This window comes from Podarcis raffonei, chromosome 7 (assembly GCF_027172205.1).
Source record: "Podarcis raffonei isolate rPodRaf1 chromosome 7, rPodRaf1.pri, whole genome shotgun sequence".
Lineage (NCBI taxonomy): Eukaryota > Metazoa > Chordata > Lepidosauria > Squamata > Lacertidae > Podarcis > Podarcis raffonei.
Window position 1 is genome coordinate 68,589,072 of NC_070608.1, and position 72,089 is coordinate 68,661,160.

Below are 72,089 nucleotides of genomic sequence, written 5' to 3' on the forward strand. Positions count from 1 at the left end.
GTTCTCAGAGACCAGAGCTGGTTACAGCAGGAGGGGGTGATTCTAGTTCAGTATTGTCAATGCTGACTAGCCAAAACTCTTCAAGGTTAGGTCAGGGATTTCTCCCAGCCCCACCAGGAGAGGCTGCAGACTGACTCTAGAACCATTTGTAATAAAAGCAGGTGTTCCACTACTGTCAGGTGCTGGGTATCCTCTCCTCCCCCGGTATCCTCAGAGGCAAGAAGAACAAACGGTTTGCATTTTATGGCTTTTTATTCAGTTATCTGGTTGCAAGACAAAAGATGCATGTCTCCACACACAGGAGACATTGGCTCCTCTTCTGTCCCCAACAACATCCTGAAACCCTACAGGAAGTCACAGGAGTCATATCCCTCCGCATTCTCTGTTCTTGAATGTGGAGGGACCATATAATAATAATAATATAAAAATAATTTATTATTTATACCCCGCCCATCTGGCTGTGTTTCCCCAGCCACTCTGGGCGGCTTCCAAAAGAATATTAAAATACAATAATCTATTAAACATTGAAAGCTTCCCTAAACAGGCTGCCTTTAGGTGTCTTCTAAAAGTCTGGTAGTTGTTTTTCTCTTTGACACCTGGTGGGAGGGCTTTCCACAGGGCGGGTGCCACTACCAAGAAGGCCCTCTGCCTGGTTCCCTGTAACTTGGCTTCTCACAGTGAGGGAACTGCCAGAAGGCCCTCGGCGCTGGACCTCAGTGTCCGGGCAGAACAATGGGGGTGGAGACGCTCCTTCAGGTATACTGGACCGAGGCCGTTTAGGGCTTTAAAGGTCAGCACCAACACTGTGAATTGTGCTTGGAAACGTACCTTTGGACTAGGAGAGTCTCCCATACTCTCCAGGGAGGTCTCTGCTGTCTGCTCTCTAACTTCACCCTCCTTCTCCTCCACTATCTTGTAAAGTTTGTCATATTGATACTCAGAGTAGACCTATTGAACTTGGTGGACCTGCAAAACTTATTTCTATTAAATGGGTCTTAGAATTACAACCCAGAGCTGCTTCACACTTCTAAAACTAATTCAAACTTGTAGTTGGGAAAGAAATGTAATTCTTTCACATACAAAAGAGATCACAAATGGGGAAAGTGAAATTGCAGGGGGTTGGACTAGATGACCCTTGGTGTCCCTTCCAACTGTACAATTTCAGATCTTGCTTGTGGGCTTTCTACAGGCACTTGTGAGAATAGGATGCTGGACTAGATGGGCCATTGGCTTGATCCAGGAGTGCTTTTAAAAATTATTATGTACTACATCAACTATTTCATATTTTGAAATGGATTTCAGTCAATGTGCAAAGAAGCAGCACTAAAGTAAAGTTGCAAGCATTTTTTTAAAGGAAACCTTTGTAGGATCTTAGATTCTCATTATGGATACAAACAGGCCATTCAATGATGTTATTTTTACTGTAAAAATTCCAGCAGCCTTTCAAGGGGAAATTCAGATTGGCATCTGTAGATTGATCAGTCATTTCCCCGCCACGTAAAGAGGGAATAAACGAGGATGATGGTAATAGGCACCTATTGAACCGTTCCACATTTTCTGGTGTTGCAAATTTATTAAGCAAATCAGCACATTTCTGCAGCTCTATGACAGCTATACATCACAGATAACAGAGCTTGGAGAATGGATCGGCACATTTGTTTCATAAGCTCAATTAGTTGCACAGTCACTGCTCTTTCTGATGGTGGAACTTGTCAATAAAATTAAAATAGCCCGTGCTATTAAAAGCTACTGTACAACTACAGTTATATACATACTTGCTGGAGAATAAGTCCCGTTGGATTCAGCACTTTCAAAGTTGGCATGCACAGAATCGCACAGTCAATGCCTTAGCCATTCGTGCAAACAAAACCTATTTTTGCAGGTCACCCCATTCTCTGAGTGCTGCAAGATTCCAGGGGTTCCAGGTGCTCAATCAGGGTCTGGGTTTCCTTTTGGAAATGAGATGCTGTCTTTATGATTTGGGGTTTATTTGCATGTATATACAACCTGAGCCTACAGTGGAGGGGTTCCTGGTATCAACAGCCCAAGAGGGTCTTGCTTTTTCCAAAACCACAGCTTTGAATTCATGCAAAGTCATGGCTTTCTCTCTGCCTTTCCAGTTTGTTTGTGGTTTTTTTTTTTTGCAGCTTCCCCCCTCCGGGGTGGAATCTAGACACATATAAAAAGTGCTATGAAAATGCTTTTAAAAAAAAGTTTTGAAAAATATTTTGAATTTGCCATAAGCTGACCATCGTCATCTGGTGTCAGCTTAGAATAATGCACTTAAAATGTACTTAAAACATTTGCACCTGTATAGCTGAGTCCTAGGCCACATCACAGTAAACTCTGCTCTCCAACTCAGGCTGTGTTCTTGTAACTATCTAAGACCTGGAGAAATGGCCTCACCCATTTTCTGCCTGGCACAGAGCCCAGTTTTCTTTGTTCTCTTAATGGCCCATCACCCAGGCAGCTAGCTCCCCACCCATGCCCTGTAGCAACTCGAAGGCTCCATGACTCACAAAGAACCGAGGAATCCCTACTCCTTTTCTTATTGCTACATGAAATAATTTTTTCTACCTGCATTGCTTGAACTGGTTTTATATTTACTGGACTACATCTTATTTTCAGAAATCTAAAAATGTTAGACTCTAATTGGGGGCTTGTCCAATCATTGAGGTTGCGAGGTTTCGTTCTCCAGTTCACTTTTCTTCGTGATCAATGAAGGCATTTGCAAACATGCAACCCCAAATAACCAGGCGGTTTAGCTCTAATAAAGCCATCTTTTTATATGATAGAGCATAATTTGGCTGTAAATTGTGTAAATCCCACTGCAGACCAGTTTTACCTTGACCGGTCACATTCAAGCTACGTTTATCTGATTTCACAAATTGTTCATCAAGAGGGTTTCTTTCTCTGCACCCAAAGATATGTCACTGAGTTTCTCCAAACCGTTTGGTTCTCTTATATTCAAAGAACCACATCAGTTCTTGGGCTGTGAAAAAATCTTTCCCATCCTCAATCCAATCCAGTCACACATCTATAGCAGCTTTATGGAATTAAAGATCTGGGTTATTTGTTGTTGATGTTGTTGTTAAAAAAAACAGCAACAACAAACACATGGGAAGACAGCTTGGAGAAAATCTTGTAAATCCTGTACAACGTTTTGGGCTTTCTGAGACTGACAGATCAGCAGGAAAAGAAAGGCTTTTTTCCAATAGAAATTAAACAAGCAAGCTTTGAGTGCTGGAAATTGTCAGGAGGCTTTTTAAAAACGATGTCCTTATTCTCTGCATTGCAAGACCATATGTTGCTTTCATTTGCCTCTTTACTAATTCCCAGGACTTTCACTTGATTCTAGTATTCAAAGAAAAAGAAAGGAAAACGCATGTGTTTTAGAAAATATCGCAATCCGAACTAGTGTTTTGCATATTGTTAGCGTTTGCCATTGTGAACTTCATTTCAAGGATTCCCCGATTCCATAAACTTTCCTTTCACTGCCATTGAAAGGAAGTACATTTCTCATGTGACCCGCAGTTAGACAACAAACTTTTCTGTGATTTCTGCTGAAACCAAAGATACTCTTCGTAATTTAAGGGAAATTACAATTGTATTGGGGAGGCGGGTGGCGCTGTGGGTTAAACCACAGAGCCTAGGACTTGCTGATCAGAAGGTCGGCGGTTCGAATCCCCACGACGGGGTGAGCTCCCGTTGCTTGGTCCCTGCTCCTGCCAACCTAGCAGTTCAAAAGCACATCAAAGTGCAAGTAGATAAATAGGTACCGCCCCAGCGGGAAGGTAAACGGCGTTTCCTTGCGCTGCTCTGGTTCACCAGAAGCGGCTTAGTCATGCTGGCCACATGACCCGGAAGCTGTACGCCGGCTCCCCCGGCCAATAAAGCGAGATGAGCCCCAGAGTTGGCCACGACTGGTCCTAATGGTCAGGGGTCCCTTTACCTTTACAGTTGTATTGCTGTCAGTACTTCATTGTGGTTCGAGGACCCGACCCCCGCGATGTGGAAAGAATACACAAGGACACGTTATATAAGGCTCGCGGCGAGACGACCAAGAATGAGGCCGGGCAGAGGCTGGCGCCGTAGCAAAAGGCTGCTGAACACGCCCCCTCTCAGGCACCTGGTTGGATGCCTGCCGAGGGGCGTGGGCGCCAGCCAGGTGAGATGGAGGCAGGGGGCTAACGCCCCCTGCTAGGGGCGGTGCTCGGCTCCCGCCCACAACCACTCCCCTCACTTGCAGGGAGGAGAGTCTTTCCCACTATTAGGCAATAGCCAATTCCCCATCAGCTTTCTAACAAACAAAGATGTATTTTATTATTCAGAAGGATATAACAGAAGATGACCCCCAAAATAACATTAGCAAGACAACAACAAACCAATATTGTGCTTGTCCATATAATCCTGCTTTGTAACAGTCGCTGCTTACTGCAACCACTACTATGCTATAAGATCCACTATCCTGTAATATTACATATGGTAGGTGTTATGTACTGAAGTTCTCACCCTGGGCCAGCAGGGGGATAATGTAGATAGTTATGCAAATGAAGGATCGAAAGTGACGTTCAGTGATTGGATAGTTTTAGAAAGTTGTTACAGTAACGTGGTACTGGAGCTCTATATAAGCAGGCTGACTGAGCCCTTCAGTTCAGTTCTGTCCTGGCCTGTGAATAAACAAGAGCTGTTTGAAGAATCGCTGTGTCGTCTGATATGTTCACCCACAACTTAACAGTATGTACTATTGTTTATGGTTTTATATTAATTTTGCTGTAAAAATGTGTGAGATTACGATATTGTATTTATTTGCATTACCTAGAGCCTGTTCTATTGATGAAGCCTAGGATGGCGACACAAGGCTAATATTCCGGAAATCCTTGGCTTAGACTCTGTGAAAGGATTCTGTGGAACTGTAACAATCCTTCATGTGGATTATTGGACTCTATGAAGAGACAGGTGGAATAGATACTTACATATGTATGGACCTTATGCATGAACTGACTAGAGAATGAACTGATCCACTGGGTCTTCCGCTTTTTTCGTTGAACTTTATGAGACTTCCGTTGAAATCTACAATTTGATACAGTGAATATTATACCTTATTTATTCAAAAGTACAGTCGCTTATGTTGTGTGTTTATTGAATATATCCCAAAATAGCATGGCAGAAGTGCCTGCAAAAGGGGGGAAATCCAAATCTGCTTTGGGGGGTTGGGGGAACCCCTAGAACAGATATGAGAGTTAGGAGGGGGGACTCCTGTTGTGCAAGCAGAAATTCTTGCAATGATGAGAAGCATACTCAGTGCTACTTTGGATGCAAGCTTTAGTTTTCAAGAGAGTAGAAGAGAATAACCCTTGTCCCTGTTCTTTCCCATTTACACCCTGGTGCAGCAGCTTGTAGAATCCAGTTGCCAAACTGGCACCATTAAAAAGTCAAGACCTATTTTGTCCAAGATCATTGTGATATTGAGAAACTAACTGCGCTGTGCCTGGGAAATTATTGCAAACAGACATTTATGTTTGAATGGCGCCGTATATACCCCATATTATATGGCATTATCTCGGGGAGGAGGAAATCTTTATGGTCTCTTCAGTGGCTGACAAGTCTGTTTTCCAGTTTACCCAAGAATCATGACTTCAGTTATTTTCAAGATGGTTAAAAAAGAAGTTTGACTTTCACCAAATGTCAAGTTACAGCAAAATCGCATGAAAATGCCAAATTGTCTGGCACTTTTGCTGTAAGAAAGTTTAATTGTTAGCTATGCCATTATTAACTTCGAGATACCTTGTAAATAAGCAGCAATGAGCAACAACAGAGCAGTGATAAACAGGCAAGTTGTAGAAGCATGTCAGGACATTCAACTGCACTCAATTCATCATGTTTAAAAAGTCTCTGGACCATTGAAGTTTTCCAGATGTTGAATTATAACGTGTGTTAAGCATTCATACTAATACTAATTCACCCTGGCCTTAAATTTGCAGCTGCTCTTCACTTCCTTTGCATCTACATTTAGAAAAAAAAGGATGTTGCACATTTCTCCCAGAACTGTATTACTTTGGAACACAGCCAAGTATAATAATAATAATAATAATAATAATAACAACAACAACAACAACAACAACAACAACAACAACAACAACAACAACAACAACAGTAATAATTAATTTATACCCTGTCCATCTGGCTGGGTTTCCCACCTACTCTGGGGGGCTTCCAACAAAATATGAAAAATATAATAAAACATCAGACATTAAAAACTGCCCTAAACAGGGCTGCCTTCAGATGTCTTCTTAAAGTCAGATAGTTGTTTATTTCCTTGACATCTGGTGGGAGTGCGTTCCACAGGGTAGGCGCCACTACTGAGAAGACCCTCTGCCTGGTTCCCTGTAACTTCACTTCTCGCAGTGAGGGAACTGCCGGAAGGCCGTCAGAGCTGGACCTCAGTGTCCAGGCTGAACGATGGAGGTGGAGACACTCCTTCAGGTATACTGGGCCAAGGCTGTTTAAGGGCTTTAAAGGTCAGCACCAACACTTTGAACTGTGCTCGGAAACGTAATTGTGTAACTGAATGCTATTCCAAATCCATGATTCTGCGCATAGAGAAGGCTACCACATCAGGGAAATAGATAGAACCTGTCCTCTTTTTTGTGATGACACTCACTGATATGGAACACCATCAAAAGAAGTAGGTGGGGAGAGCAAGTTTGAAAGTAGGGTCATGGTTGTCTGAGGAGATGTCCAGCTAAGTCTTATCAAAGTCCATTGTTTTCAGTGGGTCTACTTGGAGTATGATTGGATATCACACCCACTTCCTTCTTCTGATGTTCCACTCCATCCCCACTGAGTTCTTGCCACTTCCTGCCTTGGTGCTGAAAATTGTAGCACCGGAGCTCAAGGGGGCGAAATATCAAAGAGAAATCAAAGTGGAAGCAACAAATACAGAGCCTTAAAGGAATTGGGGCTAAAATGGATGTCATGGAACACAGCAGGTGGGCATTCAAAGCGGGGGTGTTTTGCTTAATTTGGAGTCCCCAAAAATAGGGGGCGTCTTATACATGGGGGTGTCATACAGGAAAAATACGGCACTTGATGGGAGAACTCTAATGTAAAATTTGCAGAAATGCACATTTTGAAGGATGGCTTGGTTCATTTATTGCTTCAAAGAGTGCAAATCAGGCAGGTTCACATTTAAATGTGAACTAAATCGAACCCCACCCCCATTTATAGTAGCCAGGGATCATGTTGATAATGGGTGATGTAAAGGTAAAGGTAAAGGGACCACTGACCATTAGGTCCAGTCGTGACTGACTCTGGGGTTGCGGCGCTCATCTCGCTTTATTGGTCGAGGGAGCCGGCGTACAGCTTCCGGGTCATGTGGCCAGCATGACTAAGCCGCTTCTGGCGAACCAGAGCAGTGCACGGAAACGCCGTTTACCTTCCCGCCGGAGCGGTATCTATTTATCTACTCCCACTTTGACGTGCTTTCGAACTGCTAGGTTGGCAGGAGCAGGGACTGAGCAACAGGAGCTCACCCCGTCGCGGGGATTCAAACTGTCAACCTTCTGATCGGCAAGCCCTAGACTCTGAGGTTTAACCCACAGCGCCACCTGCATCCCTTAATTTGATATTACTCTGCTACAAAAAACATGGCACAATGACTCTATAATGCTTAATGGATACGAATATCAGTCATTCCCAGCCACTCCCTCAACCACGAAGTTGAATGAAGAAGAAGAAGAGGAGTTTGGATTTTATATCCCGCTTTATCACTACTCGAAGGAGTCTCAAAGCAGCTTACATTCTCCTTTTCCTTCCTCCCCCACAACAAACACTCTGTGAGGTGAGTGGGGCCGAGAGACTTCAAAGAAGTGTGACTGGCCAAAGGTCACCCAGCAGCTGCATGTGGAGGAGCGGAGACGCGAACCCAGTTCACCAGATTACGAGCCCACCACTCTTAACCACTATACCACACTGGCTCTATACCACACCTGCAACTACAACAGCCATAATTCCATGTATCCCGTTTGCAACTGCCCGTCTTGGTTATAGTTTTGAAAATATGTTTAATGCTGATTAACATCTACATACCACCTTGTCAAAAAAAAAAAATCTACTGTAAATACTATCTGGACAGACCTAGGTAATTATATAGAATCCCTGGAATCCCTATATCCTATTGCAATGATTAGCATTGCAGGAAATTTCAACACACGTATGGGAGTCAACAATGTAAATTTGTACACCAATCAGATTCTGGAACCAGATATTTACTTAGCTGGAGGTACCTCCTGTCTGTCTAAAGATCATAGATGTAATTATTCAGGGCTTTGTTTAGCCCAAGTTGTATATCCCTGAGAAAAATTAGAGATGTGAAAACTAGATGCTGTTGTGTAATATTTTGTTGGCTATAGCTTTTGAAGATACTCTAATGTTCTGTAAAGTTAGGAAACAAACAGTTCTAATGTCTTGCCATGGAAGGGTTTTTTAACAATGTAGAAGGAACAAAGATTTTATATTCTTTCCCTAATGAGCTTTTGGAAATATCTGCCGAATAGCAAATTTGATGGTGTTCTTGTTAATAGGGAATACTACTTCCAGGAGTGACTATGTGTATGTAAATGTTATTTGCCCGGTCTTGTAAAAACTGCAGGAGAATTCTCATTAGAACCTTGAATATCTTAAAGTTCTTTAACGCTAGATACAGGAAGCAAAAAGATTTGGGATGTTATCAAGGTTACAGGCATTTTATCCTGTTGTTGTTGTTGTTTAGTCATTTAGTCATGTCTGACTCTTCGTGACCCCATGGACCAGAGCACGCCAGGCACTCCTGTGTTCTACATATTATCCTAGTGACCCTAATACAGTCCACAAGCAAAGTCTTGTGGGTATAGTGAATAATACAGCTCAATTTTCAGCATTCAGTGGGGAGGTGCAGGAAGGGTCTTTCCACCATTCAATGCCTTCCTTGAATATTGTTGCATCAGGAGAAGTGAAAGCTCTGTCTGTGGTGTTGTATCTGTAGGAATTCGAGGAATTTGATCTCTGTACGTTGAGATACAAACTGACCTGCACATTCAGGATCAATGTGCAGATCAGAGCTTCCCTTCTGTGCTTGCCAAGCATTCTGATCCACACCTGGAGTCAAAAATGTCTTAAAATGCCTTTTTTGAAATGTGTATTCTGAAGTAAAATACATATCGGACTGCATTCAACTAATTAGTTGCATTGGCAGGAGCCGTTGCAATGAGGCCTACTAGTGTAATAGGGCTTTCTGCCCTTCTACCATGTGTCCCTTGAGCCCACCCCAATTGGCCCCTATGTTTAGGAGAACCCCCCAGAACATCACTCAAGGGGAGGACTTGAGGATGAACATATGCACAATTGGCGGGTGGTGCTGTGGTCTAAACCACAGAGCCTAGGGCTTGCCAATCAGAAGGTCGGTGGTTCGAATCCCCGCAACGGGGTGAGCTCCTGTTGCTGGGTCCCAGCTCCTGCCCTCCTAGCTGTTTGAAAGCACGTCAAAGTGCAAGTAGATAAATAGGTACCGCTCTGGCAGGAATGTAAACAGTGTTTCCATCCACTGCTCTAGTTTCAGTGTCCCGTTGTGCCAGAAGCGGCTTAGTCATGCTGGCCACATGACCCGGAAGCTGTCTGCGGACAAATGCCGGCTCCCTCGGCCTATAGAGTTAGATGAGCACTGCAAACTCAGAGTTGTCCACAACTGGACTTAATGGTCAGGGGTACCTTTACCTAGAAATAGAAATGTCCACCTTTTCCTATGTATCTCTGATGGCCCCTTTACATGAACAGGTTATTATTTTGATACTGTTGTCATTAAGAGAGGAATATTTATTCTGCCCACCAGAATTATCTAAACTCTTTCCCCCCCTTCTCTTGGAATTTCCCCAGACTTTTGTCTGAGGAAGGACCACCACATTTGCCCCAAACATCCCTGGATCAGATGAAAACTCTTTTTGGAGTTTCCTTCAAATTCATCTGATAAGCTGGCAGAGGAAGACCCCAGATTTACTTCAAATTTCATTTTTCTCAACGTTACAAGGGGTGGGAGTAGATAGCCTCTCTAATTTAGAAAAAAAATCTGCAGAGTGCACACATTCTTTGGACATTTTCTTAGATCCTTGGAGGGAGGAAAAGCATGTTTCCAAAATCATAAAGAAAAACAATTTCCCAGCTTCAGCAGAGCAATAGTGTGTCACTAAATTCAATCTCTGTATGCAATATATTTCTTATTTTACCCACTTCTCTTTAAATGATGAATGAGGTTCTTGGCTCATGTGATTGTTTGAAGGGAACTTCTCCAGAATGTCACTCCTTTGATGGTGAGAAATAACAAAGAGCCTTCACACCTGACACCTTGGTCATTCCTTGATCTTTCATCTCAGCAAAGCCCTTTGTATCTGCGTAACTTTACCTGTGGAAGTTTTGCATTGTGTATTTAAGAGTTTTGCTGCATATGAATGGGCAAGTGAGTTATGGCCCCTGTCAATCAAGTGACAGAGTTCAGTTCCACAGCCTCTGAGGTCAAAAGGCCAATTGCTGATATACACGAGTTGCCTTCAGATCTTCCTGGCAATCACTGCAGCACCCAGAAAGGTAGTTACACATATTGATGCTCCTCTTCTGCCTCAAATCCTTGATGCTCCAATACAGGTTGACTGTGCTGAACAGAGCTTGATTTGCAACCTGTGCTTCCTGAGTCTGATACTGGGTGAGGCTAGGCAGACAGACGGAGGGTGTCCCTATTTTCCAGGGACGGTCCCGGATTTACAGAAGCTGCCCCAGTTTCTGATCTGATCCCAGAATGTCCCGCTTTTCCTTAGGACGTCTCTATTTTTATCGGAGAAATGATGGAGGGTAAAGGTACCCCTGACCATTAGATCCAGTCATGACCGACTCTGGGGTTGCGGCACTTATCTCGCTTTATTGGCCGAGGGAGCCAGTGTACAGTTTCTGGGTCATGTGGCCAGCATGACTAAGCCGCTTCTGGCGAACCATTTACCTTCCCGCTGGAGCGGTACCTATTTATCTACTTGCACTTTGACGTGCTTTCGAACTGCTAGGTTGGCAGAAGCAGGGACCGAGCAATGGGAGCTCACCCCGTGGTAGGGATTCAAACCGCCGACCTTCTGATCGGCAAGTCCTAGGCTCTGTGGTTTAACCCACAGCGCCACCCTCGTCCATAATGGGTGATGTACAGCTATTTAAATGGTTAACCCTAAAATGCTTAAGAACTCTAAGATGCCTCCCCCAAAATAAATAGTTCTAAGGGTTAGGAAAACACACATTCACTTCCTATGTTGTTGTTTTTTGTTTTTGTTTTTTTAAAAAGCCTAGTATTATTTACAGAGAGCATGGAGCCTCACAGCAATATATTCACTTTATCTTTATACAAAAAATACAAACAAAATAGAACAATTAATACATAGTAATAAAACAGAATGAAAAAGATACCACAGACACTGTTTTATATCCTCATAAGATATTTATGTTTGAAAATTTGTACCGGGTAAGTGCTTGTTTTTTTACTGGATTTGGATAAATGTTACTAAAATTTACAATCCATGTCTTAATGATGATAATTTTTAAAGATGTGCTTTTGAATGATCAGAATCCTATTCTGCCTTTGTTTTACACAGATTACAGATTCTGGTTTTTCCAGATGCTATGATGTGGGATTTTTTTGGGTCTGGCCCTTTCACAGGCGGGCATAGAATTAGAGTAAAATATGACAACCAGGGCTTTTTTCAAGCTGAAACTCAACGGAACTCAGTTCCGACACCTCTCAGGTGGGTGCTATTGCCATTCTAAGAGAACAAGGGAGGTGTTCATGGTGAGTTCCGGCACCTCTTTTTATAGAAATATAGAAGTGATGCCAACTCTCCCCAAAGCCACAGCATTCTCCTATTTAGTCTTCCTTCTGCTTAAAGAATCTTTGGAAACAATGCAATTACCTGTAGGTGAAAAGAAAACAAAGCAAAGACTCTCAAAGACGACTTGACGACAAAGACAATAAATTATTTTTTCGACAGGAATTCATTTTGGCCGGAACTCTCTGGAGCTTCTATTCTGCTTGCCATGAATGTTGTAGTTAGAGAGATCATTTGACCTTTATATTTTAGTTTTAATGTGTCTTTTAAAAAAACCACCCTTTTGATTTACAGTAACATTTGGGATTAATTTTACACGTAATTTACTTTATAGGGACTGCACATTTGTTTTTTAAATTGCCTCTTTTGTCATTTGCTACCAAGCAAGGAATTTCATCAGAAGGTCTCTTTCTCACCCTAAATTACCTTCATCACTGAAGAATTACACAATCAAAGGCCAGATTCTCATTTCATTGTGGGGGTGTTTGAAGAAAGCAGGGAAATCAGTATGGTGGGGATGCTCAATACAGCAGTAACATCTGAAATCCAGGGCCACCTCACTCATGGCATCACAGGGGTTAGCTTTGTTCCAGTGCCACAATACCCTGGGGTGGGAATCTAAATTCATTGATGAAATATTTTTCATCACTGAAAGCCTCATTCATTTTCTGGTCCATTCACTGGATTTCATTCATTTCGTTGGGTGCTGTCCTGCCCCAGAGCATTGGTTGGGTGAAGAGAAATATGTGGGAGATTGGGCCACCAAATGAGCAACAACCAATCCAGAAGAACTTCTGAAAGTGAGATGGAACCGCCAATAATCTGTCAGGGTTAAGTAGAAATGTTTTGGCAGTTCCCACCATTTGCTGCAGAAAGTACTTTCTTTTTTCTTACCTTGTGGGATATCTTCAGGAGAAGAAAATGAGTAAACCCTAAGTGAAATCACTCAGATGGTTGGATGGCACCTTGTCCACTTCCTTCTGGCAACTCCTGCAGCCAATCTGGTGCCAAACATATAGTTCTGCTTTCCTGTGGACCACATCAGTGAGGCGACTTTGCTATCTGGGCAGCTCAGAGCCTCCATACACACTGCCCAAGCTTGACCTTGAGGAGGTCAATTTGGTGTTACTAATGCAGCGGTTTGACTTCACCCCCGGAGGAGCTCTCCATTGTCTCTCAAGACAGATGGATGACAACAACAAACACAACAACAACACACTGCAGGGTTATTGAAGTGGGATAGAGATGAATTCTGAGTTTGTTCCATCACCACCCAGCATGCTTTGCTTAGGCAGTTTCAGAGTGGGCAGGGAGAGGTACAATTGCACCTCTCATTGTCATCCAGATCAAGAGCATTTGACTTCACCCCATCCAAGCTTATATCCAAAAATCGGAAGGGAGGAAGTGGGTCTTCCATTCTCTGAGGCAAAACAGACAAAGGAAAGCACATATCAGTATATTTATTTAGTTATTTTAACACACATATGCCACGATTTCATTAATAAAAAATCAAAGTGATTTTTTAAAAATTGTGTGTGTGTGTATGTGTGCAGTGCACACAATAAAAACCACACACACACATTTTTTATAAAAAAGGCTCATGTCGATGTCAAATGAGCCTCGTCAACTCAGGGGACACCCAGCAGCCCTTCTACAGATGATCTTGGTGATTGAACTGGGATATAAGAGTTCAGACAGTTCCCAAGCTTGTCTGATCTGCTTCTTGAAGGCAGAGCTGGTTTACTGAAAGTTAGGGAGCAAGATGGTGCCCTCCTAGCTCTCCTCATAAGGATGGGGTAGGAAATTTGGATGTTTCTGGACCACACTTCCCATCACACCAGCACAGGAAGCCTGCATTTCAGATTTTAGCTAAGTTGCATCCTCATTACAAATTCCTGTAAAAGTTATGGATAACTCCATGTACCATCTTGTGTCTTCATCCCAAGGTACTTGGGGAACAGTACATCGCACTTCCATCCATGATTTATGAAATGGTTTTCCATGGAGATCAGCTGGCATTTAATACGCTACGATGTTTTTGTAGTGTTTACCCATTCAGTAAAACTTCGCTTACTGGTTTGCGCTGCCAAAGGCAGATTACATTTGAATCTCAACATAAATGTAAAATACAGTGTTCCAAACACAGACATAATCTGCTCCCAATAAAAAACTTTGTGTAGTTTCAGGCGCACAGGATTTTTTGCCAGCTGTTGTCTTCTCTTGAAATGGCTGTTCCGCTCACCCAAATGTTGGCGTGTAATGCCATTTCCAGGAAGCCGCTCCATCATTTTGACTGAACAATGTTAGATTTCTTTCCTACCAAATCCGAACCCCTCATTATAGATCTATGCGTTTGTAATGCTTCCTCATCGCTGTTTTGCCGAATCAAAAACTCTTTCTTCTGCTGCTAGCATTTGCCATCTATACCATCATCTGTAGAAAGGAGATTGCTGAAAGTATAGAACTGTAGAATATATTTTTTAAAAAAGAAATTGCAGACCTGGTTACAAATCTGTAATTTGACTGGGTGCTTCATGCGCCAGCAGTTAATTTGACAATCACGGGCACAGTGTGATTAATAAATTGTTATGTAATTGAATGCTTATGCTGACATTTTTAAACAGGAGTCAGGAAAATACAGGGGGGAAATGAGCCAAAATGAGCCAGCTGTGAGTGACGGAATAGTCAGGTGCCAAATGTCAATTACAACTGCCTTCTGTTTTTACATGCACAGATATATTCATTGCTACAGACATGGAATAACCAAATATGTGGGTGCCCCAGTCATTCATTCATTTATTATTGCTTGCTTGCCTTCCACACAGGTCTAAGGGCTATGCATCAAATGCCATAAAACAAGTAAAAACAGTCTTAAAACAGCACAGAAAACAATGGCCACGAGAGTTTTAATAGCACAAGGATAGAAGACTGAAGAAACCCCAACTAAAGCATCATGGCAAGAAAAATTGATGGACTATGCAGAACTGGCAAAACTGACATACAAGCTACGGGACAAGGATAACTGTGACTTTAAAGATGAATGGGAACCCTTTACAAAGTATTTGAAGACACAACAAAGTGAACTGAACTCCTTGGCTGGTTTTGAATAAACATTCACAACCTTTTTATTGATAATAATCAGCTAAATTGTTTGAGGATCTATACAACTGTGTAACATGCAGAAAACAGCATTTTTAGAGAAATCAAAGACTGGAACTGAGGGAAGTCGGGGGGTGGGGGGGTTCTTTGGGGGGAGGGAGGGGAGGGAGGGAAAATGGGGGGGATAAGGATGATATACTTCTGGATAATATGTTTTGTTTTAATTTTGAATAAAAAGTTATTTTAAAAAAAGCACAGAAAACAGTAGCTGCTGTGAAAGCTTGTCAGAACACAAAAAAATGTCTTCAATTGTTTCTGGAATGTGCAGATAGTGGGTGCCTGTTGTATCGCGACTGGAATGCTGTTCCATAAAACAGGGGCAACCACACTGAAAGCCCTGCTCCAAGATAGGAGCCCAAAATTGAGAGGGGAAGGGGAATGTTTAGTCTAGGAGATGCCTGTTCAGAGCAAAGGCAAGCTGAGGACTGAAGAGTGGGAAAGACTCATTTTACAATGAACTTTACAGGGACGCTTTCATGGGCACCAAACCTTGCAGAACATCGGTGACCTAGGACGTTTTGGAAGATGCATTCTGACACCCCCTTGGATATTTCTGTACTTTCCATTAAGGAATTGTGTGAATATAGGAGTTAGAAATATGGCTTTGAGAACCACTTTGAATTTCAACAATTGGTTCTAACCACAGGTAGAGAACAAAAGGCTTACTGTCAAATATCATCTCCTCATAATGAAAGATATAAACATGGGATGTAAGTTTTAAACCCATTAGGAAAAGACAGCAGGATAGGTATATTAATTATACAATTACAGATTCTGTGGCATAAAATATTCCAAAGGGAGCAAAAAAGCCTATCCATACAAACATAAAATAACAAGGCAGAGTATTATATAACTGGTATCTGACTTCAAATTGGCTGAATAAGATCTAGAAAAGCAATAATTATAATTGCTGGTTTCATGTTTTGCATACTGGCCTGAGATATATCTGTGGGGTATACCTAACGCTAAACAGGCAGCCCTGTTTAGGGAAGTTTTTTATGCTTGATTCTATTTTTAATATTCTGTTGGAAGCCATCCAGAGTGGCTGGGGAAACCCAGCTAGCTGGGCGGGGTATAAATAAATAAATAAATAAATAAATAAATAAATATTATCCTCATCCTCATCATCCTCATCTTATCTGTTTCCTAATTTAGCCAGGACAACACTGTGTCAGCATTTGGTTGAGAACTGTTAATTCTTGACTTTCGTTAAAGGAGTGCTTCAACATACCCACTTAGAGGCCAATCATCGCAATCACCATTCCAGGACAATCCCGTTCTTTTGCATTGCTTCCTTTCCCAAACTATGAATAGTCTTAGGAGCTGAAACTCGGTGAGATTATAGGAAGACTCTAAAAGATTACACAAGCAGCATATGATTTCAAAAACAGCCCTGCCAAAGAGACTCTGCCTGACCGACCTTCAGAATTCCTGGCTTGGTGCCCATTTTTGCACCACTGAACTCATAGTGATCCCAGAAGGTGTCTTGCTGGGACAAACACAGTCTCTGACTCTGAAATTCCCAGTTTTGGGTGCCTATTTCTCCACCCCCATAGCCATTAGCTTCTGCCCCATCAAAGCCCTGATGTGGCTGAGCAAAGTCGTCTTTTTGAATTTATCCTGAATGCGAAGGACCTGTTCTGCCTCTTCCTTTGAAATGGTTCTCAGGCAAACCATAAACTGTGAAAGGTATGGCTATTCCTTTCTCTTTTCCTATTCTCTCTCTCTCTTGCCAGCACCCCAGCTTCCATTGCTCCATCCCCTCTGCCTTTCCTCTTCAAATGCTGCAGCATCACTGCCCATGCTCTTTTAGCCTGCCACCATCTCATTTTTCATTTCCCATCTCCATCTCATATTTAGGACAGCTTTCAATTTTTAACCCAAAAATTGTGCTTATAAATTGAGCTTTTTTCATAAAAGCTCCTTCTCTAATCTCGTCTCTCTTTTTTTTGCTCCCTTCTGAGTGTCTTACAAGGACACTCTACTGCCTAGAAGTTACACATGCTGTGATTCTGTGCATTCTGAAATTATGCAAGTTTAGGTGCCTGTTCCAGCAGCCCATCTTCTGGCTGAGGTCACCCTAGTACAGCCTTCCCTGCAGCTTCCAGATGTTCTGTTCCCTTCAGCTGCAGCCAATAAGGCTGGAATCTGAGGACACCAGCACTTGAGCTAATTTTCTCCCAGTTATTTGTGTTCCGTAGAGGCTTATTCCCTGAACATAGAGGAGCTTGAATGGGTTATATCAATAAACCACTAACCAATGGTTCATGCTTACGGCACTTGTACTCTTTTACTTATTTGCTTACTAAAACTGAAGATGGAGCCTAATCAGGGTTTTGATGTCTTGTTCTTGGTGTGCCTCAAAAAAATGTACATTCGTTTGTGGGAAATGTAGGAGTAAATTATGTTTCATTAGACCTTTCAGAGTAGTGCTTTAATTATAAGCATATGGGGCACAATTCAGTTGGAACACTTTTAAGTCCCATTGATTTCAGGGGAAGTGTTAAGTACATGTCCCCCCAGTGAAGTCAATGGGACTTCAAAGTACTCTGCATTGGCTGCTTTGTATCCCTGCTGTTTAATTATGTTTATGAGGTTATAGCATAACACGCTAAAAGTGTACATTTTTTAAAAGCATCTGTAGTATTTACTGAATTGAGCAGCGGGGGGGAGGCCCTTCAGTCCAATTAATCTTGATAATTTGGGTTGGAGTTTTTGTGCACATTATGAATGCCACCTGAAGGTGATAATTTTAGTGGATAATAAATTTCCTTCAAGCTGTTTTTCAGCCCCATTTTCTATATGGGCCATTAGTAATATGGAAATTGCATAGAGACAGAGAAAATGTTTTCCAAGTGATCACAGATTGCCTTTTTAAAAACCAGGAAGAAGGGGCAGCAGGGGAGCGGAGAGACACCGGTGTCTGGAATCCACATTGCAGTGGTAAGTACTGAAAGGCAACTTTGTGACACAGACAAATGCACGAAAGGCATGACATTTTTTCTTTCGATTGTTCCTGCTCAAGGAGAGCATCCAGGCCACATTTTTAACACCTATGAACTGCGTTGCAGACATGCACGCAGGAAGAAGTACATCTGAAGTCATGTTTATGTCTATCGCCTATCTATCATCTATCTAAAAAGCAGAGACATCACCTTGCCAACAAAGGTCCGTATAGTTAAAGCTATGGTTTTCCCAGTAGTGATGTATGGAAGTGAGAGCTGGACCATAAAGAAGGCTGACAGCCAAAGAATTGATGCTTTTGCGTTATGGTGCTGGAGGAGACTCTTGAGAGTCCCATGGACTGCAAGAAGATCAAACCTATCCATTCTGAAGGAAATCAGCCCTGAGTGCTCACTGGAAGGACAGATCATGAAGCTGAGGCTCCAACACTTTGGCCACCTCATGAGAAGAGAAGACTCCCTGGAAAAAACCCTGATGTTGGGAAAGATTGAGGGCACAAGGAGAAGGGGATGACAGAGGACGAGATGGTTGGACAGTGTTCTCGAAGCTACAAACATGAGTCTGACCAAACTGTGGGAGGCAGTGGAAGACAGACGTGCCTGGCGTGCTCTGGTCCATGGGGTCACGAAGAGTCAGACATGACTAAACGACTAAACAACAACAACATCTATCATCTATATCTATCATCTATCTATCTGTTTATCTATCTATCATCTATATAAAATTTTATTTATGACTTTCAATTTTATACATGTCAATAATTATTTTACCATCATTTTAACATTTCAAAACTCGACTTCCTTCCCCCTCTTTCTGTGGTTCCTTAATATATATATATATTCTGCATATTCCAACTTAACTTAATCATCTTAACTTATTCATCTACTTTAAATGTTGTTGTTGTTGTTTAGTTGTTTAGTCGACTAAATGTATACTCTTATAATATGTTATATGTTTAAATGTATACTCTTATAAAACTGCAGGTTATTACAGTAACCCTGCCAATGTTCTTATCTGTTTAGAGTTCTTTTGTAAATATTCCATAAACCACTTCCATTCTTTTATAAAAAGTTTGTTGCCTTATTTTTTTCCGGTAAGTTTTGCCATTTCTGCGTATTCCATAAGTTTTTGTATCCGTTCTTCTTTCGTCGGGACTTCTTCTTCTTTCCATTTTTGGGCGAATAACATTCTTGCCACTGTAGTCGCGTACATGAATAAATTTCTATACAGTTTGGGTAGTTCTGTCCCCATAATTCCCAAAGGTCTGGGTAGGTCCATGTGGAAGGATTGCATGGGGAATCTATAAACATGACTTCTCCCTTTTGAAGTCATGTTTATAGATTCCCTCCCTTATGGACCTACCCAGACCCTGAAATCATCTTCAGAGGCCTTTTTCTAGGTACCTCTGGCAAATGCAGTTTGGTGGGTGGCCATTAGAGTGAGGGCCTTTTCAATAGGCGCACCCCACTTATGGAATGCCTTCCTCAGAGAGGCTCGCTTGACAGGTAAATTACAGTATTTTCAGTGCCAAGTGAATACCTTTTCCCATGCTTTTCAGATATCTATCTGTCAGTTTGTCTGTCTGTCTGTCTATCTGTCATCTATCTATCTATCTATCATCTATCTATCTATCTAATCTCTATCTATCTATCTATCTATCATCTATCTATCTATATTATCTATCATCTATCTATCTATCTATCTATCATCTATCTATCTATCTATCATCTATCTATCTATCATCTATCTATCTATCTATCTATCATCTATCTATCTATCATCTATCTATATTATCTATCATCTATCTATCATCTATCTATATTATCTGTCTATCTATCTGTCTATCTCTCTGTCTATCTATCTATCTATCATCTATCTATATTATCTATCATCTATCTATCATCTATCTATATTATCTGTCTATCTATCTGTCTGTCTATCTATCTATCTATCTATCTATCTATCATCTATCTATCCATCTACTTAGTTTACTTTGGTTTTGTGGGGAGAGGGGTTCATTCCTGTTGGGTACTGCAGGGCGCATGCTGGAAAAGCAGACCCATGCAACCAGTAGGATTGAACTCTCCACTAACCAACTGGGGAGCAGAGGGTTCAGTTCTCCAGGGTGCTGCTTCCGAGGAGGGAATGTGCTGGCAAAGCAAACCCCTGCTGCTAGCAGGATTGAGTCCTCCACTCATCATCTTGTGAGCAGAGAGTTCAATTCTGCTGGGTGCTGCTTGGAAAGTAATGAAAACCAAATGGCTGGTGGAAAATTTGCCAAGTGGAAAAATTCCAACCTGGCCCCCCAAAATATGGTGACCGACAATTGTTCATAGCAATGTCACATCAGAGCAAAACCTGAAAAGAGGTTGGATGGGTTGGGAGAGCTGGCAAAAGGGCAAAAGAGGAGGGCCCTCCCGGCCATACCACTGTTAAATATCCCATGGCAGACCTCTCCTCTGGCATGGGTCAATTTTTGACATTTGAGAAAGACTGCCCACCTGTCAGTCACCTGGGCCGGACCTAGACAAATCAGAGAAACATTGTAGTTAAACGCATTGCAAACTGTGTATGAGAAATCGGGTTGGCAAAAAATGGAACTCCACAGCGCCATCTGGTGTCACAGTGTTAGGATGAATAACCAACGCATATAAAGCAATTTTTCTTTGCCAGTTTAGCTGAGTCCCTGATGTCAACATGATGGCACACCCTATGCACTATGAGGGTGGAAGGAGATAATGATCTGACCCACTAGGCCAGAAATGACCCCCATCCCTGCCCTACCATTAGGTGGCCACTTCAAGTAGCTGATTTCAGGTGTCATGAAGAGGCCGCTTATTGTTAGGTGCTTAATTTATCCTTGTTGCGTTGTTACTGTCTGTCAGGGACCATGCTACAATGAGGGGGCATGGTGGGAGCTGCCCACTCCCCCTGACCCTGAATCTCCCTAGGAGCATAGTATAGATTTAGAACACTGGTTTGCAAAGGGGCATAGTTCAGAAGGTAAAAGCTGAGAAATACTGGATGGGGAACAGCTAGAAGAAGAAACACTGGAAGAGAGAGAGTTAACAGATTCACAGTTGTTGGATAGCAGTCCTCCTCACCACGGTCGAGAAGAGCTCAGAAAGTCTCAGAACAGAAAGTGCAGAGGGTACAAGATCAGATTACAAGACGTAGGAGCGATGTAGATTAACAGGGATGGAGGAAGGGTAAGCCTTAATTGGGAGCACCACAATTTCTAGAGAGATGTGTTCTTTTGTCTCTCTCTGTGATTATTAAATAATCTAACTGCTAAGAAGACTCCTTTTCCTTTGTTCTGCTTATTTATGGCCACGGGGGAGGAAGCCAAGTCCCTGAAGCCTGACACTGTCAGAAAGGAAAAGAAAAGCTTTGGGCATTGTTTAACTCATGTCAGTGCCAAAATACCTTCATCAACTTTGCATAATACATACCGTCCCTTTATGGGGTGGTTCCAGACCACCATTCTCAGCTCCATTCTGTGCTCAGCCCTTAGACTGAAGTGGGCCAACCATACAAAGAGGAATGAAACCAGGAAATATGGATGGATGAATCCATCACTGTCAGTTTCTTTCCATTTCTCTCTCCCCCCCCCAGTCTTCTGATCATTCTCCCACATTTTTGCATCAGTTTGAAAATTGTCCTCATGAAAATTTGACAGGATTTCAATGTGCATTTCTCCTAATAGACACATGATTGTGTGCAATTTTGTGTAATACACACTTTTCTTTGCAAGCAACACAATATAAGGTATTTTTGTATATTAGTTTTACCAAGATGCATTTTGAAAGCAGGCTTTCCTCTAATATGCAAACTTTTCTACACATTTTTTTTTGCTTGTAGTGCTGCACTGCAAAATTCAGAGTTGTGCGAATTTTGAATAATAGCTGCCTTTCCCTTCATATATTTTCAGGAATTGTGAATTAGGTAGTTTCCCATTAAAATGCAAGCCAAGCAAATTTCTCCCTCATTCCTAGTAGGGAGTAGGTAAAAACTCACTTCTTTATTCTATATTATATTTCAAGAAAACAATTAAACCAGAGGGGTTGAAACAGAAAGCACTCAGTGTTGCCTTCTTTAACAACAAAAATCATATCCAGCTTTTATCAACAGCATTATTTTATTTAAAATGAATGTTGTGACAAGGTTCAGCTTTTATTTTATCAAGTTGCCATTTTCAGATCTTCTGCATGCTGAGACGGAGTCAGAGCATTGGTGATGAAATGTTTTGTTTTTGGATTATTTCTTATTATTTTTAATATACTAGAAAGTCTCAAAGGATTCAGCAAAAGCTTTCCAGTAGATTATTAGAGAATTTTTCAGGACAGGAGAGCAACTTAGAGTAAAGACTAAAGAGTTCATTTGGTATTCTTCATATGTGTAAAATTAAAATTGACAGGATGTAAATATATTATTCACCAATATGTAATTGAAAAGTAGCCCACGTACAATTTTTCTTATTATTTTTCCTATTAAATCTGTAATAGGAAGATAATTTGTAATCTTAACATTGCTACTAATTTCCCCAACCCAAAGCAGAATACATATTATATCTGTGCAAAACCACTTTCAATATTTTTCTGCAGGGTATATGGCAATTAAATATAGCTTGTTGGGGTTTTGTGCAAATAAGCAATAATTATTTAGAGACAGCTTTTGGAGGTGCTGTCTTAATTGCAGAAAACTCTATCCACACTGAAGAGGAAAGCACCTTCCCAAATTATACTGCATTAAAACTTTTAAGCCATTTCAGAGCAGGCATTATGTCCTCCTTCACTGCTTTCTTTGATATATTTGTGTTGTTTTGGAGAGCTGTCCCCTCTCCCAGCCCACTGCTTTGCCACTGATGGTCACTACACTGAGAGGACAGAAAGATCCTGTTTGCCATCAGAGATAGTTGTTTCCATCTTCCTTGCTCCACTCTCTGGCGCTAGGAACCTGCATAGGACACCTGGTGACAGAAGAACTGGCTCAGAGAGAGGGGGGTTCTAGCCGGTTAAGAAGGGCACCATTTCCAGGGGGCCCTGGGGGCCTGAGCACCCACATTTTTGGTTGTGGATGCTCAGCACCCACACCACAGGGCCCCCAAAACAACTTCTGGCACCTTGTGGAGCATTGGAAGTCACGTCCGAGGCCTCGCGAGACCTCAGAACCTGGCTTCTGGTGCCCCATCATGCACTTTGGGCACCCATTATCTGGGGCTCAAGTCGCGCCCCTGCCTGTTAAGTTCCAAAACTAGTAAACTGGTAAAAAATGTAGAAAGGAGATTGTTTGGTGCTCCTCGGCATGAACTTCACAATGTGAAGGCATTGAGTAATGTTAATAGATGTACTAACCGGCTTTATGTTCAATTTTTATGTATTTTAGATAATAATAATAATAATAATAATAATAATAATAATAATAATAATAATTTATTATTTATACCCCGCCCATCTGGCTGAGTTTCCCCAGCCACTCTGGGCAGCTCCCAATCAAGTGTTAAAAACAGTACAGCGTTAAATATTAAAAACATCCCTGAACAGGGCTGCCTTAAGATGTCTTCTGAATGTCAGGTAGTTGTTTATCTCTTTGACATCTGATGGGAGGGTGTTCCACAGGGCGGGCGCCACTACCAAGAAGGCCCTCTGTCTGGTTCCCTGTAGCCTCACTTCTCGCAATGAGGGAACTGCCAGAAGGCCGTTGAATTGTTGATGAACCGTTGAATTGTTTAGTGAATTGAATGTGGCATCCTCTTCCAGGTGGTAGTGCCCTCCATCTCCCATCTGCCCCAGTCATCCCAATGGATAGAGGTGATGGGAGTTGGGTGTCCAGCAACATCTGAAGAGCACTACATTGGTGGTGGGGCAGAAGAGCTGGGGGAAAAAACCACATCTGGCAACCAATGGGTAGCCTGAGAGATGAATTTTCACATCCTTCTAGTGGCTATGCTGGCTCATTTACCAGAAGTGATGTATTGAGCACTGGGAGGCTTAGTTTGGTCAGAATCAAGTATACACTTCCAGAGTTAATGCTAAATACGTTACAGTGGTACCTCTGGTTACATACTTAATTCGTTCTGGAGGTCCGTTCTTAACCTGAAACTGTTCTTAACCTGAACCTAATGGGGCCTCCCGCTGCTGCCGTGCCGCCACCGCACGATTTCTGTTCTCATCCTGAAGCAAAGTTCTTAACCCAAAGTATTATTTCTGGGTTAGCAGAGTATGTAACCTGAAGCGTCTGTAACATGAAGCGTATGTAACCCAAGGTGCCACTGTACTTTTGGTAAATGAGCTACCATAGCTGCTATGGCCATGGAATTTTGTGTCCCGGGCTTTTAAGACTCGTCTACCTATGTACTATCTGAAACCAAAGGGGTGCATTGGTTGCCAGATGTGAAATATATTGACATTATTTCAGCTTTCCTGCCCCACTGTGGCTCCTCCTGTGCTCAACAAATCATAATAGTCTGGAGCCTGGAACAGGATATTACAGCTAGCATCCAACCCCTTTATAGCCACATTTTCTGGAAACCTAGGGATACATATTATTACAGTGAGTTAAGATTCCTTCCTGCTGTATTTTCATCCAACTAGCTTTCTTACAGATAAAAAAAACCTGCAATAACCAATCAATCAGAATCAAATAAAAAAAATGAGACTTCGAGTAATGCTAGGCAGTCTCTAGTTTTTTGAGCCTGGTGTGGCAGGCATGATCCAGGTGATGGGAGTGGGGAGGTGAGATGGGAGACGCCAGTCTCTTCTGCATCAGTAAACTTTGGCAGCTGTCAGAACATGTTTTCTTGAACGACAAGAGCCTTCACAATCAGGGTGTCCATCAGTTAGCATGCACCTATGAGGTCCAGACTCAAACAGTGGTCAGGATCAAGAGTCCATGACCAATCCATTCTGTCCTCAGTGAATAGTATAAGCATGCACCTTTTTTAAAAAAATATGCATCTATCATGAACTTAATTTTTTGTGTAAATAGACCTCAAGGTGGATTAGATCATAGATGAGAGCAATACATGCTATCTTAGCTGGGAAGGATACTTGATGAAAGTCGCCACTACTGCTTCTCACTCACTACGAGATAATGTACCTAAATCAGGGATGAGATATCTGTAGCCTTCCAGAGGCTGGACTCCAACTCCCATCAGCCCAAGCCAGGGTGGCCAATGATCAGGGACAATAGGAATTGTAGTCAGCAAGAATAATAGAATCATAGATTTGGAAGGATCATATAGTCCAAACCCCATCAATGCAGGAATATGCAGCTGTGCCTTATGGGGACTGAACCTGCAACCGTGGCCTTATCAGCACCTTGCTCTAACCAACTAAGCTATACAGCAAGTAACTAGAGGACCACAAGTTCCCTGCTCCTGACATAAAGGAATGTTGGTATAGTTACTTTTGGTTTGAGGAGGTCCTGGTGTGCCCACGTCTCTGTGGGTGTGCCCTAGCAAGCATACCTAGCAGCAGTGGTGGTTAGCAGTAGCAGTGCTCTGAGCAGTGACAGCTGGCTAAGGGCGGCCATTTTAATTTCCCACAATTATTCTCTCGCCTGCCTTTCTCAAAACCACTTTCTGAAATTTTCGTTTATACCTGCCAACCCAATTATTTAGCTGTTCTCCATCAAGCTTTCCCAGTCACCGACGCTCATTGCCAAAGAAATCTTTTTAATTATTTTGAATGCAATAAAGTGTGCCAAATTTTCTCCATAACTACTTATCACTCTCCTAGATTAGGGTATAATAACCTCTTTACTTTTCCCATTCTTCTGTTTCTAAGATACTACTGATTAAATCATGTTACCATTGCTATCATCTGACACGTGCCTTGAAATTCACTAAATAAACCATTTCTTGTCATATGAGAAGCATGTATCCTTTGAACCAATAAGGCATTTTGTAAAGCCATGATGGCCTACATTTCAATCTCTGTGTTTTCTTCTCCCGCTCGTGACCTCCTACATTGCATCCCCCGCCATGAAGACATTTGCTTTCCTTCTCAGGAAACTTCTTATGGTAATACTGCACTTGAACTCCCCACGTGCCTCTTATACCTCCCTCATATGAATCTGCATTTAAATGGCTGTTTTTCTACACAGCCCATCAGCACTGATTTACTCAGGAAGCAAATCTCATATATTATAACCAGGATTTAATTTCTGAAAAGGAGAGGTGCTGGAACTCAAGCTCATTTGTAAGGCATGTTCCAACCACCCTGTACGTCACACAAACATCAAATGAGGTGGCAAGTTTCTTCATGGACTAGAACACTACAGGCTGCATGTTCGGGTCCTGAGCCATACAGCGTGTGGGTCTTCTTATGGAGCCACCCTCCACACCTTTATTGGGTAAGGCACACAGAGAAGGACCTCTGATGAAAGCCAGCAGGACCCAGGTTTATTCATGTGGGGGTAGGTGGTTCGTGAGCAACAGGGGTTCTGAGTTGCATAAGGCTTTATGAGTTGCTCACGAACCACCTATCCCCACATGAATAAACCTGGGTCCTGCTGGCCTTCATCAGAGGTCCTTTTCTGTGTGCCTTACCCAATAGAGGTGTGGAGGGTGGCTCCATAAGAAGACCCACACACTGTCTTCCATTGAGTTGAGATTCCTGCATTGCAGGTGGTTGGACTTGATGATGGTACGAATGCCTTCCAGCTCTACAATTCTAGAATTTTATGATTTGCTGGCAAGCAGGAACCATTCCCTGGATCTGTCGGTGTTGAGTGAGGTGTGACTGGCCAAGTGAACTAGAGTGACAACTCTGATTCTCTGGCCCACTCTGCAGGTATGTTAAGTCAAGGTACAGCACCATACCAGTGTTAGCTGCAACTTCCACTGGTTCATTCCTCTAATTGGTCATCAGAAGGAGGCCTCCACGAAGCAGCCAAAAGAGGCAGCTCTGCAAGGAAGCACTCGCCAGGGAAAAGCCCAGTGGAGGAGATGGTGAGGCGATGGTGGGAAGAGGCGGAAGCCATCTGGAACCAGGCACTCATGAAGTGAACTACCACCACAAACACACAAAGCTGAACTTACCTAGAGGTGAATCTGCACACTTGGGTTAGGGGAACATATTGATATGTGCCAGGTTAGAGAATCTGGGCCCCTTACAGGCAGCTACAATGCATGCAGTGGTCACCCAGGAAATCTTTTTCATTGTCATTGATGGGATCACCCAGTGATCAGGGGCAGCCTGTGCTCAGCTCTAAGTCATGATGCCACAAGATCTGTAGCAGCCACTGTTTTGGGCACAAGTCCCATGGTGACCACCATTTTTTTTACCACGAGTCTCATAATCAACTGTGAGTCTAGAGGCAACCACTGATGTAGCTATGATTCAATGGCAATTGCCATTTTGACCATGATTCATGTGCATCATCATCATTTATTATTTGTACCCCACTCATCTGACTGGGTTGCCCCAGCCACTCTGGGTGGTTATAACTTTGGCTACAACTCATGCAGCAGCTGCCATTTTGGCTATGATTCATCAGGCGATCCCATTGAGAATGAGAGTCATGTGGAGCTGACCAAATTTGGATCAATGCATATAGCACGCATCAGTTTTTCTGCAATACCTAGCACTAGCAGAGGGCAACAGAGTACTTCTATATACTGAGCAAAGCATGATCCCTTACTTAATTAAAACTCCTTTTAATTTTTGTTTGTGGAATGCTGTCCTAAGTGTAGAACATCTGACATCATCCTTGTCAACTTTCAGGCAACAAGCTAAAACATTTTTATTTACCCAGGCTTTTTGTGTTTACATTAGCCTCTATTGTGGCTTCCCTTCTGTTGTGTTGCTAAATGAACATTTTAGAAATTTTGCATAGTATGTTGTCTTCTTCTTCTTCTTCTTCTTCTTCTTCTTCTTCTTCTTCTAAATGGCTTTTAATAGATTTTACCTGTTGGTTATTAAGTCTTTTCAGGATTATTTTTTTTTAAATAAAGTGGACAACAAATGAGGTAAAGGATGATGATGATAGAAGATGCAGGACTCTGCATGCTGAAAAAATGTTCTCTTCTGTTAGAAAATGAGGAGCCAGTGTTTGTGGCATAATTTGGCACTGAGTAGCTTAAAAAAAAACCCCAAAATATCTGGCATGGGGATAATTCTGATGAGGACCATGGCAAGTGCAACCCCCCCCCCCAATACGATCCCAATTTAGTTATCCTATTTAAATATTTGAAAAGATTTGTAGTGGCAAACTCCAGGACATATTTAAGGTCTAGTTTGGCTGTAGGATAGCAGTGTCCAAGATATATTGGAACACTTTTCTCAACACCTACTTTTCTATAAGCACCTATACCAGGTATAGTTTTATCAGCTCCATGCTTTTCATATCAACTAGACTTTTATCCCATACTTATTTCCAGATATGCTATAAGTGTTGACTGTTGTCCTTCATAGCCTAGAACAACACCAAAAATAATTTACCCATGTATAATAACACTTTATTCTTTACCGTATTTCTGTTTACATGCCCCTTGGTCATGTATTGGTCCAAGTCAGGATCCAGGGTTTTTAAAAAATTTTATTTTATTAGGGATGCGGGTGGGACTGTGGTCTAAACCACTGAGCCTCTTAAGCTTGCTGATTGGAAGGTCAGCAGTTCGAATCCGTGCGGCGGGGTGAGCTCCCATTGCTCTGTCCCAGCTCCTTCCAACCTAGCAGTTTGAAAGCACACCAGTGCAAGTAGATAAATAGGTACTGCTGCTGCAGGAAGGTAAACATCATTTCCATGTGCTCTGACTTCCATCACAGTGTCCCTTGCATCAGAAGCAGTTTTAGTCATGTTGGCCACATGACCTGGAAGAACTGTCTGCAGACAAATGTCAGCTCCCTTGGCCTGAAGCGAGATGAGCGCCACACTCCGTAGTCAAATTAGACTGGACTTAACCGTCCAGAGGTCCTTTACCATTACCTTTCTTTACCTTATTTTAGTATTTTATTTAATACCTGCCCTTTGTCAATGGTTCTAGGGCAAGGTTACAACATGATAAAAGCAAGAAAATACAATGGACAGGAAACAAAGAAAACCAATCTTTAAAATCCTATGCAGAATGTAAATAATCATGGCATATTCCCAGAAAGTCTGGACAAAAGGAACCTTGACTTAAATTGCGCTCTTTATGACTATGAAGGCAATAGTTTGGATGGGTGCCTGTGATCCTCATCATGCATATAATTTAGGTCTGTATTATTTGTTTCCTTCACATATTGCATTGGAAGGCGTACTTTAAAAGGAAGAAGAAACACAGCATAAGTAGCACACAGCTGCTCACTTCAGTACATTCCCACCACAAACTGCGTTTGAATATTCAGCCATTCAAACCAATGAAAACTAAAATGAAAACTACCTTGAACTGCACATTAGAGCAACACAGAGAAGGAATCGAGAGCTCTAATGTTTTATTTCCAAGACTGATCTGGAACAATGCAAGAAATGGCCTTATAGAAAATCTCTTTATTGCAGACATGCCATTTCATGCTCTTCTTCTTTAAAAAATAGCTCCATAACTTGCATTATGCTGTGTGAATAGATTGGCATCACAATGCACCAAACATCCTTGGGAAACACAATTGGTTTTCATTAAAAATATGTTCCATTTGGTATCTATTATACCAAAACCAGGATTTAATTTATAAAAATGAGAGGGCCCTGGAACTCACGCATTCATTTGTAAGACATGTTCCAAACTTTCACTCTCCTATTTCAAACCTAATGTACATCATAATATAAATATATAAACCAAAGTAGAAACTGATTGGTGAGATACCAGAGATGTTCATGCAAAGGATCTGAGCTAAGCTGCTGTTGGCCATTCCATAGAATTCTGCCCTGGGTTTTTGGTGCAAACCATGACACCTTCAAGAAGAGACTAAGCCTCATGGGGAATGATAGCAGAAGGATAGGAGAGAAGAGCTCAAGAAACAAAACATTGGAATCCCATAGATAATATTGCTTATAATGTGTTTTTGCAGTGGTTTTCAAATATGTGGGGTAGCCCAGAACACAAAGCATTCTGGGACATCTTCTAGGACGTGCACCCACCACTAATGAAACGTCTCCCTGAGTAATACCAATAAGCTTTTTGGGGATCCCAGAATCTCCATAGACTTTGAAAACCAGTGTTCTAGAAGTCTTCCACACTGCCTCTGCCCTATTCAGTCTGCTCTGGTTATCACTTTCAGATTTAAGCTATTCTATATGTTAGCGTCTATATGCTTAAACCACAGAGCCTAGGACTTGCCGATCAGAAGTTTGGCGGTTCAAATCCCTGCGACGGGGTGAGCTCCCATTGCTCGGGCCCTGCTCCTGCCAACCTAGCAGTTTGAAAGCACGTCAAAGTGCAAGTAGATAAATAGGTACCGCTCTGGCGGGAAGGTAAACGGTGTTTCCATGTGCTGCTCTGGTTCTCCAGAAGCGGCTTAGTCATGCTGGCCACATGACCTGGAAGCTGTCTGCAGACTAACGCTGGCTCCCTGGGCCAATAAAGCAAGATGAGCGCCGCAACCCCAGAGTCAGTCACGACTGGACCTAATGGTCAGGGGTCCCTTTACCTTTACCTATATGTTAGCAAGGCCAGAAGAAGAAGAAGGCCAGAAGAAGAAGAAGGCCAGAAGAAGAAGAAGAGTTTGGATCTGATATCCTGTTTTATCACTACCCAAAGGAGTCTCAAAGTGGCCAACAATCTCCTTTCCCTTCCTCCCCCACAACAAACACTCTGTGAGGTGAGTGAGGCTGAGAGACTTCAGAGAAGTGTGACTAGCCCAAGGTCACCCAGCAGCTGCAGGTGGAGGAGCGGAGACGTGAACCCGGTTCACCAGATTACAAGGCTACCGCTCTTAACCACTACACCACACTGGCTCTCTACTTGAAATGGCCTCTTTTTGGATGCAGTTGCTTGGTGCCTTCTCCACAATGATATCATACCGTTCAGTAGCGGCCTGTGTAGCAGGGCAGAGATGCCTTCCTGACACCTGCATCACTTCAGCTTTGGATGGAAGAGGAATCTGTGTTAAACTGATTTATACACAGAAGATGGCAGTTCATCTAGTCCAGCCCCTGCAATTCAGGAATCTCAACTGGAGCATCCATGATGGATAACCTCTGCTTAAAATAATCCAAATCAACACGGGATGGTTTCCATGGATAAATGTTCACAAAACACTGTGCGTAATTTTGTCCCTGCTCTTATTTACACACACATTGCCCAGCATAAAAAAGAGATAGTCTTCGTTATGTCTTATTCGTGTTTGTAGTGAATTTGTAATGCAAGAAATATAGATTCTTTACTACCAAAAGATATGGGAAATATGGTATTAAAGAGCTGAACTGTTTCTTTATTGAGGGAGTAGTGGTAAGCTATCTGGTAATACTTGTCAGTGAGATGGTGAGGAGACCTCATGTCCTAGGAAAGCTCAGGAGGGTTTCAAATACAGGAAACAACAACAGTAATGGACCCCAGCAAGATGGCGACTCTGAGAGACAGAGAGAGAGAGAGAGAGAGAGAGAGAGAGAGAGAGAGAGAGAGAGACAGAGAGAGAGAGAGAGAGAATGAGAATAGTTTGACTGCTTGTCAGGACAACCCCAGAGATGGGGTTGTATTTCTTCTGAAGGACCAGATATGTAGCTTAGTAATGAGCCTAGTAATGGGTGCAAGTAGATAAATAGGGACCGCTTACTGGCGGGAAGGTAAACGGCGTTTCCGTGTGCTGCGCTGGCTCGCCAGATGCAGCTTTGTCACGCTGGCCACGTGACCTGGAAGTGTCTCCGGACAGCGCTGGCCCCCGGCCTCTTAAGTGAGATGGGCGCACAACCCTAGAGTCTGCCAAGACTGGCCCGTACGGGCAGGGGTATCTCTACCTTTACTTTAATGAGCCTAGATCCATCTTTGTCCAAGTGTGGTAAGAAAACTACAACAAACCCCTCAGAAAATGTCTTCTGAGAGGTTGTTGGACACCCCTAGTTTCTTTTCTCAACCCAAGTGACCAGTCAATAGTTCTCTCCCTGTTTCCAAAGCCATTCTCCTAAGCACAGCTACCTGAAAGCAAGTTATGTCTACATAGCAGAACTTTCCCCACATGCTCAAGACTGAGGTTCAAGAGAAGCACGATGTTGATAGCAGGAAGCCATTTTGCCAAAGGAGAGAAAAATAAAAAGACCGAGGAAGAAATCAGCATGGTCATATAAGAAATGTTTTTAATTAGCTGAGAATTGAAAGTGCTTTTACAGAGAGGAGACGCGCGATTACTTCAGCTGAGCACAAAAGAGGAGCGAGCGGCCGCAGCATTAGGAAGACAAAAATTATGAAAAAAATGGCAATTAGTAATACAAAGCTTGGAAATATGGTGATGTAAGGCAAGGCTTTAAAGCTGTGGGACGGAAAACATGAGACGATTGTAATGTAAGGAACACAAAGCAATAAGAGGTGACAAAATGGAGGCTCGAGCCAGGCTTTTAGTCAACGTTAACAAGGAAAGCTGCAGGCCTGTAAAGGGAAGATACAGATTAATGAATGTATTCAGTTATTGTGGATGTTCAGATGTCAGAAGAGTCTAAATGAAATTTGCCCAAGAGTAGGGGGGGGGAATAGGTGCAGTAATCATGGAGTCATGGGCAATTATGCTCTTCATCTCTTGGAAGATAGGAAGATCCCAGAGGACTAGAGCAAAATAAGCATAATACTAGGAATTCTTGATGGGAAAGCTTTATGTATTAAGAGATTACTATTTGGTAAATGATCAGAGAACATTATGAGAACTAGCAGCCACAGGATATAATGTGGGCAAGGGGTGGTGGTGGCAGTTTGGGTTTCATCAAGAGCAAATCATGGCAAAGGAACCCATTTTACTCTACAGTGGATGACACTGTGGTCTAAACCACTGAGCCTCTTGGGCTTGCCGATTGGAAGGTCAGCGGTTTGAATCCCCGCAATGAGGTGAGCTCCCATTGCTCTGTCACAGCTTCTGCCAACCTAGCAGTTCGAAAGCATGCCAGTGCAAGTAGATAAATAGGTACCGCTGCAGCGGGAAGGTATATGGTGTTTCTGTGCGCTCTGGCACTCGGCACGGCCCTCTGTGTGCCAGAAGCAGTTTAGTCCTGTTGGCCACATGACCCGGAAAGTTGTCTGTGGACAAATGCCGTCTCCCTCATCCTGAAAGTGAGATGACCACCCAACCCCATAGTCGCCTTTGACTGGAGTTAACCGTCCAGGGGTCCTTTACCTTTTACTCTACAGTGTACTACTTGTCTTTGGCTTGGTGCCAATAGCTCCTGTGATGGCCTTGTGCTACGAAAGGCCAGGTGATGTACTAACTCCATTTAGGGTCACAGATACTTTCTGTTTTAGTTGGGACTAAATGGAAGAAGGGGTGAGTGTATGCAAATCAAGGATCATGCTTGATTCTCAATGGCACAAAGTAATCTGGGAGCAAGAATCAACGGTAGTTTTCACAAAAGGGTGTCCCCAAACTCAACAACTTTACCTTTAGCCATATAAGTGATTTATTGGCATTCAACTTATGGTGAAAGTTCTGCCATTGTGGATGCCCTCTACCCCAAACATGGATCACTTGGATTCCACTAACATGAGCACCTAGAGAATTATAAGCCTCACTATGAAGAGAACATATTGATGCTCACAATGGGTCCTTGCAAATACAACAAAAGCCCAACCTGATTCCACCCAACAGGTGAACAGCCATTTTGCTTGGCTATAGGAAGAGCCACCTCCCAAGCTGCCATCACAAGGTACTGTCATGCTCTGGACTGATAAAAAAAATAGGCACCCACGCAAAATTATTGTGTTACGCAAATACGCCCGGTTCTCAATGTCTCCCATTAGCATGTATGGGACAAAGCAAATGGGTCACAACACAGTCTGGGGTACAAAACCTACTGTGGAAACTGGAGGCAGAGAGAAAGTTGAGCCAATGATCAAGGGCAAATGTTGGGGACTGGGCAGAGGAGAAAGAAAGGTGGAGACCACTTCCCCATCCTGACCCTTCCAGGGAGGAGGAAGAGGAAGACAGTATAGATTTAAAACAGGGGTTTGAGGAAGGTCGCAGCTCAGAGGCAGATGAGGGGGAAAGCTGGGAAATTGTGGGAGAGGAGGAGCAGGCAGAGCCAGAGCAGCAGCTGGCTGACATGTCATTAGAAAGCATTCCAGACCCACCATCACCCAGAACCTGGGAGGCCTTAAAAGTAGGAGAGCAAAGAGCTCAAAGTCTTCTTCTTTGTGGAACAGGAATTCAATAATATGAAGCACCCATCATTCCTATGCTGGACCACAAAGCCATCTTCCTAGCCCCCTCACTTGTAAAGCTTGTACGGACGGTGCCAGGATCCCTCCGTCGCCACTACAGCCATGAACGGAGGATCCTCTACATGCGGCTGTAGTGGCGATGAAGGAATCCCACCACCATCCGTACAGTGCTCGAGTGGTGCCGGCGGCAAACCGTTATGTACAGTGCATGTGTGGCATCGTTACACACAGCGCATGCATGCGATGTTGCACATGCGCTGTACATAGCGGTTTGCCGCTGGTGCTGGGATCCTCTGCTCACGGCTGCAGCCGCGAACGGAAGATCGTCCACATGCCGCTGCGGTGGCACGATGGCTGCTTGCGCCACTGCGAGCCCCCACAGGATGCCTTCTTGTCACCTCTCCCAGACATGGCAGACCCAGGGCAAACCACCACCCCCATTGCGACGCCACTGCCTGCATACACAGAGAACTTTTTAAATATGCATCTTCTCCTGCCATGTAATAACTACTAGTAAAATGACTGCATAGTAACCTTGGCTTCATTGTGCTGGACTACATTGTAAGAGTTGCCACCAGTGCTTTTTTCTGGGGGGGGACGAAGGGGTACACGTACCCCTAAACATTTTGTGAATATTTGTACTTTCGTCCATTTATGGTACAGTGGTATCTCGGTTTAAGAACAGTCCGGTTTAAGAACGATTTGGTTTACAAACTCCACAAAACCGGAAATAGTGTCCTGGTTTGAGAACTTTACCTCGGTCTAAGAACGGAATCCGAACGGTGGAAGGGCACTGGCGGCGGCGAGACCTCATTAGGTAAAGCGAACCTGGGTTTAAGAACGGTTTCGGTTTAAGAACAGATTTCCGGAACGGATTAAGTTTGTAAACTGAGGTACCACTGTATTTATTTTTCCTGATTTGGACTATAAAATGGTGATTTTCTTGAGTCAAAATGAGAGTACCCCGAAACATTTTTTTAAGAAGAAAAAAAGCACTGGTTGCCGCCATATTTTACCTGAAGCAAAAAGGCCAAGCAAACATGGAGGTTCCTGAAGAATTTCAAGGGAAGCGTTTACAGCCGGAGAAATTCCTCAGGGGGCTCCACACACACCTATTCATTACTAAATTATCATTACCAAACATCTGCTGCTTATAATGGATGCTGACATTACAGTACGACGACAAAGTGCCAAGGAGAAGTTCAATCCCTCCTCCCAGGCTCACAGTGAATAAATGGAAATTGCTCTCTGGGCTTATAAACAAGCAAATACAGGGAAAAGTTACTATAGCAGAGTTGAGTGTTTCAGTGTTAATTTTCTGCCTGTGGAGGAAAGGAAATGAGTGTGATCATTTTTGACAAATCACCTTTGGTAGCCCATAGGAGAGTACACATTTGTATTTGCATTTTATACTGAATATTTTAACAAGTCATTATGAAAAACAAACACTCCTTTGCTTTAATATTAAGGGGTGATTTAGGTGCAGAACGATAATGGCAAAGGTGGCTTTTTCTTTAGCGACAAAGATTACGCCTCCGTTACCCAGACTCAAAGCATGTATTAGGCTTAAACACACATGCCAATGGTTAAGATTAAATAGGAACAGCTGGTGAATTGCCAACTTATCCTTGAGGAAATTATCGGGTTTTCTACATGAACCGTTTCAGGTAAGGGGGAAAGATGATTAGAGAAGGAAAAGGAGATTTCTTGACTGGGGATCGATAGGTGAGCAAAATCTCTACTCGGCCCCTGTGGTGGAAAACAAGATGGCAGCCTCCTCTTTACACTTACAGAAGCAGATCAGAAGGCAACTGGATCTTAATTCAATGGTGGGAGTGTCCTTCATTACAACAGAGGGCAGCAGGCTAGTTTACGGGGTTGTTGTTGTTTAGTCATTTAGTCGTGTCCGACTCTTCGTGACCCTATAGACCAGAGCACGCCAGGCACTTCTGTCTTCCACTGCCTCCCGCAGTTTGGTCAAACTCATGCTGGTAGCTTCGCGAATACTATCCAACCATCTCGTCCTCTGTCGTCCCCTTCTCCTTGTGCCCTCCATCTTTCCCAACATCAGGGTCTTTTCCAGGGAGTCTTTTCTTCTCATGAGGTGGCCAAAGTATTGGAGCCTCAGCAGACCATATTTTGTGCTCTCCTCTTTCACCCTCATTAAAAGGTTCTTTAATTCCTCCTCACTTTCTGCCATCAAGGTTGTGTCATCTGCATATCTGAGGTTGTTGATATTGCTTCCAGCAATCTTAATTCCAGTTAGGGATTCATCCAGCCCAGCCTTTTGCATGATGAATTCTGCATATAAGTTAAATAAGCCGGGAGACAATATACAGCCTTGTCGTACTCCTTTCACAATTTTGAACCAGTCAGTTGTTCCATATCCAGTTCTAACTGTAGCTTCTTGTCCCACATAGAGATTTCTCAGGAGACAGATGAGGTGATCAGGCACTCCCATTTCTTTAAGAACTTGCCATAGTTTGCTGTGGTCGACACAGTCAAAGGCTTTTGCATAGTCAATGAAGCAGAAGTAGATGTCTTTCTGGAACTCTCTATTTTTAGTTTTCTAGTTTTCTCCATAATCCAGTTTACGGGGTACTACACACTGAAAACCATACCAAAATGTGTAGTTTAGGGAAAGGATACATACAAAATGTAAACCATTTGAATACAATTTGTTTCTTTTTTTAAAAATCTGCAAAAAAGAAGAAGAGGGGATTAAGCCTATCATGGAGCACAAATGAAACCCACACCAAATGAAAATGGTCTTATCTGACAAGCCTTACTTCAGGAGTGAAGTTTTCAGTGTGGCACAGTAAAGAAAAGTACATCAGTAGATCTTAAGGAACTCTTATCCGGAGTCCTCCTAAGTCACTTGAGCTCCTTGTTTCATTCCCACTAATTCCTTCTCTTGTTTCTCGCTCCAAGTCACTAGGTACATATCCCCTTACCCCTTCCATCTGCTCTGTTCTTATGAGGCTTTAAAAAAAAAAAAAAATTCCAGACTAAAATTGCTGGTTGCTAAGCAACACCACCTCCCACCTTCCCCCGGGGCAACCTTTTACTTATAAATATGGAAAGCATGAGTATTGTTTTAGACTTTTTAAAGATTCATATGCCACATGTTTGCCTAGTAACACATGCGGGGCAGGAGAGTCACACATATTAACCCGTTCTTGATTAAGAGGGTGGCCCTATGTTCCCTGCTGTCCCCATCTGAACTAACAATGTCCCTTTCCCTCAGTTCCATGAGGTCACTACATAACCTATGGAATGATGCAGTCCTAGTTTGGGACTGGCTATCGGGAGAGAGCTGTGCATGGTTATCCCATACAACCATTTACAACAAATGAGAGATGAGCTTTGAACAGACACAAAAGAGAGGGCAGTTGGAAAAGAGGGAAACTCCAAGTCTTTTATACCAGAAAGGAGGGAGCCCAGTCCTATTTATGTGTGCTCAGAAGTACCTGGGACATACTTTCCAGATATGTTTAAGATTGCTGTCCAGACTAGATGCCCTAAGCAAGTCCATGCAAGATGCTTTTTTCACATGCCAAGGAATTTGGGGTAAGATGGGAGCAACGGAAGTAATTGAAAAGGGGATGCTGAAGACGAGATCATTTCCTCACCGTGTGAGAAGAACCACACTTTGGTCTATTTCTAAAGCCCTCTTCAGTGTCCCATCAGCAGGTCAAGAATCATATAGGGGGGTGTGGCGTATGCCCACCTAGGTGTGTGACATCATACTGGGTTCATAAGGAAAGGGTTAACTAATTGTAAAATGCCTAACCAATAGTAACCCAAGGGGAGGAGTTAGAGTTGGAGTTGTTAAGAAGAGTCTGGAGTTAGAGAAGAGATAGGATAAGTCAGTGGGTTGGGCTAGTCTGATGTGAGAGAGTGAGAGAATCTGTTAAGAGGAGTCAGTCAAACAGTTGAGATAATCAGTCAGAAGGTATTAGGAAGGTATAGGCCGGTAAAGAAACTAAAGTTAAGAAACTGACCAGAATATTATCTGAGAAACCATAAACTTGTTAATACTTATAAAATAAACTTGTTTATTTGGGTCAATTTAAACAACTGTCTGGTCTCAGTGTGTACCCGAGAGTAACGGGTTGGTGGCAGCGGGGAAGCGGGCACAGTGGTGGCACAGGGATCAATAGACCGTCAAACGTCCGGGGACCCTGTGTGATCGCCACAGGGGGTCGTTGGGATAAGTGCATAACCAGGCACACTATCTAGGGAGGGGGCCGGAATTCAGTGAGGGGGCTGACTCCACTCAAAGTTCTGCAGCGGCTGTGTGCGCATGCTGTGGGGCTTGCTTGTGTCATGTGTGCAAGCCACAGGGTGGCCACACAACACAGCAGCACCCCTCCTGGTTTGTGTGAGTGATGTCAGCATGCCATGGGGGGGTGCACACACGGTGGGCTGACATCACGTGGCCCTAGCCCCCTCAATTACAGGGGCAAGGCAGCGCACACAATCTCAACCATCCTCATCATTGCTTCGTTGCTTTCTAGGAGTTGGTGCAGTGGGAAGCCTCCAAACAGGAATGACTATAAGGGAGAAGCTAGCACATTCATCCCACTTGCCCTCTTCACATGACTCCTCACATGACTCCTCTCGCCCCTCCTCATGTGACTATTTTACTTGCTGCTGGAACACCTGATGAGGCTCAAAACAGGGTGCATCTGAGCCCAAACTCTTGAAATATATCTGGAAACTGAGAGTTTCCTATCAAAGAAAGATATATATTGCCATTCTCCCATTTTTTATGCACTTCAATGCAGCTAATACGATGGCATTAGTAACTATTGACAGACAGTTAACAACATTCTTTTCAATGCGTGACAGTTTTCCACAAAAAAACACCAAAATAAATTTGTGTTTGCATTTCACATAAACACGTCTTCAGAAACCTACTGCTTTTATGGGCTCGCTGTATATTTCATTAGTTGATGTCATTAACATAAAGAAGAGATGCTCACCCATTATAGATCATTACTGAACCACTGGGTTCAATTTATGGTGTCTCTGATCAGATATTCATGCACACACACTTAACAGTTATTGCCACAGACATAAAGCTTCGTGTGCCTACTCAGGAGTAAGCCCCACTGGGTTCAAGAGGACTTACTCCCAGGTATAATTGAGTATAGGATTGCCACCTAATACATCTATGACAGATAACATTGGGGGGGGGTGAGAGACACAAAAAGGCATAACCCAAAAGAAAACAAAGTCACATATTTTTCTGAACTCCAGAAAACAATTCAAACACAACATGGCCTTAGGACGGGACAATTTTTCTAACAATATTCTGGCACAACTGTGGCTGAATAATAAAGGCTATCCACACTTAGCTACTCTTGCCTTTAAAAAAAACAACACTTTACTAGATGGATGCTCATTTATTTTGGCATTTTCACTAAAATACTAGAGCTGGTCTGAATATTCTTCAGTCATCATCTTGGGATAGAAACTAGCAATTTCAGTGGGGAACAATTTTATCTCCAAGAAACACTTAGGCTACAATCCAGTACCAAGTTTTCTGGAAGTCTTCACTTCTTCTATTAAAAAATAATAATAATAAATTCCAGTCCACCAGCATTTGCTACACCAGTGACATTTCCCCCTCTTGGCTGCTGCTTTCTCCTCACAACAGCGAGAGAAATCATGCAGTGGCTGTGATTCATGGTGCACGAGGAAGTTCACTGCCACTCCACCCTACCCAACAGGTTGTGGTTGTGTTGCTCCATGCCAGGACTGTGTTGAGGCAGGGCAGCAGCAACACTGGGAGAGCATCAGGTTGAGAACAGTGCAGTGGCATGCAGTGAATTTTTTTGTAGGGGGAAATTAGGGCCAGAGGCGCCAGCTTGTGGAGTCGCGCATGTGACTTTGTAACATCCCAATGTCACGTTAGTGAGCATCATGCCTTCCTCCCTAAGCTGGGCAGAAGCTTCCTGGGCTTTGGGATGGAGGTGCTAGGCCTCTGACAGGATGCTGGAGCCCTGCTGCCCCCTTCTCAAAACCAGGCGGGCTTTGGGAAGATGGCAGGACAGGTCTTGGACCCCAACAAGACTTCTGCTGCTCAGAAGGCCTAGAGACTCTTGAGATGGGGGCTTTTCTTGCGTTCCAAGTTTTCATCTTGGATCTGCTTAATTTTTGCTGTTATTTGTATTAATTGTTTGTATCTTTATTGTTGGGACATGGGTGGCGCTGGTAATTTATGCACCTAGTTCTTAGAGGAGGAAAACAAGAAAAAAAATATTCTGAATCTCAGAAGCCAGAACAGCAAGAGGGATCGCTACGCAGTGAAAGCAGCAATCCCTCTTGCTGTTCTGGCTTTTGGGATAGCTGCGCAGCCTGCATTCAGTAGCTTAGGGCCTCACCAAACCTAAATCCGGCCCTGCATACACAAATGTGAAGAGATTCAGAACTGTAAGCTGGCCCTCACAGGATGCCACAGGACGTGACAGCCTTGAGCTCAATGGTCTTGCTTTTTACCCTGCCAGCCAGTGTTGTGCACTCCCTCCTGAAAAGCACTGCAGATAGCAGCCAGCGCTAATCCTGCTTAGCGTGAGGCCGGATGCTGACAGCAGCGTCAAAACGTTCGACACCCCTGTTGTTGCTCAGGAAACGATGGAATATTCCCCCCCCCTAAGTGCAACTAAAGGTAGAGCACAAAATTAGCCATGTCATTCGTATTGTGCCGCAAACCGACAAGGCCCCCAACTATAATTGCATGCGCGGCATTTTACGTAATTTTCTTGTCACTTGTAACGGGTTGACATTGATGTCGCAAGCTTTTTAACCACCTTTTTTTATTAAAAAAAAGGAAAAAGGAAAGATGCTAACAAAAGCAAAACCATAAAAGTATAGGAATTGTGGAAGGAACCTGGGGGCGATGAAACGAAGATGCCTTATTCACAAAGGGTGCATTAATAATAGACATGTGTGGGAGACAGTGAAGTATCTTGGGAAAGTGTGGCTTCCAATTAATGGGAGGAAAGTAGAAGGGAGCCAATTTTAAATCAGAGCAATGTTCTGGCTAATGTAGGCTTTATATCTGAAACTGCTTGCCAAAGCAGACCCGGCTATCCCCATCTCTGATGAACTTCTGCTGGTAGGCGGAAGGTGTATTAACTGGTTGTATTTATTGATTTTAATGATGATTTTTACCTGGCTTGGTTTACATTTTCTTGTCTTTTTCTTTTTACTTAGTATGTTGTTGTTCTTATTCTTACATATTTTCCTCAAGACAGCTTATAGTAGGGTTGCCGCAATCCGGTCAGAAAAGTTGTTGAGCTATTTTTCAAGTTTGGCCAAAGTTGAAAATCACAAATGAATGAGGCATTTTTGAGCTTTTTCTGAGGAAAATCGACAAGAACAACATGGCCGACATGGGCTGCCATACATCTGGATTTTCCTGGACATTTACACCCAGACTCTGCTTGCAGCTGCAATATTCTGAAAATGTCCGGGAAATTCTAGATATATGGCAACCCTACTTATAGATAAAAGTAAGAACTTCTAAAACATGGGGGGGGGTGTAACACATTTTATGACTAGACTTGAAATGCCGCTTACAATATTTACAGACAAATGTACCAGGAAAAAACTCAATTAAATGGGGGGAGCTCACCAAGACCCACAGCAACTTTCAAGTGGTCAGTGGGAAAGACGTGGAAACCTTTGGTCTAGATCAGGCTTTCTCAAACTCGGCCCTCCAGATGTTTTGAGACTATAATTCCCATCATCCCTGAGCACAGGTCCTGCTAGCCAAGGATCATGGGAGTTGTATCCCAAAAACATCTGGAGGGCCGAGTTTGAGGAAGCCTGGTCTAGATAATTAGTGTTCCACTTTAGCCTTCTAATTGGCTAGACCTGCTTTCCTAAATGTCAGTCATTGCGGTGACTTCAATCATTGGCTAAAAGCTCTGAAAGGCGGAAACTAGCTAGCTTCTCACAAAGGCAATGGGGAGAATACACATTTTGTGTCATATCTCAGGTTCTGCAGATGCTTGGAGCTTGCTCTTTTGCAAGAAATAAAGAAATAAAGAAATATGAAAGAAAGAAAGAAAGAAAGAAAGAAAGAAAGAAAGAAAGAAAGAAAGAAGGAAAGAAAGAAAGAAAACCAGGAATCTGAGAGATATGGTTCATGGGGAGGGTGAACGCTCCCTGCATGGACACCCATGTTTGATGCTTGTTTTTATGTGGAGATCATTAGTATTTGCATTTTCCATTCCTGTAGTGTGGATACTCTCTTCCATAGAATTCAAACTGTAATGCAATAAAACACAATATGAGAAATAAAAGAAGGAATTCAAATACAATTAAAAATCATTATGCGTATTCAATGCAATTAATGTGTTGTTTCCCCTTGTTGAGTAACAAATCCACAAACATGCCATTTGTGTCATTTAGGGGGGAAAAACCTCAAAAACAATTCAGCTGACCACGGTTTGGTAACCCTTGATCTAGAATTTTGATTTTGAATTTTTTCCCTGCAGGTCTTTCCTGGTAAAGTGTTTAATACTCCATAGAAAACTGAGGCCTCTACCTGTGATTGGGGAGTAATGTCACAATTAAAAGGCATATTGTATCACCTTGCCAACAAAGGTCCGTATAGTTAAAGCTATGGTTTTCCCAGTAGTGATGTATGGAAGTGAGAGCTGGACCATAAAGAAGGCTGATCGCCAAAGAATTGATGCTTTTGAATTATGGTGTTGGAGGAGACTCTTGAGAGTCCCATGGACTGCAAGAAGATCAAACCTATCCATTCTTAAGGAAATCAGCCCTGAGTGCTCACTGGAAGGACAGATTGTGAAGCTGAGGCTCCAATACTTTGGCCACCTCATGAGAAGAGAAGACTCCCTGGAAAAGACCCTGATGTTGAGAAAGATGGAGGGCACAAGGAGAAGGGGACGACAGAGGACGAGATGGTTGGACAGTGTTCTCGAAGCGCCCCACATGAGTTTGATGAAACTGCGGGAGGTAGTAGAAGACAGGAGTGCCTGACATGCTTTGGTCCATGGGGTCATGAAGAGTCGGACACGACTAAACAACAACAACAATTATTGAAACATGGTTCTAGGAAGTTTGCAACCCTAAGAAAGCAGAAGTGCCAGGACAAACTCGTGTATTTGGCCACCTAGTAAATCAGTGCTTTTCTGAGGCATTTATGCTCATGACACATTCAGTCTTTATGACATATAATGCTTTTAGTACAAGTAGCAAACTGCTCAATTCTGTCCTCGCCTTTCATTTAAAGATTAAGTGTCTGTAACCCAGATAGGCTGAAAACTTAGCATAATAAATGAAGTTTAGCAGGAGCAATTCAACCTTACCAATAAAGAGCCTTAGCAACTGCTTGGCAACTAAATAACTAAAAGGATACATTTGTTTGTATGTATGTATGCATTATGCTTGGTTTTTACTTACAGAGGCTGAGAACAAGAAAACAGGGTGCGGCTTGAAAAAGTGAGGGGTGAAGATCAAGCTGTAACTGTAATGCAAGTATTCTGGATTTTGCTATTTGTTTTGGACCTACATGATGAATTATGTTCCCATGCATGAGAAGAGGACAATATGGAGACAAACCTGGTTTGGGGCAATGGATTTGCTGCTTTTGCAACCTTATGGCATTCCAGATCCTTGGGTATAGGACTTCCTTCTCCATCCCATGTTGGCTATCTCTTACTGCCAAGCAGGGAAGTAGCAAAACCCAAAGAGGCAACAGGTGTCTGCAGGCACCTCCCTCGCCAATGCCTCACCTTTCTCTATTTTTGCTTCTACAAGGATCCCTAGCCACGATCCTTTGCGAGTTTCACCCCACTCTTGGTATTTGTGCGGATTAGGGTTACTCCGCTTAGATAGGATGGCTCTTTCTATCCCATTTCTATTTCCCTTTTAACGCGGGTGGCGCTGTGGGTAAAAGCCTCAGCGCCTAGGGCTTGCCGATCGAAAGGTCGGCGGTTCGAATCCCTGCGGCGGGGTGCGCTCCCGTTGCTCGGTCCCAGCGCCTGCCAACCTAGCAGTTCGAAAGCACCTCCGGGTGCAAGTAGATAAATAGGGACCGCTCTGGTGGGAAGGTAAACGGCGTTTCCGTGTGCTGCGCTGGCTCGCCAGATGCAGCTTTGTCACGCTGGCCACGTGACCCGGAAGTGTCTTCGGACAGCGCTGGCCCCCGGCCTCTTAAGTGAGATGGGCGCACAACCCCAGAGTCTGTCAAGACTGGCCCGTACGGGCAGGGGTACCTTTACCTTTACCTTTAAGAGAAGGGCTGCCCTAGCTAGCCATGTAAAAGTTTGGTTAGGAAATAAAGTTTTTAAACTTCCAGTGCGGTCTGGTTGTTTATCCTTATATCTCCGCATTCACTTGCAAAGGAACACCCCAGGCTGAGAGTCTCAGGCCTGGTCACCTGGGCACATACAAAGTTCAGAATCCAGTTCCAAACTGCAAACTGAGTCATGACAGTAGCACGTCAACTCAAAAACGAAAGGTAGCAGGAGTTCATGATTTTTCTAACTCAGGTCGTATTTCAGGTCAAATAAATAAATAAATAAATAATCATTTTCCTCCGAGACATCTGAAGGCAGCCCTGTTTAGGGAAGCTTTTAATGTTTAATAGGTTATTGTATTTTAGTGTTTTGTTGGAAGCCGCCCAGAGTGGCTGGGGAAACCCAGTCAGATGGGCGGGGTATAAATAATAAATTAGTAGTAGTAGTAGTAGTAGTAGTTTGTAAGTGTGGCATTCATACGGAGCGCCCAGTCATGTCACGAACTATTGACCTGTACACCACTAATCCGCTGCCACCAACCAGGTCCTCCCCGGTAAATCACTTAGTCTCAGTCAGGTTCTTAAGTTAACAAAGAAGAGTGTATTGCAAACACAAATAAACTTTAACTGCATTCAAAACGTTGTTACTCTTTACCTTCTTAGTCTTATTTTATACTGTCTCTAACTCTTCTACCTCCCCTCACACAAGAACCAACTGCACTAACTGTCTCTCTATTTCCAACTGTCTGCCAACTGCTTTCCCAACTGCCTTTTCCCAACCAACCCACTCAAACCTCAGGCTAAGCCCTTTTATAAACAGGTAGGCTCCGCCTCTGGCTTTTCTATTGGTCTACCTATTAACTCTTTCTCTCCCCCTGTACAGACATTTTCAAAAGAACGGGCAAATGCCACAGTAAGCATTTTTGAAAATCGCTTTCTTAATGCCAATGCAGATAAAGTCCATTATTATACCCATATTGCAGGGGGGATGACTGTGGCTCGGAGTGTGTCATGCCCACAGTGCAAAGTAACCCAGTGTTGCTATAACCTCACCATGGAAAACGGGAGGGGAAGTCAAAAAGACCAAAAAAAAATTATGTATTTGAGAGTATACATGAAAACTTTTCTTTTTTCCTTGAAATTCAATTTTAAAAATATTTTTTTAAAAACAAAGCTTGCTCCTGCTTGTTCATTAACAACCTGAGCAAAGGTCCACTTCCAGAGTAGCATGTTGGAACGTCTAAGTCTCCAGAACAGCCCACGGACTGAATCAGTGGTATTCTTCCTCTCTTGTGGGAGAGATGGCTGAGAAGCAATGTGAACAGGATCTACCATATTTTTCCGTGTATAAGACTAGGGTTTTTACTTTTAAAATTAGCTGTAAAATTTGCCTTCATCTTATACATGGGTAGTGCAGAGGTGGGTCGGGCAATTGGTTGCAGCCATGAGCAGGAGATTATCTGCGGCAATAGGGCTGGTGACTGTGTGGTGGGCTGTAGATGATTGGCTGCTGCCGCGGTTGATTGGCAGCTGTGGGTCTTCAGCCATGTGCGCAACTGTTGAGCGATTTTTGGCAATTCCCCCCCCAAAAAAGCTCAACAACCCTGGGCAATCCTCCCCAAAAAGCTTAACAATGCTTTGAAATCTCCCCCCATTTTCTTAATTTGGTGTCTTATATATAGGGGGTGTCTTATACACGGAGGCATGTTATATACAGAAAAATACGGTAATTGACAGTCTTTAGTGTGGAGAATTTAGATGGCTATCCCCATTATAAAGAGGGCACTCAGATGGCCTCTCTTAGATATGTCGCATGTTGCTTGAGCTTTGGCTCCAAAAGAGTTCTCTCCTCGTTTTCAAATGCATGTCACTTTCAAAGCCCTACCAATGATGCTCATTGCCACAAGACATTTCAGATAAATGGAGCAGGAAATAAATGTCATTAAATGCATTCGAAAAACATGTAATTTTGCAAGTCGTTTCTATCTTGCAAAGCTAACATTTTCTCTGTTGTATCAAATATTCTTGCGTACATCAATTTCACTAAAATCTACAATAGAATTGTCTTGCACTTTCCTATAAATTAATACATTTCCAAAGCTCCCAAGTCACATTGAGTGCATGCTATTTCTACTACAGACAACTTAGAGACGTGCAAGTTACTGTGTCCAGAAGCTGCAGTGGCAAGAATCTTTCCCCACCTTTGGGTACCAAGGTCATTCATCACCTCAGCATGAAGTTTGAAAGAAGCATCCTAGGAATAGCTTGAGCAGTATCGTGTTGGGAGGCAAGTTTCAGGGCAGTCGTGGCTGGAAAAAGAAGAATTAAACCTCCCCTCCCTGCACACTATTGTCCCAGTTTGAACTGGGGCAGGGCAGGGGGAGAGACTTACTGTAAAGTAAGAACAAGGCAACAGGCTATGTGAACATAATGTGTAGTTCAGGCGTCTGCAAATGTTTTCAGCAGGGGGCCGGTCCACTGTCCCTCAGACCTTGTGGGGGGCCGGACTATATGGGGGGGGATGAATGATTTTCGGCTGCCCACAAATATGCCTGAAGATGAGCCAGTGTGGTGTAGTGGTTAAGAGCGGTAGACTCGTAATCCGGTGAACCGGGTTCGCGTCTCCGTTCCTCCACATGCAGCTGCTGGGTGACCTTGGGCCAGTCACACTTCTCTGAAGTCTCTCAGCCTCACTCACCTCACAGGATGTTTGTTGTGGGGGAGGGAGGGAAAGGAGAATGTTAGCCGCTTTGAGACTCCTTCGGGAAGTGATAAAGCAGGATATCAAATCCAAACTCCTCCTCTTCTTCTTCATTCAACTTTGTGATTGAGGGAGTGGCTGTGAATGACTGACATTCGTATCCATTAAGCATTATAGAGTCATTGTGCCATGTTTTTTGTAGCAGAGTAATATCAAATTGCTCAAAATAGTTGAATAGAGTAAAAACTATGTGACTGCTAGGAATCACAAATGAAGAGGGCGCTGTTGCAGACAGATCCTGCTTTCAGGCCAGTGTGGTGTAGTGGTTAAGAGCGGTAGTCTCGTAATCTGGGGAACCAGGTTCGTGTTTCCGCTCCTCCACATGCAGCTGCTGGGTGACCTTGGGCTACTCACACTTCTCTGAAGTCTCTCAGCCCCACTCACCTCACAGAGTGTTTGTTGTGGGGGAGGAAGGGAAAGGAGAATGTTAGCCGCTTTGAGACTCCTTCAGGTAGTGATAAAGCGGGATATCAAATCCAAACCCTTCTTCCTCTTCTTCTTTACCTGTCCCAGTTGTCGTCCCAATAGCTGCAGTTGGGCTTCTCCAGCCAGTCAGGCGCTGTGGCAGGGTAGGAGGCTGTGTTGGCCGGCGAAGACAGAAGCAGGAGCCTCAGACAGAGGTAGGGGAACTGGGGCATCAACAGAGCTGTTACTCACCACCTGCTGCCGCTGCTTCCAGGGAGGCACCGCGGAGAAAAAGACAGAGCCGTCTGCCAACCCACAAGCAGCAGCTGCAGCCACCGCAACAACCCGCCTGAACGCCATGGGTGGAATGAAGGAGAGAGGCAGGCAGGCAGACGGTGATGAAGAAAACGTGTGAGGAAGTGACGCGGAAAAGGGGCACAGAGAAGGAAGGAAGGGCGGACTGAGGAAGAGGAAGGAGGAGCAGGAGGAAAACGCAGCAGCCAGAAGCAGCCGGCGTCACACGCCCCCTTCACAGCGCTGCCCTGCTGAGGCGGGCAGGCGGGCGAGCCGACTCCCGCCATTGATGGTGCCACGCGTGGGACAAGATTGCTCCATCCTTGAGGAGAAAAGCGCCGCCATGTGAGGGAGAGGGAGGGAGAGAGAAAGAATACCCGCATTGGCGATCCATGCGCTGGTGATCCACATGGCGATTCCCAGACCGTCCGCGTGCCAGGTCTATAAGGCAATTGGGCCTGATCCAGCCCACAGACCTTAGTTTGCTGACCCATGGTTTGATCCTAAGTACCAGGAGGACTATAAGAAGTACAGCCAGGGAGGTGTAGCGGTGAGAGTGTTGGACTAGGATCTGGGAAACCAGGGTTCAAATGCCCACTTAACCATGAAGTTTGCAGGGCTAGCTTCAGTCATTGCTATCTCTCAGCCTAAGCTGCTTCACAGGGTTGTTGTGAGAATTAAATGGGGAGGGGGAGAGCCGAGCATGGTAGCTTGAGCTCCTTGGAAGAAAGGTGAGGTACAAATAAATAAGTAAGTAAATAAGCTAATGTAAAAGCTATGGCAAAATTGTATAGTTATTTTTAATTTTTAAGGTGTGTGTGTTTTTATTAAAAAATATTAATTCAACCCCAAGAGAACCAAAAGAGTGGGATAGATATGTATTAAAAAATAAGCATGTTGTTGTTGTTTGAAAAAGATTTTATATTACGAATACATTTGTTTCAGGAGCCAGGTGCAGGGCAGGCGATTGCAAAAGGATTGAATATAGGAGGCTCGAAAAGAACCTTCAGTAACATGTTACAGCTGAAGGTGTAATGAACGATCTTGGATCCTGGGATATACAACTGGACCTGAGTGTGAGGTGCACCGCAGCCAAGGAGGGCAGGCGGCAGTGTTGCCGCCCCCTCTCTTACTCTCCTCCCCCGGGTCAGGCCTACCTGGGGGTAGAGCTGTGGTCAAGTAAACATACCACAGCACAGCGCCTTCTTGCATGGAGCCAGGCTCTGATGAAGGATCTTGCTGGGGGAGGCACCTGTTTGCCCCCTCACAAATTTGTGCCCTGGGCCACGGCCCCCAAGGTGCCCCTCACGCTCCACCTCTGTGCTTTATTGTGTTTTTAATAGTTTATTGGCAGCCGCCCAGAGATGCTGTGGCAGCCCAGTCAGATGGGCAGCATGTTATTATATCAACCCACCAGCAATTACCCACACACAGCCTTCCCCAGAAAACAGATGTTACAGGGGCCAGGCCAGCAGTGTGGACCCTCTTCCAACAATGGTGTGAGGGTCCTTGCCTGTTCTCCAACAAACACGTTTTGCATACAGAAAGCCAATCTCTGGTATCTGAAGGTACAGCTGGAAAAGACTCCATCCTGAAACCCCACAGAGCCACAGTCAGTCATTACTGACAGAACTGAACTAGGTGGATCCAGTGTAATGCAGTTTCCAATGTCCTATGGAAGGAGACCAGCGAGTGGCTCTGATTTGTCATTTTGATGAATTTATCAGACATTTGTCAAATAGCTGGCTAATTAATCTTCTGGCTCTGAATTACTTCCATCCGTAGCCTTAAGCAAAGACGGCATACATGTGAAGCTGACTGCTCATGACTGCAGCTGAAAGAGTGTCCGGCTGAATACCTGCTTAAAACATCGGCATAAATACAAAGCAGTGGTAAATCAGGTCAAAGCAATGTACATGTTAATAAGCATCCCAAAGTGCTAATCGTGGCTTTAGGAAGAAGAGTAAAATGCATTTACCGTCCTCTTTTGTTCTGCCTCTCAGCATGCGGTTTAAAGCTAAATCTTCCTTGTGCATCATCCAACAGGATTTTTAAAAAGAAAGAATGCGGAATTGCTATTTTTGTTAATTGTTCATGAGATCTCATTAAACTTTCCTATCATACCAATATTTCGTTCGTTTAATCAGTGATAGTTGGGGCCGCAAAAGATAAATCTGTTCCATTATTAATAGGCTGTATAGTTGTTGTTTAAAATATTCTTGAAAAGAAGCGTCTTTAAATAAAAGCAGTTATTTTTTCTTTAAAATGCAGTGGTTGTGTTTTTTCTTTACTAATTAACTTTTAAAAAAACCAAAAAAAAAACATCCCCTCATTCTCCAAGTGCCATCTGATCTATGCTTTGTATATTTATAGTGAGTTTGGAGAAGAAAGAGGGGAATTTGATGAAGTTCTTTAAGTTATTAATTATTTCTCTTGCCTCCCTGAGTTGCATAAGGGAATCAATCCTTTAAAAGCCAGGCAAAGGGATGGATAAATTGTCCTGCTCTTTAAATCAATGCCTTTCAATGGAAGGAAATGAAGCCTGGTCTTTGAAGGCAATTTTTGGAACTGCGGTTTAGTGCAAATTCTGCTGCCAGTCTCCTGACAGACTAGGTTGCAGGGGGCATATTCAGGCTGGAGACAAGATGACAGCCTTTTCAGAGAGTTGAAAATGCTACAGAAAACCCATCATTGGCCACGGTGCACACACTCATGCCCACAGTCATCTCTGCTTAGGAGATTCTTCAACAAATTCTACAAAATTTGTTGACCTGAAATGATGGCAGATGCAGCCATGCCCTGTTACACTCTCCTTAAAGCTACTCAATTTTCTTTTAAATCAGCTCATTGTCTCCAGACTGATGTTGGAGATAACCTTATGGCAAACATGAGACTGGTACCAAAAAAACACAGCATCCTTCCTGTTTCCATTGGCATGATACATTTAAAGCAGTGTCTTGCTGCTTTAAACCATCACACCTTCCTCCCCAATGAGTCCTGGGAGCTGTAAGGGATCTGAGAGTTGCATGTTCAGACCCAGAAACCTCCCTCCTAAATAAATCCACACTTGACTCAAATTTTGGTTTTGGTTTTTGGCAGAATTTAGGCCACAACTTTATTGATAACAGCAAGTGAGTGGTTGCATAGGCTCTGGTTCAACTAGCTCCCTGCCATGCAGGTAGCACTGACCCAGGGTTCCAGCAAAGGTCAGCCAAGGGTGAACACCTGGATAAGCAGAAAGCCAGGAACAGGCTATCTCTGTCACCCAAATGTCCCCCTGGACTCAGGCACGGGCACAACTCCCTCTCAGGGGTTGACCAAACCATTGAGTCCCTGGATTCCTTTAATGGAATACCCTTCACATAGGGATGGTGATAGCGTTCTCCCATCCCTATCACCTGAACCAGAGCCTATCCGCAACCTTACAAATTGTGATGATTTGCTACGCGGCAGGCGAAACCCAAATGGCAACAGCCAATCAGCCAAGTGGGGAAAATTCCTGCCGTGCCCCAGTCCCAATGACAGATGACACACAACGGCATAGCAAGGTAAAGCACAAAACCCTAAAAGTAGGGAGAGGTGGGCGGATGTTCTGAATGCACATGCCAAAAGAGGAAGCTCTGGGTCCCATACATGGGTATAAATAGGTCCCTCGAACCATTTGGACTGTGTCCCATTGGCCAGATTGCACCCGGCTGCAAGGGACCTACCAATTGGGTGTTGTGGCTGACCAATCGTACCCACCCACAACACAGGGTGTTGGTTTCCAGGTCTCACTGCAATACATGCCCTCTTGAAGGGAGGACCCGATCATGAGACCCTCAATCCCTTCACAGAGCTACAATTCCCAGAGTTCCTTGGGAAGAGGGATTGACTCTTAAACCACTCTGGGAACTGCAGCTTCACAAGGTGAAGATGGGTTTCTTAACAACACTCAGCATCCTTGCAGCTCCAAGGATCCTTAGGTCATTCAGAAAATTTGTCTGAGATGGCCATCAATGCATGATGGCCTCAGTGAAACTCCCCACCCAAAGCTGCTATTTGCATTGGGAGAGAACCATCCAGTGGCACTAAGGAAGGTTTCCTCCCAATACAAACAGCAGTATTGGATGAGAGATTTCATTAGGACCATGACAGGAGGAAAAGGGCTGTACTATCCCTTCCCACATATGTACCTCCATGGTCCCAATGCTGCTTGATGCCCTGTTGCAGCTGCTATTTACATTACATAAAGCATGGACAATTAATTGTAAGTCACGGAATTAACATTAGGTCCAGTTTGGCCCATGAATTCAGACCTTACCTTCAGGTGTTTCTTAGAAACTCAGTTTTATCATGTGTGATTTGAGAAACTCGGAGTTATCTTTAAATGTTTAGGTTGGGGGTTTTTTTTAAGAGCAGAGTTGCAGATTTGATGAACTGTGCAGTAACTCCCATAAGTGAGCACACACTTTAATTAACTCCAAAATTAACCTACAAACCTCACTGAACACAACAGGAAAATCCTAAAATCAGCATTTCTAGGCCAAAGAAATTTGACACCTCTCATTTTTCAAATTTGCACATAAAAAGGTTTGGCCAGCATCAAGTTTTCCGTCCAACTCTCCTGGGCATTGCAGATTGCATAAAGTTAGTTACTGCTCCAGATAGAAGGCATGCTTTAAATAACTGGAATCTCTGAGTGTACACACCATTTATGGTTCTGTGTTATTTATGTGGGACATCTAGGCATTATATTATTCTGTTCTAGAGACCTAAAATGCTGATTGAATCTCTGAGTGCTATAAACAACACTCTTAGAGCAATTCCTCATTAAGGTAAAAGGCTCCTTGCAATATACAAATATACGGTCATAGAGACTCTGTCCATATAGTAGTCAGCCACATCAGCCAAGCTGCAATGTCGTCAGTCCGTCCTTTGAATGATTAAGTCAGGAATCAGGCTTGAAGCATTGGCCCTGTGTTAACACTGTGAATGGTCAACAGGCCCAAGACATTTTGCTGCCTGAGTGCCATGAGAACTAGGGGTGGTGCCATGAGGAAAACATGGCACCACCCTTAGTTCAGTGTACACCAACTGGACTGTTGGTTTTTACTTGAACACTAAACTGGATAGCATCCGCAACCGCACATGATGGCAGCAGCCTACTTTAGGGCAGGCTGAGTGTGTGTCACACATCGTTGACACCACCCACCCTCAGCATTTTGCTGCCTGAGGCTGCTGTCTTGTTTTGCCTAATGGTAGGGCTGGCCCTGATGGTTAAATCCATTTCAGCTATAAGGAGAAGGCAGTTTCTCATCCTTCATAATGATTTTAAGGAGTCTGGTGAAGTTCTTTTCCAAGTACATATCATGCAATCATGTTTTAGTTTGTTTGAAACTGGCCGTTGCAAAGTATCAGGGATTATTTATTTTTAATATATTTGATTTACACCCTGACCCTCAATGGGGTCCCAGGATGAGTGTGAATATTTAAAAAAAAACAATTATTGATACACTGCAGTGATTTGGTTTCTGTGTATTGATGCTGTTTGAGAATCTGAGAAAAGTGATCCTAAAGCAAAAATGGGGAACTTCTGGTCCACAGGTGTAATTGGACCCACAAAATCATTTTGGCAAAGCCACTCTCACCTGTCTTCCTCCTAATGTCAGGTACCAGACAAGTTAGGTCACCTCGCTGCCCTCACTACTAACCATGTGAACACTAGAAAGAAGTGAAGACTTTTTAATTAATAGGAAATTAGTGGTTTTAATTTTATCTTTTTAGAGTGCACCGTGAACAATTTGTGGATATGGATTCTTTTTTTAAAAAAAAGCTATGCTGTTTCTTTCTACTTTTCCCCCACACTGGAAACAGTGGTCTTCATCCCCCAATTCATTAGAGGCATACAATCTTTTTCTAGTTGGCTAATAGCTTCCCTGTGGTTTGATAAATAATCTTTTAGAGGCTAAACAACTGTGAGAAGCATCTTGGTGAAGCCCTGACTGAAGCAAAACATTTTCCACAAGTGCTCCAATTTGAGCAAAATTATTACTTACCGCCACTCCAAAGTCCCTGGCACTTTTGTTTTTGCAACAACAACCTGATCTCTCTCTCTCTCTCTCTCTCTCTCTCTCTCTCTCTCTCTCTCTCTCTCTCTCTCTGGTTCAAGCTAGTCAGTGAAAGCTCCTGATTTAAAGACAAGCCCATGAAATGCAAATCTGCAAAGACATAAAACTCTGGTACATTGGGCTTCAAGGTTAGCTTTATTTTGACCTTTTGCAAAGCATGTCCTACAGTTTGGTCTCGGGCAACCTCGGAGCTTTGGGTTGGGCCATGGGCATCCTGTAGCAAAGGGAAATGTAGCTTCAGATTATGGTGGTAAACTGACCATCCCTTCTGGCAAAAGTCTGACAGAGAAGCAGCCCAGGCATGGGTGAAAACCAGAGCTGTCTCTTTTGTTGGGAGAGACTAGTGTACGCTCAGAGGCAGGACTGGGGTTTGCAGCTTGCTTCCCAAATAGGAAAGGACAGCTTGCTACAGAAACAAGAGACTGCAGGCAGTGTGTATAAACTCCCAGTATGTTCCAGATTATTGAAAAAAGCAAGAGCCCCACATTGTCTTTATTGTACCCAATGTCAGAGACTGGGCAGAGGAGGAATGGCGGAGACCTGACCTTTCCAGGGAGGAGGAAGAGGAAGACAGTAAAGATTTACAACAGGGGCTTGAGGAAGGTCACAGCTCAGAGGCAGATAAGGGGAAAAGTTGGGAAATTATGGGAGAGCCAGAGCAACACCTGGCTGACACGTCATTAGAAGGCATTGCTGACCCACCATCTCCCAGAACCCGGCAGGACTTAAAAGTAGGGGAGCAAAGAGCTCAAAGGCAGAGGGCACGTAGCAGCTGTCGGCTTGGCCGGGGGCATGGACGACCCCCAGGCAAACGACAGGAACGTTTCCAGCCTGTCCCTCCCATCAGCATGCAGCTCTAGGAAGTTCCAACAGCCTTCCCCGACGATTTATAGTAACTCATGCCTTGGAGACACTGAGCACACATCCAGAGTCCAGCAGAGATAAAACGCAGTCTGAGCTAGGCTGGGGTTGTAAGCACTAAGCTACTTTATTAAGCATAAGGCAGAACAAAAGAAAACATGCCTCCTCTCTCTGGTCTTCATCGGAGAGAAATCAGAAGTGAAAGCAAAAAAAACCCCGGAAACAGTACAGTAAACATCTGCTCCCGTGATTCCAACAGTCGATGCTGGAATACATTGTGGCGATCACACAGGGTCCCCGGACGTTTCCCTGTCTATTGATCCCTGTGCCACCACTTTATTTCTCGCTGCCACCATCCAGGCCCTACTTGGGACAATACTGAGCCCAGTCAGGGTTAAATTGAAACATATACTTTTGTTTATTTATTGCAGTTTAACAAGTGTGTGGTTTCATAGACAGTATCAGTCAATTGTATTCATGGGGTGCCTATCCAGACCTATATCTTTCGCTACCTGCTTTCACTCACTAAACCACCTCTCAGATATTTACTTGTCTGCCTAGCCCCTAACTATTCCTGACTCAGCCTATTTTGCTACACTAACTCAACCTAACCACAAACTCTATCCCAATTCACTCCCACTCCAACCAACCACCCAACTCCCAACGAACTCCCCCCTTTGCCCCCCCCAGAACTGGTTTTATAGTCCCTCTGACTCCACCCCCTGGGTCCTGATTGGGTAACCTGTTTAACTATTTCACCTCCAGCACTCTCATATGTTAACATCACATACATAAAACAGACTTGTGATGAACCAATCCTACACAGTATCTGCACAGTAAGAGGAATAGAAACCCAACAGCAGCACCCGTAGAGGAGGTGATGATGATGATGACGAATGAGGAAGTGGGAGAGACGGAGGGTGGAGATTCACTCAGGACAACGCCATTATCCAAGAGGCTGGGTTCTATAGCCTTTCTCTGTAAAGATTGAAATAAAAAAGGACTGTAAGAAACCTTTCCTTGTCTTTATACTTTCCTGGGCAGCCAGCCGGGAGCCGCTGACAACATCCTGGCACCCATGCCTGCTAACTTCTTATTCTTTACTTGGGAGGTAGCAGTCCTGGACTTTCTCCTGTTCCCATGCCACGTTTGAAGGCATTTTTCCAATGATAACTTTCATACAGCAATTGGAATTATCACAGCTCAGTCAGAAAACATATACAGTGGTACCTTGGGTTACATACACTTCAGGTTACATACGCTTCAGGTTACACTCCGCTAACCCAGAAATATTGCTTCAGGTTAAGAACTTTGCTTCAGGATGAGAACAGAAATTGTGCTCCGGCGGCGCAGCAGCAGCAGGAGGCCCCATTAGCTAAAGTGGTGCTTCAGGTTAAGAACAGTTTCAGGTTAAGAACGGACCTCCGGAACGAATTAAATACTTAACCCGAGGTACCACTGTACTTTGTGCACATAAGGCTTCAGATTCTTTGGCATCACCAATTAAAAGAACCTTGGGAATAAGGACTCCAAGACTAAAAATAAGGTCTATGCAGGATAGGACCGGCCCTTGTATTAAGCAAAATGCGGTGACTGCCTCAGGAAGATGCTGGGCAGTACAGGACAGTGGCACCAGCCTTTCCCAGATGCTCTAATAACTTTCTAATAATGTTAAAACAGGTCAGCGTAGATCCAGCTAGGTGTTATTCAGCTGTAGGTCAGTGTTGGAGAAGGGCTGCAGGTCAGTAGTAGAGCATCTGCTTTGCATGCGAAACATCCTAGATTCAACCCTCAGCATCTCTAGGTAGGTCTGGGAGAGAACCCCACCTGAAATCATTGCGAACATTTGTCAGTCGGTGTAGACAATACTGAGCTAGATGGACCAATAGTCTGGCTCAGTATAAGATGGCTTCCTGTGTTCCTAAATAACTGCTTGTGCAAGAGGTCTTCAGCCCCTCTCCTCCCTGCTGAGATGCTCCCTGCTATTTCCATATCTGCTCCAGAGTGTTGGAGGAAACCCCAGAACCAATATACAGTGGTGCCTCGCGTTAAGTACTTAATTCGTTCCGGAGGTCTGTACTTAACCTGAAACTGTTCTTAACCTGAAGCACCACTTTAGCTAATGGGGCCTCCTGCTGCCGCCGCACCGCCAGAAAACGATTTCTGTTCTCATCCTGAAGCAAAGTTCTTAACCTGAAGCACTATTTCTGGGTTAGCGGAGTCTGTAACCTGAAGCATATGTAACCTGTAGTGTATGTAACCCGAGGTACCGCTGTAGCGGACTTTTGGGGGGAGGAGAGTGGGAGAGCACTGTTTATTTTAAAATAATTCTTTAGGTTACAAAAGTACATGTATTCTCTCTCTCTCTCTCTCTCTCTCTCTCTCTCTCTCTCTCTCTCTCTCTTGCAGAAGTAGGAATACTTCTGCTAATAGAATTTCCCCCTTAGTGCTACTTCGAATTCAACCTAATATGCTTTACTTTTTTTTCTCTTCAAGACGCTTTGAGGAATATAGTGAAAAGTGGGGTACCTTAACTGATAATAAATAAATGCTAATATTCTCCTTTGATTTGTACCAGATGGGAATGTGCCCCTTCAGTTGCATTCTTCTTCGTGGCAAGTATTGCACAAAAGCACTTCCTAATGAACACTGGATTTTCACTCTGTCGGTGTCAATTGACATTCAGCCGCAATTGGAGAGCGCGGCTCAATATTTAAGGTTTATTTTATTATGTTCACCTCCACCCCCAGCAGTTAAGTGCAGTGGCTTTCAAACTCGCTCACCCATTTTTATGCTATTATGGCATTCCTTTGCATTTTAATTGCAGGTTTCCATTTTCAAGAGGGCGGCAAATGTCCCCAAAAGTTTCGAAACTAGTAAAAAGCTTCATTCAGGGCACTGCTCTCAGCTGCACTCATTTTTTAAATAGGAGGCAAAAGGAAAGCTGCTAAGAAAAATGACGGGATCCTGAGAGAACATAAAATGAGATGCTTCGGTGAAATAGTCCAACTTGGCTTTAGGCCAGTTGCCCATATATGTGTGTGTGTGTGTGTAAAAATGGGGTGTTAGCTTGGTTAACATAATGTATCAAATAAAGCCAGGGTTGTTTATGGACAGTCAGTATTGGCATTTCCACTTGGTGCTCACCAACAGCAAGAGGGGGTCCTGCTTACCTGACCTCCTGCCGCCACCATTGCGGTGGCATACCAGGAGGATGTCAGAGACTGGCTGGATGAGGAAGAGAGATGACAACTGCCCAGTCAAGAGCTCTCCAGGGAAGGTACAGAGGAAGAGGATTTCAAGCCTGGGGATTGGTGGTAGGACACAGGCCACACCTCAGAGGAGGGGACTAGCTGGGACATGCTAGGAGCAGGGCGCTTGAGAGATAGCAAAGAGATGGAAGCAGGCACAGACAAGGTGAGAAGGTTTCCAGTTTGGATGCAGGCACCGACAGAGATGACAGAGGAGAGGTAGACCCTGACAGTTTCTCTGCTGACAGCTCGCCAGCCCCACTCCTAGAATGAAGCGTTTATTGCATATTCCTGAGCAGTGAGCCAGGCAGACACAGAGGGAGTCCCACAGTAAAAGATCACAGAGAGAGGGGCCCGACACAGAAGATTAGGGAGTGATGGAAGGGCTTCAAGCCAGTTCAAACAGCTGCTTCATTAAGTGCCAGGGACTGGGCAGAGAAGAAGTGGTGGATACCACCTTCCCATCCTGACTCTTCCAGGGAGGAGGAAGAGGAAGACAGTATAGATTTACAACAGGGGGTTGAGGGAGGTCACAGCTCAGAGGCAGATGAGGGGGAAAGATGGGAAATAATGGGAGAGGAGGAGCAGGCAGAGCAAGAGCAGCAGCTGGCTGACACGTCGTCATTAGAAAACATTCCAGACCCTTAATGGGCCAAAGAGGAAAATTTAAGGTTAGATTGTGTTAAGATAAATTATAGAACAAAAATTGAGAAAGATGGAAAGGATTTCCTGAAATAGCTAATTGAACTAGAATACAAAAAAGGGAGGTGTGAGGAGGTCAATGAAACAAGTAAATGAAAGGTAAAGATACGGAAATATTGGATGTGTTTTTAAATGTTTTTGTTTTTCTTGTTGTTTTGCTGTATTGTTTTTTGTTTTTGTTTTTATTTCTGATGTATTGTAAGATACTGTTTTGTTTTGTTTAACTTTTTATTGTTTCTTTTTTCTTTTTCCTGTAATTATTAAACCTCTAATAAATATCATTTTTAAAAAAAAAAAAAAAAGAAAACATTCCAGACCCACCATCTCCCAGAACCTGGTGGGCCTTAAAAGTAGGAGAGCAAAGAGCTCAAAGTCTTCCTCTTTGTGGAACAGGAATTCAATAATGTGAAGCACCCATCATTCCTATGCTGGACCACAAAGCCATCTTCCTAGCCCCCTCACTTGTAAAGCTTAGATCCTCACCATACTCATCTACATCTTATTCCTGGTTCCTTATCTTCTCCTTCTTGGTTATTTTTTTTTCCAATTACAGAGAAAAAGCTGCTATAGAGTGGAGAAAGGAAATGTGGTTGTATGAATCAGTCCCAAAGTCACTCATAAAGTTGATTATTTGATGTGTACAGGGTTGTGAATGTATTGGCCTCAACTTAATGGGTTACAAACTGGCAAACCAATCTAAAATGTTTCCCCAATAGTAAAAGTTAATATACCCCCCAAATAAAACTATTCATTACCTATTATGGAGATCCATCTTGACAGTGCTGAGATGCAGTCTGACTGTTAACTGCTTTTGGCTTTACCAAGACTTAAAGCATATCCTCTTTGTGACATCACACATGACATCAGAATGGCATGTTTGCATTCAACCTAGACTATCTCCATGACAACAGCAATGGCCAGTAAACTTCTGCAACCAAGTAACCATCAGACTGACTACCCATTTGTTTCTGTCTAGACTATTGGATGTTCATTTTTTGCTCTTATAATCAAAGCCTGAAGAAGGGCTGTGTATAATCTAAAAACCTGCTTCCACTGTTAAACAAAACTAATTGTCAGGGACTGGGCAGGGGTCAGACCTCCTCCTCATCCTGACGCTTCCAGGGAGGATGAAGAGGAAGGCAGTATAGATTTACAACAGGGGTTTGAGGGAGGTCACAGCTCAGAGGCAGATGAGGGGGGCAAAGTTGGGAAATCAAGGGAGAGTCAGAACAACACCCGGCTGACACCTTGTCATTAGACAGCATTCCTGACTCTCCATCTCCCAGAACCCAGTGAGCGTTAAAAGTAGGAGAGTAAAGAGCTCAAAGACAGAGGAAACTTAGAGGCACCCATAGAGGAGGTGATGATGATGACGAATAAGGAAGTGGGAGAGAAGGGGGTGGAGATTAACTTGGGACAATGCTGTTATCCAAGATGCTGGGTTCTATAGCCTTCCTCCTTAAAGATTGAAATAAAAAAGGACTGTAAGAAACTTTTCCTTGCCTTTATACTTTCCTGGGCAGTCAGCCGGGAGCCACTGACAGCATCCTGACAGAAAGACAGGGTCACCCTTTAGAAGTCTCTCTGTGTTCTTTGTTTTGCTTTCCTTAATAAAGAAGCTGACTGCAATTTTGCCATGTGCTTCTCTCTCTCTCTCACCTGCAAACAACCTGCTCCACCTGTGGACTCCCTGACAGTTGACAAGTGAGAGTTCACGGCGGCAGTGAGACTGATGCTGTGCAGGCAGGCTGTCCGAGCCAAACCACACTGCCCTTGGCACTGCCTCTGATCAACACCACCCAGCACACCGTAGCTGGGTAGCAATGGGAGGTTAGGTCAGCAGCCCTGCATCAACAACCATGACTGGTACACATATTCAAACTGTGTGACCTGAGGAGTCAGGTTGTTCAGCACCTCTCAATGAGGAGTGCAGGCATTTTCTCCTTGTTTAGCCTCTACAGAATCTGTTGAGCATGGGGAAAGAGGGCGGTGATGCCAAAGCAATGTGCTAACCTGGCAGAGGGAGCTAAACCCACCTCCAGTTGCAGCCGCTTTGTTCTAAAATCCAAGAATGGGTTGAGGCAACAGCTGCCCACAGAAGGAAACAGAAAGCTGTTGCAGCTGGCCACCAGACTACAACAGGCTCTGCTCCTTTAATTGTTCTAAGTTTTGGACCCCTTATCTCATCCCTTCCCCTGCCAGGAAACATGAATCTTGAAACCAAAAGCTGGCAACTCTCTTTGGCCATACAATTTTCATCTAACCATCTCATAGGAACATAAGGAGCTGCCTTATAGTGAGTCAGATCAATGGTCCATCCATTTCAGTTTTGTGTACAATGGCTGGCAGCAGCTCTTCAGGATTTCTCTTTCATGGTCCTGAGAGCAGGGCGCCCAAGACTGGCAGGTAGATGAAGAAGCAGAGCTGAGCAGAGCTGCCACAGTCTTTTCTCGCTATTCCTCTGCAATTCACCTGGACTGCCTCTCATCATGCTGTAGTTTACAGCGCCACCTGTATGTAACCAACCAAACCACAGCATGGCAACACTCTTACGTATTCATTATATAGCATATGTATTCTTTTTCCATACATTCAACTGGAGTAAACAGTAGAGAAGTTCTAGAGGGCACGCAGTAACTTTTGAATGAGAAAAAATGTTTTATGACTTCAAACCCCTGTACACCACTCTGCAACCTGTTCTTAGCAAATCACTGTAGAAATAGTTTCTACAGGTATCCACTTCCCCTTCAGACAATGATTCAGCCCACACTTTTCTCTTGGCGTCCCTCCCAGTTCCTAATCTTCAGCCCTATGGGTGCCATATGGCAGAAGTAGCAGCAAATGCAGCCTCAGCTGTTTCCGTAGAAGATTATTTAATGGCTCCTACCTAGTTAGACTCCTAGCAAGGTTACCTAATTGTGGTTTAGGGTCATTTGCAGGATGCTTTAAGCCAATATGTCTGCCCATACCTCCTATGGTGACCATGAAAGATATCTGAATACCTGATACATAGGACTAACAAGAGGAGATGTTGAATATTTTCCTTCCCTGGCTTAACTATCCTCAGGCATTGGACCAGCTGTCCACTATTCAAAACAAAATCCTGGACTAGTCGGACCTTGGTGTGATATGACAAGACCATTTTATTTTATTTTGAAGGGATATTCAGAAAATCACAAACTTTCCTGAATCCCCTACTAAGCTTCATTGGTATAGAGAGAAGCACCACAGTTAGTTCTATGTGGATAAGAAATTGGCAAGCAGTAACCCTAGGGATGCAGGTGGCGCTGTGGGTTAAACCACAGAGCCTAGGACTTGCCAATCAGAAGGTCAGCAGTTCGAATCCCCGCGACAGGGTGAGCTCCCGTTGCTCGGTCCCTGCTCCTGCCAACCTAGCAGTTCAAAAGCACGTCAAAGTGCAAGTAGATAAATAGGTACCGCTCTGGCAGAAAGGTAAACAGCGTTTCCGTGCACTGCTATAGTTCGCCAGAAGCGGCTTAGTCATGCTGGCCACATGACCCGGAAGCTGTACGCCGGCTCCCTCAGCCAATAAAGCGAGATGAGCGCCGCAACCCCAGAGTCGGCCACGACTGGACCTAATAGTCAGGGGTCCCTTAACCTTTACCTTTAACCCTAGGCTATGAGCCCTTCTGCTCCCAATATGTGCATTTTCCAGATGATTTATGGGTGTGTTGCAAAACTGGTAAAACTAAGCACAGTTGCAGACCAGAAGAGCAACCCCCGTCCCTGATGGATTTATGCCTTCCCATTCCATGAAAGTTGAATGGGATTTTTGCTTCCTACAGGTAGGTTGCAACTTACATGTCCAATCAGCGTCGCACTTGAACAGTTTATTAATTATTGTTGTTATTTTAAAGGGAGAGTTGATTTCAACAGATGCACTTTTGTCCTTACACAACCCCTTCAAGTGCAGCTAAATTTATTCCGGGGAAAGCGTATTTTCAGAACCACATTATCTCGGTGCATAAAGTTTTTAGAAGCCCAGCTAATGAATAACTGTATTTATGGGAGGGAATTGAAAATGGCCCAATTAGAACTGTTCTGATTAAATGCATAATTTACATTACGTGTGCACTGAATGTTGCAAAATAGAGTAGTTAGAGGAAGGTGATTATGTTTCCAAGAAACATAATTATGTATTAAAGATCTGTAATTACCCACCTGAGCTAGGTATCCGCGCTCAGATCATACATACTGTCATAATTATAAAATTTAAATCTTACCATTTATGCTTTGAACTCTTGCTAATGAGAGAGCGTCTGCTGCTTGCCCGGTGTTATTTGATGGGGGAGTAAGGGATCCTTGCCTTCCTCTAAAAGTCATTGTTGGCAATTCCCGAGAGCCCATGGCTGGCAACAGCCATCAGATAAACTTCTAGGAAGCCCATATTACACTGAACTGAGGTTGACAGCACAATCCTAGGTATGCTTACTCAGAAATACATCCCACACTGTTCAGTGGGTTTCCTCCAGGTAATCCTGGAGCATCTAGCCCAAGGCAATGTGAACAGAAGATCCAAATGTTTATCCACCTATGGGGGCAAAAATATAATAAATAAATTGACCTTGAGTTTCCCTATAATGGTGCCCTCCCCAAAGTTGATGCTACTGTTGGCTATTTTCTCAAATGGCAGGGCAGGACCTGAAGACCAGGATTTGGGGGGTAGTAGTAGTAGTAGTAGTAGTAGTAGTAGTAGTAGTAGTAGTATACCAGCCTGTACTGCAGGTCTCAGGGCAGTTCAAAGATAAAATCACAATATGAAAACACAGCACATTCTACTGCAAGATAAGCACATGGTATGAGCATCTCATATATTAAATATCATTCCTATTATTTTCTTTTTTATAATGCTTTTGTTTATTTTTAATGTCACAGAAGATACATTTTGATAAAACAATTGTTACAGCAGAAAACCAAAAAAAACTTATCCTGATAAAATTACAGACTTTTGCTGTTTTTTGCATAATTTTTATTGAAGCTTTTTTGATGCAACAAAATGAAAAATGGAAAAAGGAAAGAAAGAAAGAAAGAAAAGAGAAATGAAAGACAACAAGAACAACAATTATTATCAACACAATCTTCATTATTATTATTATTCCCTGCCCATCTGACCCTCCCCCAGAACTCCCAATAAAATTACAGACTTTTGTCATGCTATGTAATAAAGTTTCATTTAATTACTCTAAAAGATCACACCACATTTTTCCGTGAGTGTTGGGTGGACTCCTGCCCCACTCTAAAGAATTTGTATAGTCAATAAACATTTGCCATATGTTATAAAAAGAATAGGGATTGTGTTTGCCCTTTGCCGCTCTGACCTGACATGTTCATTTCTCAGCCAATGCTTTCTTGACAGTCAAGCAGATCCCTATTATGATTTTGCATTGCAGAAGGAGGACAAGAATTCATTTTTGCATGAAGGGTTATGACCTGTTCAGAGTTTATGGTGAGAGGGGATGTTGCTATTATCCAATTTTGGCACCTGCTATCTAATTTTCGTCCTCATTACTTGTACATGTACAATTTTCACAACAGGAAAGAACCTTGCCTTAAAAAAAAAAAATGACCATCTTACAGAATGAATGGCTCTTCAGTAGGTCATCTGAATCCCCCTGCCTTTAGAAAATTTTCCATCATTGGACAAGGTGAGAGAAACCTGCATAAAGATCCTGAGCAGCAGCAGAGGGCAGAGATGTGGGGCAGAGATGCTTAACTGACTTCCCAGAAGGTGAGAAGCTGCTACTTACTAGAAATGGTGAGGCTGGACCAGGTCGGAGCAGTGCAAACACACTGGCTGAGCCCACCAGTGCTTTTGCACCATACTGCCCTCCCATCTGTTTCATCCCTCCCTTTCTCCCTCCAAGTAAGCAAAAGCAGCTCACCTGCTGTTGGAAGCCACCTAGAGTGACTGACTATGGTTTTCCCAGTAGTGATGTATGGAAGTGAGAGCTGGACCATAAAGAAGGCTGATTGCCAAAGAATTGATGCTTTTGAATTATGGTGCTGGAGGAGACTCTTGAGAGTCCCATGGACTGCAAGAAGATCAGACCTATCCATTCTGAAGGAAATCAGCCCTGAGTGCTCACTGGAAGGACAGATTGTGAAGGTGAGGCTCCAATACTTTGGCCACCTCATGAGAAGAGAAGACTCCCTGGAAAAGACCCTGGTGTTGGGAAAGATTGAGGGCACAAGGAGAAGGGGACGACAGAGGACGAGATGGTTGGACAGTGTTCTCGAAGCTACCAGCATGAGTTTGACCAAACTGCGGGAGGCAGTGGAAGACAGGAGTGCCTGGCGTGCTCTGGTCCATGGGGTCACGAAGAGTCGGACACGACTAAACGACTAAACCACCACAACAAGAGTGACTGAGGCAACCTAGTAAGATGTGTGGGGTATAAACAATAAAATTATCATTGTGGAATGGGACGTCCCTATTTTCATCAGAGAAAAGTTGGAGAGTATGTGAAAGCGATGTGCCAAAAAGAGAGAAGCAGCATTTGAGTTGATTCATGAAGCAGCCCTAAGCAAAGCCTCTATGTTTTCAGAAGCTTTGAGATGACTGTAGCAGTGGCCATCCTTTCCAATGGCTGTTACAGTCACCTGCATAGACCCCCTTCTTCAGTGCTACCCAGCTGCCACCATAGTCACTTGCTTCTTGGCAGCACTAGGCAGCCTGAAGCAGCAGTAGAGAGAAGCACACAAGATATGGTGCCCTTCTTTCACATCACTAGTTAGAACTTTCAGCCATTACTTTGTACAAAGCAGCCCTCTCTCGATGGGTAAGCCTGTGAGCTGGAAGCCTTGGTTCGAGAAAGCCTTCTGCTTTGAAATGTGCGAAGAACCACAGGGCAACATCGGAGCAGTGTTAGAAACTGAGATATGAAAGCTAAGAGCTAAATGGCACCTTAAACCGAGGTTGTGGGCGCAACAAGAGAATGTTTTTTTTAATAACAAGAATACAAAACTGAAAATGAATGAGCTGCAGCTAAAATACTGTGTTCATTTTTCACATGATCTAGTCCTTCCCTGCCCAACCCCCTAATATTCTTAAGAGGGTCTCTTCTCCAGTCTTCAAAAAGTAGCTGGAAGTGGGGAGGCAGAAAAAGGTCCTTTCCTTTCACTCTGCAGTTTTAATCTGAAATCTTAGGCACAGTACTGCTCCCAGAGCTCAGAGATGAGATCTCCTGTCGCATAATGCACCTAGAACAATGGGAGTTTCGAACACTGCATCAGAGCTATGGTGAGCGCAGCACTCTGCCCTCAAATGTTGCGTTTTTGTGGCGTGCGTGTTAAGCAAAATGCATCACGGCCCCAAGATGAAAGAGGCCTTTTCAATTTATTCACATTTTCAATTACATTTCTGAGTAGCAGGGACATTCCAATAGTATATAGCATTGCAGCAGATACTGTAATGACACCCAAACTGCATTTGAGCCATTAAAAAAAATGTACCACTGAACTGCCAGTGCTTCTAATTACATCCTACCCTTTAAACAAATGGCAGGTGGCCAATGAAATGCAAATATTCAAAAAATGGAATGTGTTCAGACAAAAGGGATGATTAAGCTGTGGTAGGACTTATAGTTATGTAAATGAAGATTTTTTTCCCCTCTCCAACAAGTTGTTGAGTCATCCCACGAAATGGAAACATTTGTCTGAATGACTAATTTGACAGGACTCACTTTGCTTAATATCAGATCATGCATTTTTTGTAATTAAAGTGTGGAATTGTCAGGAACGGGGCCAGAGAGCCCAGAATGCGGGCAGCCTCTCAGGATCTTTGCAGAACGCCAGCCAGAAGAGAGATTTGGCAGGTGCAGGTGCAGGATGGAATGAGGTCCAAGCAGAAGGCAAAGTAGGAGCTGGTCCAAGGCATAGAGGAAAGAGGATCCGGTCCTGTAATGTGAGGACAGATTATGCAGAAGGTAGAGAGACCACAAGAGAGGATTGGAGCCCAGGGCAACAAACAGCAAAACAGAAAAACAACAACAAAGTAACAACAACAACAACAGAAATATTTTAAGGACATTAAGAAAATCAGCTGGTTCCAAAAGGGTGAGGACAAAAGAATGACAGAGGTTTGAAGGCAAGCAAATACAAGGAGCAGCAGCTGCATTCTTCCTACTTTCTTTTGCTGACCCTGATGTGGGGCACTGGGTTCAATGATATGCATTTAGATTTAAGGGCTGTCTGGCCAATACCTGGGAGTCTGGTGGCCTCCCTCAGCAAAATTGGGTCCAGAATATTGAAGTGCACCTGGTGTGGGAGGTGCTTGTCATTTATCTGGGATGACCTGATTCCTAGGACTAAGAAGATTCTAGGCTTCAGTGTCGGGAACTGCTAGGATTGTAACTATAGGTTGCTTTGGACCTGTGTGTGGCTTCCCCATATGGTGAGCCATGGAACTGAAGATTGGAGTAGCAATGGCCTCAACAATTATGACCTGCAAGCTCGCCACGGGACCTTCCTGGGCAGGAAGGACTATAAACAGGCTTGGTTGCCTGGGACCTAGGTCTTATTTAGCTCTCCTGAGTGTACATTGCTTCGCCCCTGACTTCTGCTTTGATCTTCCACAGTGGCTCCTGCTTGCCCCACCATCAGGAGTACTCTGATGGTGTTTCCTGCTTGGCAGGGGGTTGGACTCGATGGCCCTTGTGGTCTCTTCCAACTCTATGATCCTATGATTCTATGAACTTCAACTTGCTCCTCAGCTCTGATTCCTTTTGCTCTTCATTGTTCACTCCCTGGCTAAACTCTTGCTTTCTGGCTCCTTAACTGTCTTGGACAACTGCCTATAAACCAGCCATGATACCTGACTTTGAATGACTAGCTGTCTCCTCCTCCAACCATCCGCATGGTGCATGGAACCACTGCCTGACTCACAGGGCTTCTGGTTCAAGGGCTGTAGCATAGGAATCAAAATTGAACTGGGAGCAGACAGATAACTAAGGGAAGTAGGGAGAGCCCTAACTGGACTTCATGAAGATGGTGTCAAACCAAGGTTTGGATTAATATGAGATCGTAAGAGGAGCCCTGCTGGATTGGACTAAAGGCCAGTCTACCACAGCAACCTGTTCTCATGGTGGCCAACCAGATGCCTGTGGGAAGCCCACAAACAGTCCCTCAATGCAAAAGCACTCTCCCTCTCATGTCCCCAGCAAGTTGTATCCATACTACTTTTAATAATGGAGGCAACGTAGCCATTATGATGACAGCTTTATCCTCCATGAATTGGTATTATTATCTTTTAAATACATTCAAGCCAGTGACATTATTACGTCTTGTGATTGTGAATTCCATAGTTTAACTGTGCACTGTGTGTTCTATCTTTGGTCTATCTTGAATCTTCCAATATTCATTCTTGTTGAATGACGCCTGGTTCTGGTATTATAAGAGAGGGAGAAAAATCCTCTCTCTCTACACCATACATAATTTTGTTCACCTCTATCATGTCCCCCATTACATACCTTTTTTCTAAACTTAGAAACATCAACCAATGCAATCTTTCCTCCTATGGAGTTGCTCCAGCCCGTTGATCAATTTGCTTGACCTTGCCTGAACCTTTTCTAGCTCTGCAATCTCCCTTTTAAGGTGTGGTGACCAGAAAGGTACACCGTAGTTCAAAGGTGGTCCCTCCATAGATTTGTATAATAGCATTTTGATATTGGCAGATTTACTTTCAATCCATTTCCTAATGATCCTTGACACGGAATCGGCCTTTTTCATAGCTGCTGCACACTGGGTCGACCTTTTCATCAAGTTATCCACCATAAGTCCAAGATTTCTTTCCTGGTCAATCACCACCAATTCAGTTCACAATGGCATATATATGAAGGTAGGACTTTTTGCCCCAATGTTCATCACTTTGCACCAGCTTACACTGAGCTGCACTGGTCATTTAAATGTCCAATCACCCTGTTTGGAGAAAACCATTCTTGAGCTCCTCATAATGCCATTTTTAAAACTACCCTGAATAATTGAACTTCAGTGCTAAACCTTGCCATCTCACTGCTCACATTAATGCCAGAACATTTATGGATGAGTTAAAGAGCACAGGTTCCAATTCAGCTCTTGTGGAACTCCATCCCACCATTATGAGAATTGTCCATTTCTTCCTGTTCTTTGCCAGTTACTGATCCTTAAGAGGATCTATCTGTGATTGCTAAACTTAATTGGGAGTCTTTGGTAAGGAAGATCATCCACATGCTTATTCTCAATGAACTCTAACAGGTGACATAGATAGGACCTACCTTTGCAGAAACCATGCTGATATTCTCAGTTGCCTAGCTGCTATATAAAATTTGAGGCTTACAAAACTAAACACTGCCCTCTGTACATCCTGGGAGTGGGGCATGTTTGTGATTCTCCAGTACTGCATCCCATTCCAAAGATTTCCATATTTTGTACTGAGAGTCCAAAATACTGAAAGTCCTTGGTCTAAAATCCTCATATGCTGCCTGGGTTTTAGCCTTACTCACTTCCAGAATATTTTAGTTGAGTTGTCAAATACTGTAGACTACTATCTCTCCCAATGTTTTCTGTCTGCAGAGCTTTGTATGCCTGAACAGAGACGTCAAGCATTTTGAGAACTGCTGCTTCTCTCTTTCCCATGCATGCAGAGGTTGGTAAAAATAAGGATTTTGCTGCCACCAAGTGAGAGAGAGAAAAGGGGCTACTGGATGGATATCACACTAAATTTCTGAGGGCCTGGCAAGTTGCTATGACACAATGGTTTTCCGACTTCAGCAAACCTCTTCCACAGTGTGAAGGTATAGCAGCCCATTCTCACTTACCTGAAAGCAAGCCCCACTGAACCTATTAGTAGATGTGTTTAAGATGGCACTTTAATTCATCAGCCTGAGAAACAATTTTTTTGAATTCTTAGCACCCACAATTCATTTTTTTAAAGATATTTATTAGGGTTTTACAAAATGAAAAAAGAGAAAAGAAAAAATACAAGTAAAAAACAATTCCATCTTTCCATCACATTCTTTCATTTGCTTGATTCCCGGACCTCCTCAAACCTCCCTTTTTGTATTCCAGTTTAATTTGTTAGTTCAGCAAATCCTTCCCCTCTTTACTTATCCTAATCTTTAATCTTAAAATAATGTAACATTAGATTTTTGTCTATTAATAGCCCAATTTTTTCATACTCCTTATAGCATTATAGCTAAAAACCACATAACTTTTCGTCCAACATCATTCTAACATTCATTAATTTTACAATATTTCTGTAAGTAGTCTTTAAATTTCTTCCAATCTTCTTCCACCGACTCTTCTCCCTGGTCTCGGATTCTGCCGGTCATTTCTGCCAATTCCATGTAGTCCATCACCTTCATCTGCCATTCTTCCAGGGTGGGTAGATCTTGGGTCTTCCAATACTTTGCAATAAGTATTCCTGCTGCTGTCGTAGCATACATAAAGAAAGTTCTATCCTTCTTTGGCACCAATTGGCCGACAATGCCCAGGAGAAAGGCCTCTGGTTTCTTCAGGAAGGTATATTTAAATACCTTTTTCGTTTCATTATATATCATCTCCCAGAAAACCTTAATCCTTGGGCACGTCCACCCAAGGTGAAAGAATGTACCTTCTGTTTCTTTACATTTCCAACATTTGTTATCGGGCAAATGATAAATTTTTGCCAGCTTGACTGGTGTCATGTACCACCTGTATATCATTTTCATAATATTCTCTCTTAAGGCATTGCATGCCATAAACTTCATACCTGTGGTCCATAACTGTTCCCAGTCAGCAAACATAATATTATGTCTAACATCTTGTGCCCACTTAATCATAGCAGATTTCACCGTTTCATCCTGAGTATTCCATTTCAACAGCAAGTTATACATCCTTGACAAAATCTTAGTTTTGGGCTCTAACAGTTCTGTTTCCAATTTTGATTTTTCCACCTGGAATCCATTTTTTTTGTCCTGATTATATGCCTCCATTATTTGATAATAATGAAGCCAATCTCACACTTTATTCTTTAGTTTTTCATAACTCTTCAATTTCAATTTGTCTCCTGCTTGTTCCAAAATTTCCCAATATTTCGGCCATTTGGCCTCCATATTGAGTCTTTTCAAAGCCTTTGCTTCCATTGGTGACAGCCACCTTGGGGTTTTATTTTCAAGTAAATCTTTATATCTTATCCAGACATTAAATAGTGCTTTCCTGACAATATGATTTTTAAATGCTTTATGTGCTTTGACCTTATCATACCACAGATATGCATACCAACCAAATACATTGTTAAAGCCTTCCAAATCCAAAATGTCTGTGTTCTCAAGGAGTAGCCATTCTTTCAACCAGCAGAAAGCTGCTGATTCATAATACAGTTTAAGGTCTGGCAGGGCAAATCCACCTCTTTCCTTTGCATCCGTTAAAATTTTAAAATTTATTCTGGGCTTCTTGCCCTGCCAGACAAATCTAGAGATATCTCTCTGCCACTTCTTGAAACAATCCATTTTGTCCAAAATTTGCAATGTTTGAAACAAAAATAACATTCTTGGCAATACATTCATCTTTATCGCAGCAATACAGCCTAGCAGTGAAAGCTTCAAATTTGACCAAATTTCCAAGTCTTTTTTCACTTCCGCCCAACATTTTTCATAATTATCTTTAAATAAATTCACATTTTTGGCAGTCATATTAATCCCCAGGTATTTCACTTTCTTAACCACTGTTAAACCTGTCTCATTCTGAAACCTCTCTCTTTCATTCTCTGTTAAATTTTCCCCAAAAACCTTTGTTTTTAGTTTGTTCAATTTAAATCCAGCAACCTGAACAAAATCTTGAATCAGTTCCAAAACTCTTTTAGTACTAGATTCTGGCTCCTGTAATGTCAGTACTAAATCGTCTGCAAATGCTCTCAATTTATACTGTTTAGCTCCGACTTGTATACCTTTAACCAACTGGTCCCTTCTAATCATATTCAGCAAAACCTCCAGGACAGATATAAAAAGCAATGGGGAAATTGGGCAATCTTGTTGTGTCCCTTTCTCTATCTTAAATTCCTCCGTCACCTCATTGTTAACAATTAGCTTGGCCTTTTGTTCAGAGTAAATTGCACTTATACCGTTTCCAAATCCTTCTCCCACCCCCATCCCCTG

The 72,089-nt window shown here is 43.3% G+C and overlaps 1 long non-coding RNA gene across 2 annotated transcripts; it reads right to left on the reverse strand.

Moving 5' to 3' along the window:
- Nucleotides 1-31,348: 31,348 nt before the first annotated feature.
- On the reverse strand, nt 31,349-59,914 carry LOC128417876 (uncharacterized). Of its 2 annotated transcripts, none has more exons than XR_008331578.1 (2): nt 59,715-59,914; nt 31,349-31,507 (listed from the first exon to the last, which is right to left on the reverse strand). It is a non-coding gene; the product is annotated as an uncharacterized LOC128417876 (long non-coding RNA). The 2 variants fall into 2 exon arrangements; XR_008331579.1 differs by lacking the exon at nt 59,715-59,914 and adding an exon at nt 59,443-59,606.
- Nucleotides 59,915-72,089: the final 12,175 nt, after the last annotated feature.